Raw genomic sequence first — 72,089 nt, forward strand, 5'->3', positions numbered from 1 at the left:
GGAAATACCTCATCAGCACGAGAAATGAAGAAAGAGTTCCATCAACATGTTCCAAGTGTAAAGTATTTCTGAGACAGTACAGAGAAAGTGACAAAGGATATGAAGTCACAGTTCCCCTCGTTTAGAAAACGTGAGGGTTGGCAGTGGAGAGTGGTTTACCAGCTCTCTGGAAATAGCAAGCCCTGCTTTGCTGTGCGGTGTAGCTACTCCTGCTGTGGCCAAGTTCAGCCAGCCAAAGCAGAGGCGGGGAGCAGTGCGCAGATTTGGCTCTTGCCAGCCTGCCCAAGTCAGCTGCATCACCCTGCTGAGTATTGTGGGAGATGGGTGTAAGTGCGGCTAGAAATAGCCGCTACCTGGATCTGGAGGTGTGAGGTTGTGAGGCTTTGCGGGTGTGCAGTGTGGACAGAGGGCTGTGAGGGATGGACATCACTCCTCAGACCCCTTTCACTGCCGGGATCCACGGCTTCCAGAAGCATCTGTGATGGGGATGCAGGAACAAGTCAGCCAGAGGAAGAGCCAGGACAGACCTGGTTTTCTCTCTGTCACAGACTCTTAGCTGCTCTCTCTTTGCAAAGCAGACACCTTGGCCTCCTGAAAGGAGGAGCGTAGATAAACCAGGTAATACAATCGTGAAGATAGGACCAGTTGTCCTGTGGTTGTGGTTGTCACATTAAGAATGCAGGGCTTCCCTGGTGGCGCAGTGGTTGGGAGTCTGCCTGCCGATGCGGGGGGCACGGGTTCGTGCCCTGGTCCGGGAGGGTCCCTCGTGCCGCGGAGCAGCTGGGCCTGTGAGCCGTGGCTGCTGGGCCTGCGCGTCCGGGGCCTGTTCTCTGTGACGGGAGAGGCCGCAGTGGTGGGAGGACCGCATACCGCCAAAAAAAAAAAAAAGATGCAAACGGGTTGAACTTGGGAGCAAAACATAGAATTCTCAGATTGGTGACAAGGCAGATTTCATCTGTATCCTTTCTATAGGAGAGACAAAATTACACAGAAAAGTTAAAAATAATGGGATGGGAAACAGTATCTCGGGAAAATGAAACAAAAACTCAGAGCTTAATATTAATATCACACAAAATGGAATTTAATACTAAAAGCATTAAGTGGGATAAAAGGGTTATTTGGTATTAATAAAATTTTCAAAACAAGAAAATTAAGAGTTGTGAAGCCTTATGTACCAAAAAATATATAATACTGAGATATGAAGAGTGTAACTGAAAGATGAGGAGCCGTTGATAAAACCTGGGCTTCGTACTTTAACAAAATGTGACTTTCAGAATTTGATGGTTAGACAGAAAAGTATGATATAGGTGAGCAGAATAGTTTATTGCATTTTATTTAATAACTGTGTATGTAGATGTTTGTACTCCAAAAAGAATATTGATTTTTTTCAAATGTCCAGCGAAACATTGTCACATAAATTCAATAAATATTTATTACGTGTCTGCCAAACGCCAGACCTTACGCTGAGTAGAGGATGAAGCGGAAACAGGCCAGTCTCAGCTCAGGTGCTCGGTACTCTTCCTGAAGTAGGGGATGCAACAAGGGACAAAATAGGCAAGGGTCCCTGCTCTCATGGAGCTTATATTCCAGTGAGAGAACACAGATACCAGCAAAGACACATGGAATCTATCAGGGGAAGGGTGGGTAATAAGCAGGGTTGGAGACAGGATAGGATACTATTTTAGAAATGAGCTTCAGTAAGTCAGACAGAGAAAGACAAATACCATATGATATCACTTATATGTGGAATCTAAAAAATGATACAAATGAATTTATTTACAAAACAGAAACAGACTCACAGAGAAAACAAACTTATGGTTACCAAAGGGGAAAGGGGGTGGGGAGGGATAAATTAGGAGTTTGGGATAAAAATATACACACTACTATATATAAAATAGATAACCAACAAGGACCTACTGTATAGCACTGGGAGCTATATTCAATATCTTGTAATAACCTATAATGGAAAATAATCTGAAAAAGTTATCTATCTATCTGAATCACTTTGCTGTACACCAGAAACTAACACAACATTGTAAATCAACTATACTTCAACTAAAAAAAAAAAAATAAGAAGCTTCAGGGGAAACCTCTCTGATCAAGTGACATTTGAGCAGAAGTCCCCTGAAGGAAGTGAAGGCCTGAGGCATGAAGATAGGAGAGAAAAAGAGCTCTAGGCAGAGAATATAGACAGAATAGAGGCTCCCTATTTGTGTCCAGTTTTTCCTCAACTTTTCTTAAATTTCTTGAATTAATAGTTTATTGTCAGTATTTCTTGTTTTTTAATGAACTTAAGGCCATGTTTTTTGGTCTGTGTATTGTCTTTATCTTGTCCTTTATTTGATTTCTAAATAGTTCTTTTTTTAAGTAAATTTATTTATTTATTTTTTGGCTGCGTTGGATTTTTGTTGCTGTGTGCGGGCTTTCTCTAGTTGCGGTGAGCGGGGGCTACTCTTCCTTGCGGTGAGTGGGCTTCTCATTGCGGTGGCTTCTCTTGTTGCGGAGCACGGGCTTTAGGCATGTGGGCTTCAGTAGTTGTGGCGCACGGGTTTAGTTGCTCCGTGGCATGTGGGATCTTCCTGGACCAGGGATCAAACCTGTGTCCCCTGCATTGGCAGGCAGATTCTCAACCACTGTGCCACCAGGGAAGCCCTCTAAATAGTTTTTAATGCAGTTTTCACGTACCTTTTGGCCCAACACTAATTTTAAAAAAGCATTTTTAAATTTCCCTATGTGGTTATATATTTTCTGGACCACCCTTTTATTATGTTTTAATTTCTTTTTGCTTTAAGCCAGATAATGTAGCCCAAACAATTTCTCCTTCTTAAAATCCGTGTAAGTTTTTTTTTGTGGTCCAGTAGTGATGAAATCCAGTTCAGTGACTCTGCGTTGCCCAACTTCACTGGCTCCGGTTCATGTATTTTTACATGCTTCAGCCCTACTGAACATCATTAATTTGCTTGAAACTGCCCTTTTCTTCTAATTTTGGGACTCTGTCCTATTGTTATGGAAGACTCTTTTCTATTCATTCTATTCAGTAGCGTCCTTCAGAAGAATAGAACCAACAGAATGTGTGTGCATGTGTGTATATATACAGAGAGTTAATGATAAAGATTAGGCTCATGGGATTACAGAGCCTGAGATGTCCCAGGATCTGAAATCAGCAAGATGGGGACCCAGGAAAACCAACATGTCGTTCCAGTGCGAGTTGGAAGGCCTGAGAACCAGGACAGCTGATGGCATAAAGTCCAGTTAGATGGCCAGCAGGCTCGAGACCCAAGAAAACCCATGTTTCATTTCAAGTCCAAAGGCAGGAAAAGACCAGTGTCCCAGTTCAAGGCAGGCAGGAGGAGTTCCTGCTCACTCAGTCTTTCTGTTCTGTTCAGGTCTTTACCTGATTGGATGAGGCCCACCCTCACTGGGGAGGGCCATCTGCTTTACTCAGTCTCCTGACTCAATCAGAGGTTTATCTCACACAGAAACACCCACACAGACACATCCAGAACAGTGTTAGACCAAATGTCTTGGCACCCTGTGGCCCAAGCAAGGTGACAACAAAAATTCAGCATTGCAGTCCTGTAGCTTTTCTGCACGGTCTCAGATGGCATGTTGCTTCCTCCCAGGAGGCCTTGCGGACCGCATCCCGAGATTGTGTTAGGGGTTCCTGCCGTGTGCTCCCACAGCTCCTGGCCACTCCCTATCCTCGCGCTTCGGTCCACTACTTCCGTTTGCTTAGTTAGTTGTCTAGGCTGTGCCCTCGCTTCCTTAAAGGCTCTGCTTAAATGACACCTGATCAGAGAAGCTTTCCCTGAACACCATTTTAAAAAAAATTTTTATTGGAGTAGAGTTGATTTACTCTGTTGTGTTAGTTTCAGGTGTACAGCAAAGTGAATCAGTTACACATATACATGTATCCACTCTTCTTTAGATTCGTTTCCTGTATAGGCCATTACAGAGTATTGAGTAGATTTCCCTGTGCTGTTAGTTATCTGTTTCATATATAATAGTGTTATGTGTCAATCCATTTCTGAAAGAGCATCCTACACTCTCACTCTCCAACTCTGCTTTATTAACCTTCGCCTGACGTATTTGTGTCTTTATTATTATCTGTGTCCTTCCACTAGAATGTAAGCTCCATGAAAGCTGGGACTTTGTCTATTTTGTTGACTGAAGCCTCCACTACCCACTGGTTCAGGAAGAGTGCCTGATACATTATGGGTATCCAATTAATACGTAATTAATAAAATCCAGGGGTAAATAAAAATAATTTATTATGACTAAGCTTATTATAGGGATATAAGAATGGTTCAACATTAGAAAATATGTAGAACATTTTAGATGGAATTTATATATAAAAGATTTTTAAAATGTGATGATGTTGGTAGATGTCAAAAAGGAAAGGAATTGCAAAAAACTCCACAAAACTAAAAGAACAACAAAACCCCCAAACTTCGGCAATCTATAATTGAAGGATTTATTCCCTAAAATGACAAAGAAACCAAAAACCAAAATCATAGTAATGGCAGAACATTAAAAGCCTTGTCATTAACGTAGAACAGAGTTCAGTAAACCATGGTGTATGGGCCAAATCCAGCTATGCTCATTTTTTGTTTATTGTCCATGGCTGTTTTCACGCCACAGTGTTAGAGTTGAATAGTTCTGACAGAGATAGTGTGGCTCCCAAAGCTAAAAATATTTAATATCTGACTCTAGAGAAAAAGCTTGCTGACCTCTGACAAATAACAAGAGAAAAAAAAAATCCACATTCATAGATATTATCAACCTTATTCTGGAATTTCTGTCCAACACAATAAGATATAAAATGTAAATAAGAGATTTGATTAGTAGGAAGAAATAGAGGAAATTACCATTATTTGTCACTATTAATTTTCTACATGAGATGAACAAATGTTTGGACACCAAGGCGGGAAAGCAGGGGGCGGGGTGGGATGAATCGGGAGGTTGGGATTGACGTATATACACTAATATGTATAAAATGTATAAGTAATAAGAACCTGCTGTATAGCACAAGGAATGCTACTTCACTTCGCTGTGCAGTAGAAAGTAACACAACATTGTAAAACAACTATACCCCAATTAAAAAAAAATTTCTACATGGGAAAATTAAAAGGCTCAATTCAAAGCTACTTGAACTATTACGAAAATTCACCAGGGTGGCCAGTTATAATTAAACATCCTTACATTATAATAACAAATATAAATAATTAGGAAATAGCAGCACACACCTAACTCTTAGTTTATATTTTTTCATGAAATCCATAAACATTATTCAGAATAATAAAGACATGAGCAAGTGAAGAGTCTTATCACATTCTTGGGCACAAAGATTCAATATTGTAAAGATGTCAATTCCTCCAAAATGAATCTTCAGATTTAATACAATCCCAACCAAAGTCCCAATAAGAAAAGAATATCCAGGCCGTTTTTGAGAACATCAGTTATTTTGGTTGCTCAACATTTTTTGTGAGTTTCATCTGTGTTCTATGAAGAAGTAAATCACTTATTTTCATGGTTGCCTGGTTTTCTAAGGAATGAACAAGCTAATTTATTTATCTAGATTATTGTTGATGGAGTTTGATGGATTAAGGTTATTTCTACTATTAAAAATAATGCTGCTCTTCTTGGTGCATATATTTTTGTGCACACGTCTTTGGTATATGTTGGGCATGTAACTAGGAGTAGAATTTTAAGTCATGGATCGTACAGATATTCAACTTTTGTAGTTAATATCAAATAATACCCTAAAGTATTTGTACTAACTTAGCTTTTCCACCAGCTGTGTATGAAAGTTTCTATTATTTCACATTACTACCCAAACTTGGGAATACTAGTCTTTATGGTGGGTGTGACATTGTGTCTCATTTTAGTTTTAATTTTAATTTTCCTGATGAAGAATGTCATTGAGCCATTCTTTATTTATATTTATTAGCTATTTGAATGCCCTTTTGTCAAATTCCTCTTCAAGGTTCTGCCCTGTTTTCTTTTGGGTTTTCTGTCTTGTCTTATTGAGTTGTAAGAGTATATTATGTAGTCCAGGTACAGTCCCTCTTTGGATTTTCACAAATATTTCTTCCACTCTGTAGCTTGCATTTTTCAGTCCTTCCTGGTGTCTTTTTATTGTTTTTAATTTCAGTGCTGTCCAATTTATTGTTTATTTCTGTAATGCTTAGCTTTTTCTTTCCTTCACTATTCCCTGAGCATGAAAATATTCTTTTATATTATTTTCTAGAAACTATATTATCTTTCAGATTTAGAACTTCAGTATATCTGGAACTGATTTGTGTGTATGGTGTGAGGTGGGGAATCATATTTTATTTTTTTCCGTATGACTGTTATATTTCTAAATAGCAGGATGTATTGTATTCATGCAAGATGACTCAATATTGTAAAAATATTGACTATCTCCAAATTAATCTATATATTTAGTGCAATCCCAATCGAAACGCCAGCAGGTTTCTTTGTGGAAATGGGCAACCTGATCTCTAAATTTATTTGGAAATGCATAAGACCAAAAATCATCAAGTCATCCTTAAAGAAAAATAATCTAGGAAGATGTATTCTACTGGATACCAAGATTCATTATAAAGGTACGGAAATGAAGACCAGGCAGTATAGACACAAGGGCAGACAAATAGACCAGTAGAATGAAAGAAAGTTCAGAAATAGACACTTATACACAGTCATACAATTTATGAGTGTGAATTGCAGAGCAGTAGAGAAGGGACAGTCCTTAAAAATACCTTAATTTTGTTTTAAGTGTAGTAATTGAAATTAGAAAGGTAGTAAGTTGTACTTAGATATTTAGATATGTGTCATTTTAAAGTATGATATCCTTTGATGCTTTGTGGTTTTAATAGTGATAAAGTCAAGGGAAAGGTCTGAGATTTCAAGGTTCAAATAAATGTAGTTGATTAAAGCATGTTTTTCTAAATACCTGTTGTAAGGTTGAGGTTCTACTATCTCTAGAAGAGCTTATCTTGATTGCAGACAAAATGTATAAATCCAGCCAAGCAAATGCTTGAAAACTTACTTTGAGACTCATACTGTTCAAATATTGGGGGGGGGTACTGAAGATATAAAATATGGTTCACCTTTCTAGGGATTTTAGAATTTACACGTGGTGATCAAATCAGTGCACACAAAAAGAGAAGGAGAAACTTGGGTGCCAGAAAAAGACTGATTTCATATGTGGTCTAGAACACTGAAGAGCAGAGGTGTTGGGTTGGACGCCTGTGTTAGCCCAGCACCTCCCAGAGAAGGGAGATTTGTGCTGAACCTTGAAAGCTGGGTAGGATTTAGAGAAGTGAATGGGAGGAGGGTAGAGTTATTGCTAGCATAGACAGACATGAGAAAATGAAGAGATGGGGAGGTGAACGTTGTATTTGTCTACATGCTGGTGGGGGTGTATGTATCTGCATGTGGACAAACAGCAGAGCAGGATGGAACATTCACATCAATGAATAGTGGGAAAGAGTTTGGGTTGATACACTAGAGCCACAATGTAGGGGAGCTTAACAGAGTGAAGTAAGTCAGAAAGAGAAAAGTCAATACCGTATGCTAACACATATATATGGAATCTTAAAAAAAAAAAAAAAAACGGTTCTGAAGAACCTAGGGGCAGGACAGGAATAAAGACGCAGAAGTTAGAGAATGGACTTGAGGACACGGGGAGGGGCAAGGGTAAGCTGGGACGAAGTAAGGGAGTGGCATGGACTTATATACACTACCAAGTGTAAAATAGCTAGCTAGTGGGAAGCAGCCACATAACACAGGGAGATCAGCTCTGTGCTTTGTGACCACTTAGAGGGGTGGGATAGGGAGGGTGGGAGAGAGGGAGACACGAGGGAGGAGAGGTGGGGATATATGTATATGTACAGCTGATTCACTTTGTTATAAAGCAGAAATTAACACACCATTGTAAAGCAATTATACTCCAATAAAAACGTTAAAAAATTATATAGGGGAACTTAAAAAATAGGGAAAAAATCCAAATTTACATAAAGGCAGAAGAGAGATGAGACTTAGTGTCTTAACCCAGTGCATGGCTGAATGCGTGGCACAGAACTTCTACTCAGTAGATATTTGTTGATTAAATGAGTGGAAAAAAATAGGAGAATTCAAGAGGGAACAGCTAGTCCATGCCCTAGTTTAGGACATAAAACTCCCAGTAAAACTACCATCTTCTACCTGAAACACTTTCAGGACACTGGTAGTTGCTGACACTGTTAAGGATAATTAAAATCATAATGATCAAATAATTATGAACTTCATGGAGAGAAATGTTTCATTGAGCAAATCCTGGTCATTAATCTCTGTTTTAAAAAGCCCAAGAGGAAAAGCTGCCTCTCTGAATCCCATTCTCTAGCTCTAGTTGTATGTTTTAAGAGAATATGGGGATTATCAATGCAGGGAAATAATGTGGAATTTACCTTTTTTAAATTCAGAGAATCAATAATAAATGATGTTTTTGGTTACAGGGGTTAGGCTTCTGCCTCTCTGCACATTCAAGGTTAAGTTAATAGTGTTTGTGGAGGTGTAGGGCTCCATCTGTTCATTCTGCTACAGAGAAGGACGAAGTGAATCCCTTCCCCTGCAGGTGCCACCTGATCACACTTTACTAATCACCACTCCCCTCCAGCTGCCACCTGCCCTGGCTCCCACTCAAAGACACTAGTGGAAACCTTTAGGGAAGGTGAAATCCTTCATTAGTACCTCTGTGAGCCTTAGTCCCTGCTCCTTTACTGCTTTTCTGAGATTTCTTTATCAGCATGAATGAGAGGTATTATATCAAGTCCAGTAATTGGGCCAAATGATACTGCTCACTTGTCCTGTGCCCACAGCCATCAGTGAAGTTCCACAACTGCTCATGGAATCTCCAAGCTGAGACCTGAGAGATTGTAGTCCAACCATAATGGTCCAACCAGCATCTTCCAGATGAGGAGACTGAGTCCCACAGGATGAGTTGCCCAAGGACACACGCTAGATGGTGACAGAGGTGGGAAGAGAACAAGGACTCGGCTTCTAGTCAGCTGTTCCTGCACTTCATCATCCTTTGGCCATCACTTTGTAGCTGTGGTTTTTGCATTTGTTTCAAATCAAAGCCATGCATTTGGTATAAAGTAAGTTTACAAGGCTGATTACATCGTGTTATGCTTAGTACAATCTCTTGTAGTGGGGTTCCATGGAGTCAGACATTCCAGGGAGCCACCCAAAGTGAATCAAAGCTGGAAAGACTTGTCACTTGAGGGACTCAGTCAAAAACGACTTCACTCCAGGACATGTGGCCCCCAGACGAAGTTTATGCTGAGGGTTGATTCTGAAACACGAAGAATGTTTCTTTTATCCAAAATTCATTGTCGATTTTGATGAGTTTACAAAAAGAGCGGTCAAGCTGACAGACTATCAAAGAGGCGAGCTGCATTCAGAGCATCTGGGAAATAACAAACCACAAAATGCAAACGAACGACATTCATCGCCTTGATTAGTGTGAAAAAGTTTCTCTCACTCTGGCCAATATTTGATGGACCGTGGAATCTGGAAAGGACGCGATACCCAGCTCCTCTTTCTTTCCAGGTAAACCAGCGACAGCCCGGAGAGTGCAGGTGACTTCCAGTGACTGAGTGGGGGTGACATCTTTTTTAAGACTCCTGGTCTAGTGTTCTTTTCATTGTGTTTGTATTAAAAGAAAAAGCTTACATAAAAGTGGCATCAACTTGTTCAGATTTTATCACTGTTGCAAGAAAATAATACTCTTAAAAACCTTGGAAATTACTCCTTTAAACTCTCAGATTTTTCCTAAACAGAGGGTGACCCTTACATTGCTAAATTATCTGAAAGAAGGCATGTACTAGGGTGCTCTGTGCAGTTTTTGAGAATTTTTTTCTGCCTTTAAACATCAAAAAATATAAAAAAAGAAAGGAAAAGAAAAAGTAATAGTTAAATGGCATTCCTGGGAAACAAAGAACTATGTCACTTGACATCATTGTTTATTTCTCTACCTTAAGAAAAATGGGAGAAAATGGTATCGTACCATTTAAGAGGACTCTGTCACCAGAAGGAAGTAACCCCGCTTCCTAAAGAGTGGACAGCGTTGCTAGAAGGGAACCAATTCATTTCCTTTCTCCCAAAGAGCTTTACTTGTCACCATTCCAAGTAAACTAGTACTTTCTTTGTTCTTAGAACTCTTCGGGGGTGGGGGGTGGGGAATCTTTTATTCAACAACACAGAGAATCTGTAATCTGCCTCGAATCCCAGATCTGCCTCTCATTGTAAAACCAAAGCAAACGCCATAAGCTCCAGGGTCCCCTCTTTTGATTTTCTCTCCATCTCGATAAAAGGCATCACTATACCCAGTTGTTCAAGACAAAAACCCTAGGACTCATCCCCGATTCTGCCCCTTCCCCGTCACTCACCCTGTTGCTTCCGTCTGTAAAATTCATCTCGACTGTGTCGGCTCCTCTCCCATCCATTTCCACTCCAAGCCACCATCCCTCCATCTCTCACCTTCGCTCCCTAACTGGTCTCGCTGCCTTCACTCTTGTCCCACTGAAACCCATTCTCTGTACAGGAACCAGAGGGAATTTTTTTTTCAATTCAGTAGTTTAATTTTTTAGTGAAGATTTTATGTTTTTAGAGCAGTTTTAGGTTCAGAGGAAAACTGAGTGGAAGGTACAGCGATTTCCCAAAGACCATGCACAGCCTCCTTCCGGGTTATCAGTATATCTCCCACCAGCTGGTACATTTGTTACAACTGATGAACCTACATGGACACATCATTACCACCCAGAGTCCACAGTTTACATTTCTTGGTTCACTCTCTGTGTTGTACATCCTATGGGTTTGGACTGGGGGAATTTTTGAAAACACAACTCAGATTCTGTCTCACTTTGCTGAGAAACTTCCACAGGCTTCTCTCACTGCCCTGGGAATAGGGACATTCCCCCCCTCAAGGCCTTGCCCTTCTGTTTCTGATACTTGCTGGGTTAGAACACTCTCTCCTCAGCTCTTCACACGACTGGATCCTTCGGTTTGAATGTCGTGTCCTCACAGACATTCTTCTGATGAAGTCTGTATAAAGGCAGCCAACTCTCCATTCCTGTTCTAGTTCTTCTGTGAAAAAATTTTCAGAGCTGAGCTTAATCTTTAAATTTCCTGTTTCTTAAATGTATCTTTCTTCCCCCATTATAAGTCCCCTCCACCCCCCACCACGGCCTTGTTCCATGTGGGCACATGGTAAGCACTCAACACCCATCTGTTGAATGTTGAAATGATACTAGGTTGTACCAAGAGTTTCCTGTGTGTCATGCACAGGTACTTTACAAATCATATTATACTTCATCCTCACAACAACCCTAAAAGTTGGGTTCAGTTAATTTCCACAGAGGAGAAAACTAAGACAGAGTAGTTAAGCAGCTCGACCAAAGTCACACAATTCGTGGGGCTTATACTCAGGAATCTGGTGCAGAACCCACATCCTAAGCCACTTAGATGAGTGATGATATTTGGGTAGCTTCTTCTGCCTGGCCCCCTTTGTCTTTACAGATTAGAGAATAAGAATTAATTAGGGATTACAGAAGAGAGGGAATTGTTCCTTTGGGGACTTCCTAGTGAAACTCCCTATGTTGGGTCTAAGAGGAGAGGAAAGAAATTCAATTCTTGTTCTAACCATAGCCCTTGGGGACCCTATGGTTTACATATGATTTCATCACTTCGTTCCTCTCCTATGGTTTTCCCAGCTCAGGGCTTCAGCTCCTGTTAAGTTGTGTCCTCCATTGAATTTTATTTTTTTTAAATATCTGTTAAGGGCTCTCTCCTTGTGGGAGCAGTGGACCAGGAACAGATGAAGAGTTAGAAGGGGTGGGGTCTGCCAGTAACTACAGTGGAAGTTTTTCTTCATCTGTAAAATCCCAGAAACGATCTCCAAGGTCCATTTGTAGGTTTATAATATTATGGCTCAGGAAGTGTTTTATGTAGGCCTCAGTTGAGGGTTTTTTCCCAGGTCCTGTTCTGCGCTACTTCCTCTCTGTCCACCTTCTCATTTCATAGGTCTTACACATCAAGGTTAGAACAACACCATAAAACAAAGCAGACAAATTCTTCTGATGCCAAGGCATTTAGCAGTGCTGGCTTAGGCTCTGTGACTCCCTCCTGGAAATTTCTAAAGTGAATTCATTCATTCATCCATCTATCTCACAAATAATTACTGAGCACCTACTTTGTGTGAAGGCCTAGGCCAGGAGTTGAGGGTACACGTGGTCAGGACTCTCATGGAGCTGGTGGGGTCAAGTTACTAATAAAAGAAAAAGAACAGAAGTGAATCTAAGAAGGTAGCAGTGACAGGTACCACCAAGGGGAAGTACTGGTGGTGTGAGGACAGACATAGGTGTGGGGTTGACCTAATTAGCAAAGTTAGTGGGTGCTTCCCTGAAGAAGTCACAAGCTAGGATCTAAATGATGAACAGAAGTTCACTAGGAGAAGAGGCGTGTGAGAGTGTTCTAGGCAGAGAATGGCATGTGCAAAGGTCCTGTGGTAGGAGATAGGATTGCATATTCCAGAACTCAAAGAGCAATGTTGTACAGAGAGTATAGGGACCTACTCGAAGAAGGCAGGGATGACTTCTCTGCAAAGGAGGGAGGTGCCACTGTGATCAGTTGCATAAAAGAAGTCGGCGGGCCAAAGCACCTCAGCCGATTGCAGAAGACTGTTCCCACCCAGGAGGAGCTCCTCGGACGTGGTTCCTTCTTAAGCAACATGTGAAAGCTTTAGCTTGGAGATGGGGCAACTAAATCCATTAGGGTTTTTGTTAAAAAAAAAATTCTCTCTATATAGCTGTGCCAAGAGACCTCTTAGGAATTGAGAAGACTGTCTCCATCAGTTGTCAGTTGGCACCAAGGCCTGGACATGAGGAATCCAGCAAAGAATTCTTTCGTGTCCTCCCCTTGGCTGGTCGTGCCGCAGAGGATGGCTGTGTGTGTCCTGGCAGGCTTCCTGCTCCCAGTCAACCAAATGAAGATGTACAGAGTGGATACAAAACATTTGCCAAGTAAAGAAAACCAATGGATCAGAGACATGACCCAAACCCAGGAGACAGTGCCTGCCAGTTGTTCTGAGAGATAAATCAGAGGTTGTTTTCCCCATAGAAATAATACAGTCAAAGCCTGCAAGTCCCAGAGTAAAGTTTAGAAACAGTAAATGGAGGCGATTCAAAATAGTGGTAATGGCGCCTCCTTCCCCCATTTTGTATGACTCACACTGGATCAGTAATCCAAATGACTTTCTACTCCTTAGTCCCAACATGGAAAACTTTGCCAGACTCATAAGGAGGAGAGTTGATGTGTATGAACTGAATTCAGCTTCGTAGATGCTAGGGAGTCTCACAAGTTTAAAACAAAGTACCTGCTTTACAGAATCTCTATAATTCTCCAAGGCAGAGGAGATAATTGAGAGATTTACTGGGGATTTCTAAGTAAAAAAGCACCTCTGCCCTCCATTATCTGGAAATTATGAGCCACGCAGGTTCAGTCCTCTTGTGGAGTGTGAATGTTAGTGTGTTAAACATTTAAAAAAGGAACCTCCTTGACGGTTATTTTAAAGAATCTGGCATCTATATTTTTCCTTCATTCAGAGAGCTCAAAATTGACTTAAGTGGAGTTTAGTTGAAAAAATTCACCTTGAGAGTGTGATTAAGCCTGGAAAATTTTAGCCAATAGGGGAATTTTTCATAAATCATGACCGAGTGGAAACAGTGTTATAATGGAAGTCTGTGTGTAACGGGCACTGTTAAAATTACATACGCATATATTTGAGCATCAACAGGTAACTGACTTATGAGATTACGATTCTGTGAAGGGTTTCTGGTGATATTATAAGCTACAGGCACAAAGCTCAAGTCATCAAAATTTCTATATAGAATTACAGTTAGATTAAAAAATATTCCTGCTATAATTATATACTAGGCATGGTTTAGGATCTTATAATTAACTTCTTTATACACAGGTTTTGCCTATGTAGTAATGGGTAATCTGATTCTCATGTAATGGAATCATAGGATATTCGAATAGGAAGAAGCCTCTGATTTTCTAGTTTGTCTTCGGCACTAAATTCATAAGGAAAACAAATAAACATAAAAAACAGCAATCTTGCAAACACAGACTGCTGGCAGTTTAGGTGATTTGCAGATACAAAAGTTTAAGATGGAGAACAAAACTCCAGTGTCTTTGCCCAGTACTCTTCCTAGTTTGTAACTTTGATGCTCTTTTGGTTGGCTTCTAGCCTGCAGTCCATAAGGAATTCTAGAATTTTCATGTAAGAGGAGTGCAGGAAAGGAGTAAGCACCAGAGACGTGCTTCGCAAACTTGAATATGGATCTGACGCTCTTGTGGGTGCAGGAATATCAAGTCTATAATGGGGCTCTAGGAAGCTCCCAGGTGATGCCGATATGCATGTCCTCGAATCTCACTTTGAGGACTGAGTTACAGGACCTGTCTTAGAGTTGGGTTTGCATGCAGACACCAACTGTAACATAGACTGTGTGTTTATGAGGAACGTCTTGGGGGTGACTGAGGGAGATTAGAGGTGCCCCCTTCCAACAGCTCTCTGGTTGATTCCTGAGTGAGTTCAACTACAGATGCTTTTTCTTTTTTTTTTTTTTTTGCCCCAGTACGCGGGCCTCTCACTGTTGTGGCCTCTCCCGTTGCGGAGCACAGGCTCCGGACGCGCAGGCTCAGCGGCCATGGCTCACGGGCCCAGCCGTTCCACGGCATGTGGGATCTTCCCAGACCGGGGCACGAACCCGCGTCCCCTGCCTCGGCAGGCGGACTCTCAACCACTGCGCCACCAGGGAAGCCCTACAGATGCTTATTAAATGCAATTGTAAGATCCATCAGTAATCTCTAGGCTCTTATCCGTCTGGAAAGGTCACCTGCCCATCTTTAGGAAGGAGTTTGTTCAGCATCTTGAATTGTATGTTTATATCTCTTGTCAAGTTTGGGAAGCTTCGCATCATTATTTTTTCAAGTACATTGTCTGCTCTCCTCCTGGAATGTCAATGGATGGGGGATATTTTGTTATAGTCCCACAGGTCCCGGAGGCTCTGTTCTTTTTTTTTTTTTTCATTCTGTTCTCCCTCAGTTGCTCAGATTAATGTCTGTCATTCTATCTTCCAGTTCACTGAGTCATTCCTCTCTCCCTTCTATTCTGTTGAGCCCATCCACTGAGGTTTTTATTTCTTTATTTTTCTGTAGTTTCTCTCTTTACTTTTTATATTAATTGTATTTTCCAGTTTTAAAACGTCCATTTGGTTCTGTGTCTTTGCCAAGGATTTCTGTTTTCGCACCCGTTTTAGGCATGCTTGTAACTGTTCACGGAAGCGTTTTTGTCATGGCTGCTTTAAAATCTTCAATTATTCTAACATCTCTCATACCTCAGTGTTGTCTTTTTCACTCAGTGTGAGATCTTTCTGGTTCTTGGTCCAGTGAATGATTTTGTACTGAAACCAGGATATTTTGGTACTACGCTATGAGACTCTGGATCTTATTTAAACCTGTTTTAACCAGGTTATTCTGGCACTGCTCCTGCACGGGAAGGGGGTCATCACCTTGTTCCTCCCAGATGGAGCTGAAAGCCCAAGTTCCCCCCAGCCTCGATCAGGTCCAGGTGAAGGATGGGGTGGACTCCTCTTTACTGCTGGGTGGGGTAGAATTCAGGTCCCTGCGTGGTCTCCATGGACACCGTGAGGGATCAAGGGGCTGGTAGTTGGCCCATGGGGATGGTCCATGGCCCCTTCCTCCATCCTCAAAGCCATCAGTGGCTGGTCACATCCTTCTCATGCTGCATCACTCTGACACTGAAGCTTCTGCCTCTCACTTCCACACTTAAAGACACTGCTGATTATATTGGACACCCCAGGATAATCTCTCTGTGTTAGGGTCAGCTGATTAGAAACCTAAATTCCATCTCCAACCTTACTTCTCCTTTGCCATTTAACTTAAATGGCATTTAAGTTATAGGTTCCAGGGATTAGGACTTGAACATTTTGGAGGGGCCATCATTCTGCCTACCACAAAGCCCATGCTGTAAACCACTGCATTATTGAAATCCCCTTTTCCCTACATCTGAGGGAGAAAGATCTGAGTAAGGACTCAGTTTTGGAAATAACTCATCCCAATACATCTGTCCCCAGTCCAGGTGAGGACGGGTATTCCTCGCTTATTGGATTTTGGGGAGAAATTAGTTCCTTGGGGTTGTAGGACTGAGATCCTTGTTTTGTTGCTGGCTGTCAGCTGAGGGCCATTCCCAGCTTTAAGAATCTACTCACATTCCTTGACATGAGGCCACTTTCTTCCATCTTCAAAGCCAGCACTGTGGGTCAGATCCCTCTCATGCTTCAAATCTCTCCTCCTCATTCTTCTTTCTGATCTCTCACAGCCAGCTGGGAAAGGTTGTCTGCATTTAAGGACTCGTGATTAAATTGGGCCCACTGGGATAATTCAGAATCTTTTATTTCAGTGTCTGTACCCTTAATCACACCTGCAAAGTTGCTTTTACCATGTAAGGTAACATCTTCATAGGTTCTGAGGATTAGGGTGTGGATGTCTTTGGAGCCCGTGTTCTGCCCACCGCACCATCCTAGATCATGCAGTCTCCAGCCCACCTGCCAATTTACCACGGATGCTGAGTGAGGCCAGCAGGGGGTAGCTGAGCTGGACCAGACCGTAAGAACCACTCAGCTGACCCATGAAATCACGAGCTATATAAATGGTGGTTGTTTTAAGCCATACATTCTGGGCTGGTTGGTTATACAGTAATAGAGAGTCAGCACAAACGACAAGCTGCTTCACGATTGAGTCAGTGTGTACCATGTCATGGACACAGAACCACTGTCCTACATTCCTTATCCAGTCTTCTCCTGGGGGATGGGCAGTGTTTCTTTTAAGCCTTATAAACATAAAAAAATAGCCCCAATATTCAGGAATTTTAAGGTTAGATGAGAAAGTACCAGGAAAAACCCTTACGTAGAGGGTACGTAGAGTTTTCCTCTACGTAATCAGAGATGCCTTCATGGAAAACCAAAGTAGGATGCTTGAGATTTGTTGTTACCTAGCAGAGGACCTCTGTGTTCATTTTCTATCTCTGTGTAACATGTTACTACACACTAGGTGACTTAAACAACACACATATATTATCTCACAGTCGCTGTCAGGAGGAGTCCAGGCACAGCTTAGCTGGTTCCTCTGCCTAGTGTCTCACAAAGGTGTAATGAAGGTGTCAGTCAACCTGTAATCTCACCTGAAGGCTCGACTGTGGAAGAGTCCATTTCTGAGCTCTTTCTTATTGTTGGTGGCATTCATTTCCTTGTGGTTGGAGGACTGAGGGCTCTAGCTTCTTGCTTGGCTGGAGACTGCCCTCAGCTCCTAGTGCTACCTTTAGTTCCTAGAGGCCTCCTGTAGCTCTCAGGGATCACCCACCGTTCTACACTCTGTCTCACAGCATGGCCACTTCCTTCATCAAGCCAGCAAGGACAGCCTCCAGAGTAAACCTGCTAGTGAGATGGATGTTATATAATATTTCATAATCATGGGAGGGACATCCCATGACTTTTGCTATGTTCTATTGATTAGAACCTACTTCTAAGTCAAGGAGAAGGGATTATACAAAAATGTGAATACCAAGAGTCAGGGATCATTGGGGCGGTTGCCTTGAAGTCTGCCTACCATAGCATCCAAAGAGATAGAGGATAAACACACAGGATCTGCCTTCTTGTGTATAGCAATGATATTTAGCAAAACATTTCTCTTCCTTAAAGCTTTTTCTCTGGAAGGGCTCTAGGACAGCTGACTGTTTTCAGGTTATTTGGAGCCAAGTGGAGAGATAACTTGACTATTACTAAAAATGATGCTGAATTTAATGAGGATAACTTTAGTCAAAATTTCCCTCATTCCACTTCATTAGAAGGTGTAAATCTTTTCTTTGCTTTTGTCTCAACATCTCAGAATGAGGCTTTTCCAAGGCCCCTCACAGAAACTTGAAGATGTGTTGAATTAGTGCCAAGCAGGAGGGTAGCATTGGTACAAAGAAAGCGGGGAAGAACTTACATGGCTCTTGCTTGTCAGGTTTTTTTTTTTTTTTTTTTTTGCGGTACGCAGGCCTCTCACTGCTTTGGCCTCTCCCGTTGCGGAGCACAGGCTCCGGACGCACAGGCTCAGCGGCCATGGCTCACGGGCCTAGCTGCTCCGCGGCATATGGGATGTTCCCAGACCGGGGCACGAACCCGTGTCCCCTGCATCGGCAGGCGGACTCTCAACCACTGCGCCACCAGGGAAGCCCTGCTTGTCAGGTTTTGCCTAACTGAACCAACTAAAAATTTACTTGGAAAAGAAAAGTTAATCAGATGTCACGTAGAAGGCCAGCTGCATAAACAAACCCTGGAAAGAACCAAGTCATGAGCTTCCAATTTTGATTACAGTTTTTTAAAGCAGAGAATTAAATGTAAAACGTATTTTTTCTCTTGCACACCCCCCATCTCACCATGTTATTGTATTGAAGTGTCCGTATTTTTTTTTTCCTGGTCTCAGTGTCGTTCACCCTTCCTCGAATTGCCTTCGCAATGGAGCATCTGTGTGTCCAAACAAACAGACAAATGAGGAGATTAATGAACTAAACTTTAACCTTCTAAGTATTTATTCTGGGGCTCAGGGGAGAGACACATCTTTGCCAGTGAAAATTCCAAAACTGTCTCTGATAATTTGGTATTAAAGAGAGCTCTGTCAGCTGCTTCTTGAGGCACAGAGAGCATCACTCTTCCCCTGGCCCCAACCCCCCTAGCCCTTACATTCCTCTCCCCATTCAAATGGATTGCATCCTACCCCTTTACATTCCTTCCTCTAAAAGAGCTTCTTTTATCAATGATATTAGCTGTCATTTATTAAGCAGCTAATACATCACTGATTGTGTTTGGCTATTTTAATCTTCGTCATCATTTTCTAACATTTTTGAGCGTTGACTATTGGAAAGGTAATTTTATTCTGTCCTTTAATTTTTGTACTAGCTGTACGAAGCAGGTATTTTAAAAAATAAAGTCAACTATTTACTCACGCTTTAAGTAAATGTCAGAAGATGGAGTGGAAATGGGGTTTATTAAAAACTTGATTAGATGAAAATGGCTCTTGATGGTTTTCTACAATATATATGCCCTTGTCAGTGCAGCATGGGGAATAATTCGTGTTCAAACCCAAAAGCTGGTATAGAGAGAGTCATTCTTTCTGACCTTCTGATCACTCCTTAAATTCATGTAGGTGTACATAGTCAGCACATCACTATATGTAATTGCAGGAGGGCAAGCCCTCTCTTTTCCGTGTATTGCCTTCACCATATGACAATACTGTAGAGGAAGAAGGGCATAAGTATGGATTGGAGCATAGGAATACACCAGAATGGCGAGGTGTGGAGTCAAATAACAAGTCCATTATGGCTACTAGTGTTCAAAGATGGTCTCTTCCAGGATCCTCTGTCATCACATGGCCATCTTCTCCCTGTGTGTCTCTGTGTCTCTTCTCTTCTTCACATGATACCAGTCATATTGGATTATGGAATTTGAAAGCCAGGTAAGGCATGCGAATCACAGTGAAAGAGCAATGGATGACCTTTAAAGGCTTATGAAAATGAAATGACAAGATCCAATTTCCGTGTGTGTGTCACAAGTAGATTGAATGGGTGTGAGGATCCTCAAATCAAGAGGCAGAGCTTATTTTCCTTCCTTTTGAATCTAGGCTGCCCCTATAACTGTTATTGGCCAAGAGAATATAGTTACAGTAACAGTCTAGTGCTTTCAGACCAAGACCTTGAAGATTGATAGCTTCCTCAGCTTCCTTCTTGGAAAGAAGCTGCCATATTGTGAGGAAGACCAAGCAGCTGTATGGTAAGGACCCAGTAGAGGAGAAGCAAGAACCTCCACCAACAGCCCCTGCTGAGCACCCAAGTGACAGAGAACATCAATTGCCAGCTACATGGTGTGGCCATTTTGGACTTTTCAGTTATTGAAATACACCTGCCAACACCAAAGAAGTAGAACCACCCATCTAAGCCACAGAATGGAGAATAATACATGGTTTTTTGAAAGGCATTACATTTTGGGGGTGGTTCGTTAATGTTGTCACTGATAACCAGAACCCTTCTGTTTCCTCATACAAGGTTATTTTCTGCAAGGCCTTTTTTTGTTGAGAATGTCTTTCTTTTCCTTACTGATACTTCTCTCCTTTGAATTCTTTTCACAGAAGTATCAGGGCTAATCCAAGGCTCCTTCCTACAGGGGAAGCAGACCACCACCCTTTTCACCTCCACCTTGGAGGATCCGTCAGGACCCAGATGGAGTTTAGGGGAAAGGGGGTAGGGAGCCAATGGCCCAGGTTTTCTTTTCTAGAGAGAAGGGCTTTCTTTTACCTTGGTTTCAATTTTCTATGTTCTACTTGACAACAAAAGTGGTTTAGTTTGGGGATCATGATTAGGTGTGAACCCGTTGGAAGGCCTCCAAGGGGGCTGCTTGAGCAAATCCGTTTTATCTACAACACTCTGCAGAGTGACTGTTACTGGCTTCTAGGATGCAGTGTTAGCAAAGCTTCTGAGGCTGAATTGGGAGCCACCAAGACAGATTGATATGTTCACCATGCTGTAAGCATGCCGCACATTTGTACTCAATCTCTAAGACTCCAGAAGCTACGATGCACCATAAGGACAGCTACCTGTCATTTGATTTCATGCCATTTCAATCTGATCATGCCACCATCTTATTAATTTGTAGACTCTACATTACATTTTCTCTGGTTTACATGCTCCCCCCCCCATCTGTTTTTCTGGTTGATAAAATTTAAAAGGACATCTGTTGTGCTAAAGATGACTTTTTACTTAGGATGCAGAGTCATTGGAATGTGTGGCAGCAATTTTTCTTAGGTAATAACCTCCCCTATCTTATCAAACCAGGCTTTGGTCGCAGAAGGGCACTGTTAATTCAATTGTTGTTTAACTTTGCCATTTGTTGACTGGCTGAATGAATAACTCCCTCTCACACCTCATTCTGATTTCTCACACATTTGCCTTCAACGCTGAAGAAGGAGTCTGGAGTCTGGAGGCCTGCTTCGTACAAGGTTTTTAAGTAATCTCTTTCCTTTAGTGGGTAGAGGAAGGCAGACAGAAGCTATGTGTCAAGATATAAGTGCTGTCACTGTCAATAGCAAATATTTTATGCGTGGCCCCCTGTATGGAGAGCCTTGTGGTACATCTATGGCAGTGATTCTTAACTGGAGGTCATTTTGCTTCCACCCCGTCCCAGACAACATTTGACAATATCTGGAGACATTTTTTAATTGTCACAAATGGTGGGGGTGCTACTGGCACCTAATGGGTGGAGGCCAGGGACGCTGCTAAACATTTTACAGTACATAAGACAGTCTTCCATAGTGAAGAGTTTTCCAGCCCCAAATGTCAGTAGTTCTGAGGCTGAGAAACCCTGGTGTGTGGATATAAAGACATGTTGAACATGGACCATATCTTTATGGAGGGGAACAAGGACAAAGGGGAATAGGAATGAAATATGGATAGAATGAGGCTGAAGCAGAGAGGCATCAGCCAAGCCTTGGTGCATCACCACACACCGTGTTTCATAAAGTCATCCCTCATAGGGAAGGGCACTTACCCATGGCACATGAGGACCCCTAGCAAAGGCACAGACAGAAGAGGAAAAGACAGCCATGAGGTTTCTCTGGGTTTGGGGCTGGGTCCTTCCCTCCCTCCCCCCTTCCTTCCTTCCTTCCTTCCTTTCCTTCCTTTCCTTCTTTCCTTCTTTCCTTTCTCTTTCAACTTTTCCCCCTATTTTCCTCTCTCTGTAGAGAGAGCTTATCCAGCACCACAGACTTTAAATAATCTCTTGAAGTAGATGACTCCCAAACTGCTACCTCAAAATCAGTCTCCTCTGACATTCTGACGTACACACCCAAATGGCTGATTTTATATTTCCACGTAGATGTCTCATAAATATCTGCGATGCAGCATGTCCGAAATGGTACACTTGATTTTTCTCTCCCAAACTTGTTCCCTGTCCCCCAAATAGCCCCTCTTCCAGCAAATATTACACCATCCTGCCAACTGTTCAGGACAAAAATGTGTTTCCTTTCATTTTCCAAATACCTATATCCAGTCTGGTGTAAGGTGTGTGGATTCTAGCTTCTAAATATATCTCAGAACTTCCTTCCATACTCCATTTCCTCTGTCACTTTCCTAGTTCAGGCCACCATGACATGTAGGTTCCAAAGATGAATGGGACAACTTCCCAAATTCATCCTTCTCTCTTGCCTCCAGTTTACCTATGACACCCTTATGGAAGCTGGATCACATCATCTCATTGTAATAAGCCTTTGAGGGTCATCCATTGCTCTTACACTATGACCAGTGCATCTTATCTGGCTTTCAAATTCCCATGTGCTTCAGCTGGTTAATCTAAGATAACTGGTGTCCTTATAAGAAGAGAAGAGGCACAAAAACAGACAGGGAGAACATGGCCACGTGAAGACAGAGGCAGAGATTGGAATGATGCAACTGACAAGCAAGGAAAAGCCAAGGATTTGTGCAACACCAGAAGCTGGAAGAGGGAAGGAAACGTTCTACCCTACAGTTTTCAGGGCCACCGTGGAAGCTTGATGTCTTGACTGCTAGCCTCCAGAATTGTAGACAATAGATTTCTGTTGTTTTAAGTTCCCCCCCGCACCCCCGTCTGCACCACTTTGTTACTCCAGCTCTAGGAAACTAAGACAGACTCACCGTTCTAACCTCCTCTCTGACTTGCCTCAGCCATGCTGGTCATCTTTCTCTTCCTCAGCGTGCCAAGCTCACAGTTCCCTGGCTTTGGAGCAACGTGTTTTCCATTGATGTCACAGGCTGACTTCTTCTCGCCATGCCAACAGCAGCTTTTATCTCACCTCCTTGCCAGAACTCCTTGGACCACCAAATCTAACATTGTCAACACCTACTATCTTTTCCACGCCATCTTGCACCCTGTTTCAATTCTCTGCTTAGAACAAAACACTGCATGTAACTTTTCTTGTTTGTCTGTTGTCAGGGTTCACTACTGCACGTAAACGCCATAAACCAAAAACCTTTTCTCTCCTGTGAGCCCTGTTTCTCTTCCACCTAGAAGAGTGCCCAAACTTTGTAGATATTCCATGAATATGTTTTAGTTTTGTGCTTCTTAAAATTAATTTTTATCGGAGTATAGTTGATTTACAATGTTATGTTAGTTTCTGCTGTACAGCAAAGTGAATCAGTTATACATATATCTACTCTTTTTTAGCTTCTTTTCCCATATAGGCCATTACAGAGTATTGAGTAGAGTTCCCTGTGCTATACAGTAGGTCCTTATTAGTTATCTGTTTTATATATAGTAGTATATATACACACTACCATGAACAGTTTTTGAGTAAACGGGCCAGTTTAAAAAAAAAAAAAAAGGTCTCTACCAAAATGAAGCTGGTGCGAGTGACTGGATGTTAGGGAGTAGACTGTCAGCAATTCAATGGGATCTTTGAGAATAGAGCCCTGAAGCTCTGGATGAAAGCAGAAGTTCTCAAAAGAAGATCCCCTCCTATGGGTGAGAGGAATTTCAGCCCGTGTTTAATGCTTAACCTCTGATGAAAGGGGACACGGTTGATTGTGCTCCATCAAGCCCACCCTTTTCCTCTACAAATATTTACGCTCTGAGCTCCCCCACTTCCAGATCTAACGGGAGCACGCCGGAGAGGCTGACGCTACCATAGGGCCTAATGGAGACATTGCAGGGCTATTAGCACAGATGGTTGTCATATGTATGCAAATGAGGAACAAATTGAATTTGGTGTCCCCTCTCACCAGCTGTCCTATCCAGGAAGGCTCCCACAGCAGCAAAGAAACTGCTGCGACACCACTAATCTGTCACAGCAGATTAATTACAACGAGCACATTAATCACCATTTGTTTCTGGTACAAAGAAAAATATCTTGTTTTTCAAGTACGTTCTGTTAAAAGAAGGTGTCCAGCCTTGTAGAAACAAGGCCCAACAAGGGCACGAGGCTTCATTAGTTAGGAACAAGAGGCCAATGGAGGGTGAAAAGCCCCGGGCTGCACACTCTCTGCTGGTGAGGATTCACGGAGAGGAGAGAGGCTGGACAGCCGAGGACAGCCAGCCAGCTCTCACCTTACCAGACGCTAGGGCAGCCCAGAGCTACAAAGAGCTCAGTGGATCTCAGTGGATCTTAACTTTGCTCAGTGGATCTTCAAAGAATCAGGAGCCCACAGAAACAGATGTTTCAGATGATGATGATGATGACTACTGTTTGGTCAAAAGGCAATGGATAGGGCACTAGTTGGGATTTCAAGGGACCCAATTCCAGTTCTGGACATATATCTAGTTCTTGTTTAAAAACTGGATTAGAGGGACCTTCCTGGTGGTGCAGTGGTTAAGAATCCGCCTGCCAATGCAGGGGACACGGGTTCGAGCCCTGGTCCAGGAACCCAGATGCCGCAGAGCAACTAAGCCCATGTGCCACAGCTACTGAGCCTGCGCTCTAGAGCCCGTGAGTCACAACTACTGAGCCCATGTGCCACAACTACTGAAGCCCGCATGCCTAGAGCCTGTGCTCTGCAACAAGAGAGGCCACCGCAATGAGAAGCCTGTGCACCACAATGAAGAGTAGCCCCCACTCGCCTCAACTAGAGAAAGCCTGCACGCAGCAACAAAGACACAACACAGCCATAAATAACTAAATAAATACATTTATTTAAAAAAAACTGGATTAGACTAATGGTTTTTCATCTTTTTGGAGAGTCAAGACCCACTTGAATAATGAATTCAGTGGACCCTGTTGCCACAAAAAAAGTGTATGAACAAAATTTTATACAGTGACAGCACATTGTTTGATTCTCTGCAGCCTTTTGATGCACCCTTGTTAAGAAGGTGTTGACTAGATGATCTTTGGTCCCTGTTTTCCCTACACCACCGCTGCAAGTTCAGTTCTTCAACTACCCATCTCTAGCTCTCATAGGCTGTGACTCTCCGTTTTAGCCATTCATTCATTTGTTCATTCAACAAACATCTCTTGGATGCTGTACTTGATAATAGATACGTAATAGTGAAGGAAACAGATGCCCTCCTGGTTTTCATGAAAATTACACTCTGGTAAGGGACACAGAGATTGATCAAACAAGCACAGAAATATATATAAAATTTCAGTCGTCAGTAAGGACTACAAGGGAATCACATGGCACTATGGGGACTATAATGGGGAGATTCAGCCTCATCTGGGATAGCAGAGGCTTCCTTGTAGAAGTAACACTTATGCGGAGATCGGAAGGATGAGGCATAGCTAACCAGGCAAGACAGACGTCAACAGAATTCACTATAAAGGGAACCACCTTTGAGGAGAAGAGTACAAGGCTTACTCAAGAAACTGAAATAAGACCTATACAAATGGTTTTCAGAGAGCAAGGGATGATGTGGAGAGATCCAGGACCAGAGAGCAGGAGGGTCATTGTAGGTCCTCGTAGGGAGGACTGTCTTTATTCCAAGAGCAATGGGCAGTCTTTGCAGGGCTCTAGGCAGTACTGGGAGCTGATCAGATGGGCCTTTTGCAAAGCTCGCTCATCTGTGACATTAGGAACAGATACAAGCTCACGTGGCATCCTTGGCTGCTAAGAGTTTTAGACCAAGAGGCAATCAGCTTGTGCTTCTATCCCAGACAATGTAAAGGACTGAAAAGAAATAGTGGAGAGTCCTTCTGCAGAGTAGCTTTCAAGCATAATGAGGGTGAGGGGAGAATTCACAGATTCATTGTTACTTCAAGAACTGAAAAATGCTTGTGGGTGGGGGTCAGGAGCGTTTGAATCAAGTTTGGCACAAGTCTTATCTTCAGAGGACTTAGGGTCAGTTTTGGAGAGTCAAGAATTTCACATGTGAGACTAACACAAGGGAACAGGAATGAAGACAACAAGAAGTGTGTGTGTGTTGGGGCACATGCAAAGGAGAGAAGTTGTCCTTGCAAATTTAAACCGTAATGCCTTTCAACTTCCAGAACTAGTATTTTTCAAGGTGGGTCAATCAGCTCCTTGTTGACAGTTGTGTTAGCAGAAAAACGAGAAACTGTTTTTTCAAGTCAACAATTAGTAAGAAAGTTCACATGAAGTCCAAGCAATCTGTGAGACCACACTGTATTAAAAGAGGCCTGTAAAGTTCCATCAACCGCAGACATTTTTAACTAGCATAAAAAGTTTAAAGAAAGTGGTGATTATATCCTTTGTGTTGTATAAAGTACAATCCTTGTTGCCCAGAGGAGCAATGAAAATATTGGAGACAGGAAAGTTGATTAATAACAAAGGATTGGGCTTCCCTGGTGGCGCAGTGGTTGGGAGTCCGCCTGCCGATGCAGGGGACGCGGGTTTGTGCCCCGATCCGGGAGGATCCCACGTGCCGCAAAGCGGCTGGGCCCGTGAGCCATGGCCGCTGGGCCTGCGCGTCCGGAGCCTGTGCTCCGCGGCGGGAGAGACCGCGGCAGTGGGAGGCCCGCATACCGCAAAAAAAAAATAATAATAATAAAATAAAATAAAATAACAAAGGATGATTTTTATAGAAATCCCATCCTTAGAAATTTATCCTGAGGAAAATAATTTTTAAAAATGTGTAAAAATGTTTATTATCAGAGAGAGAGAAGGTTAAAAACAAACAAAAAGCAAAAAGAATATCAAAAGATGGAGAAAAAAATCAACTCACTCCTGCAAGAGTATTGATTGAATCAATTATGGTCAATTACACAAAGGAATACTCTGCAATAATTTTAAAAGGATAGTCTGAGATACCCATTTACTGACATGAAAATATGTCCATGGAACAGCCAATGGGGTGACCAAAACAGACTTCAAAATATTATCTCCTTACTGTATGATCTTTTTTTTTTTTTTTTTTTTTTGGTACGCAAGCCTCTCACTGTTGTGGCCTCTGGACTGGGGCACGAACCCGTGTCCCTTGCATCAGCAGGCGGACTCTCAACCACTGTGCCACCAGGGAAGCCCTGTATGATCTTATTGATATAAGTAAACATTTATAGAAGACATCAGATGAGGACTCCCTCACGTCCCCATCACCAGATTTACAGAGCTGCCTTGATTAGTTGGGCTACCTTGCATCTTCCGTGATGGTTCCAAGGCCCCCATCAAAGGACGGTCACTCCACATCTGGGCTATGTCTCCTCTTGCTTTCTCAGGGACATCACTGCTACAGCTATCACACTTTTATCCTTCATCGTGGAATTTTTCTTTTCTATCAAGCCATTCCCATCAGTGTAGTCAAAAGCTCTCCCTTCCCCCGACCCCCTTCAGCAGCTGCTGCATCATTTATGCTCATCTATTCAGAGCAGAACTCAAAACTGTCACTATGGTGCTGTTTCCACTTCAGCTCACTCCAGTCTGGCTTCTGTCCCTGTCACTCGTGTCAAGGTTGCAAGCTGCCTCCTATTGCAAACCCTTTGCTGCCGCTCTAACCTCACCCGATTCGCTCAGTGGCAGGCGGTCCCATCAACCTCGCCTCCTCTCAAAACCCTTTCATCCCTGCCTTTCCTTTTCTTCAGTGGCCTCTACTTCTCAAACCGATGTCTAGTGTGGACTGCCTCCGAGTTTGGTTGAGATTCCTCTTTTCTTCCCTGGACTGGTTGTTCTCAACTCTGCCTGCCCATCAGCACCATCTGGGAAGGTTTCTACATGCCGTGATGCTGGGGCCCCAGACAAGGGGAATTAGACTCTGCAGGTGACCTTTCTGTGCGCTCACCTCCATGGTTTTACATGTTATCAAGAGACCAAATAACTACTAAGTTTACATCTTCAGCCCCTGGGCAGAACTCCCTGCAAGAGTTCCCGGGGTTAGGTGGGGGAGGAGGGGTAGACCCCCAGGCTTCAGGAGTTCTCCTCACGATGATGGGTTTTCAGGGTGAGCGAGCTCTTCTAGCACGTGCTTCTCTCCAGCCAGCCAGGGCTGGCAGCGAAAGGCTGCTGCTCGTGCACAGGTCTTGCTCCTCTTCCCTGGCCATCCGCCGGCCACTGCCTGCACTGTCCGTGCCATGCGTCATCCCGCCCCATCTAACTGTTTCTACCTACTACCTGACCAAGTTGAAAGAAGCTTCCCCTACCAGCCTGCTCACTTGTCCCCTTTCTTCCAAACAAAACACTCTTGGTTTTGTCCCCACCACCCTGCTTCTATTGGAGAGTTGTGCTCTCCCAGCTTTATGTTAGATGTGTTGCTTTGGATCCCCTCTCTGACCCTTCTCCCAAGTCTGATGGACCTTCATCTCACTTCCTTACATCCAGTTGATCCTCCCTATTCACAGATTCTATAGTTGTGAATTTGCCTTCTCACTAAAATTTATTTATAACCCCCAAATCAATACTTGTGGCACTTTTGTGGTCAGCCATGGACATGCTCAGGCTGGTAAAAATTTTAAATCACCTGACACACACGCTCCCAGCTGAGGTTGAAGAACATTCAACCTTCCTGTAAAGTGTCTGTTTAAATGGTCTCTTGAGTACTGTGTTTTTTGCATTTTTGAGCTTCTTTTTGGTGACTTTGCTGTTTAAAATGCCCTGAAAAAAAATTTTTTTAAAGGGGGAACTTCCCTGGCGGTCCAGTGGTTAGGACGCTACGGTTTCATCCCTGAGGGCCCGGGTTCAATCCCTGGTTGGGGAACTAGGATCCTGCGAGCCACGCAGTGTGGCCAAACATAATAAAATAAAATAAAATAAAATGGCCCCGAAGCACAGAGCTGAAGTGTTGTTGAGTGTCTCTAAGGGCAAGAAGGCTGTGATGGGCCCTCATGGAGGAACTGTGTGTGTGAGATGAGCTTTAACCAGGCAGGAGTCACATAGCTGTTGGCTATGAGTTTAATGTTGGTGAATCAACGATATATATGAAATAAGGAGATTTTCAACAGAGACATGCATAAAACAAGGTTATGTATTGACCAGTGGATGAAAATGTGACCAGAAGCTTGCAGGACCCTCACCCTGTGCTTCTCTTAGGAGCAGTGGTTCAGTATTTGCTAATCCAGTGTTCTCGGTAACCTTATAGAACATTACATCTGTAAATAACAAGAACCGACTGTATTATAATTTTAAGTTACTGATGTCTCACGCAGACATCAAAGACGGAGCTTCAGACAGGCTTGCTTGATTTTCAGTTGTTTGCTTGTTGCTTTGGGTGATTTCTGAGAAAAACTGGGGCAGTTGCTGTGGCTTGCATTTAACACTGTGAAAACTCTCTTTTCATGAGGGCTTGTCTGAAAGTTTTATTTCGTTAGGCAAAGTTACCCTGACTCCGTGTTTTTAGGAGGTGGAAGGTGATAGGTAGGAAGCTGAGCTTCAGAGAAGAGAGGGATGCAGGGGATGAGGAGAGGGAAGGGCAGCTGAGAAAGGGGTCGTCACGCATCCTGGCCGAGCGCAAGGCCTGCTGGGTTCATCCCAGCGCCGGGGCATCTGCAGCCAGGGAAGTCTGACCCTGACTCTGCCACACACGACCTCCACGAGGCTGGATAGCTTTGTGCTCTGGGAGTCTGTTTTCTCTTCCCCAGATGTTGGTCATACAATCTAGTTGTGAGCATATGTACTGAAAGATTATATGTATCTTTTTATTAGTCACTCCTCATTCACTCAGGAAGGAAGCATATTTGGGAAAGCTCATGTGCCTGTGTTTCTGATTTCTCTCAGAATCGGTTTATGATACGTGCCCAGAAAAATCAGTTTCAAAGTCATGCTTGTTTATTACCCAAAGTGCGATCACCCTGCTTGATCACCCTCCTTTAACCTAGTTGCCAAAATAAAATCCACTCTGAGCAAATGAGGATTTGCCACCAATAACAATATTTAGGGGACATGCTGTGGCTTTGGGGGCGTGAAGGGATTCTATCCAGGACAACACCTTGAGGGCAGCACACATCAGGATGTCAAGGTTCTGGAATGTTTATTCTTTAAAAACCAGCTTAGGGCTTCCCTGGTGGCGCAGTGGTTGAGAGTCCGCCTGCCGATGCAGGGGACACGGGTTCGTGCCCCGGTCCGGGAAGATCCCACATGCCGCGGAGCGGCTGGGCCCGTGAGCCATGGCCGCTGAGTCTGCGCGTCTGGGGCCTGTGCTCCGCAACGGGAGAGGCCACAACAGTGAGAGGCCCGCGTACCGCAAAAAAAAAAAAAAAAAAAAAAAAAAAAAAAAAAAAAAAAACCAGCCTGATTACTTTTGCGTTATACCTGGTAGGTCTCAGCTGGTGTGACACAGCCGATTAGGCTCAGGAAACTTCCCACGAGGGTGAGAAAACAGGGAAGGCAGCAGGGGATACTCCTGACTGGGGACCCTCTGCTGTCTGCTCCCCATGCTGAAGGGCACAGAGCTGGTGAATCAGCCACATTCCAGGGGTGTCTGTATCAGGGACCTGACAAGGAAACCAAAGCATCCAGGGCTTCTCTGGAGGTGATCTGTTTGTGCCCAGGCAGAGAAGGCTCTGGTTACCCTGTGCTCTGACCAAGAATTGGAGTCACTGAGTGCAATGAAATAAACAAAGGCCAGGGTTCGGAAATATAGTAATAATTATAAGTAAGAGCTGGGGTCCTGCAGTTGCTTCTCCAAGCAGTAGAGTTTGATGTGGTTGGGGGAAGGGAGGGGGCATTGAAAAAGCCCAGATGAACCCTCTGGCCTCATTGATGACCCAACACACAACTGTAAACGTTCTGGGTTTTTTTGTTTGTTATTTTTTTTTTTCTTTTGGCCATGCCGTGTGGCCTGTGGGATCTTAGTTCCCCGACCAGGGGTCTAACCCGTGCCCCCTGCAGTGGAAGCATGGAGTCTTTTTTTTTTTTTTTTTTTTTTGCGGTACGTGGGCCTCTCACTGTTATGGCCTCTCCCATTGAGGAGCACAGGCTCCGGACGCGCCGTCTCAGCGGCCATGGCTCACGGGCCCAGCCGCTCCGCGGCATGTGGGATCTTCCCGGACTGGGGCACGAACCCATGTCCCCTGCATCGGCAGGCGGACTCTCAACCACTGCGCCACCAGGGAAACCCGGAAGCGTGGAGTCTTTACCACTGGACCGCCAGAGAAGTCCCCCGTTCTGTTTTCTATGTAACTTCTTATACTCTTGCTGCCCTCTTCCTCCATCCTCCCTAATGATGATGATTAGGATGCTTCTGTACCTTCCACAAGTGCTCCAGAAATAACGGGGTGCTTTCCATAGCTTATCAATCAGCAGGATTATAAATCTATGAAGTGCCACTGTTATTTAATTCACTTAACAGTTGAGGTAACTGAACCTCAGAAATGTTGAGTAACTTCCCCAAGGTCACACAGCTAGTAATGGCAAAGCTGGAGGTCAAGTCTAAGTCTGTCTCAGGGCCAATGCCCAGGCCCATCCCATGTGCCAGTCTGCCATGAGGCCCCGCACACATGGGCCTTGGATGGGAATCACCTTAGGAGCCTCACTTCCTGATGGGCCAGCGCAACGGTCCTTACCCTGGATTCATAGGGAGTCACACGGGCATCATATAGCTTGGTTATGATGTCTTCCTGAAGGGAGACCTCCTCAGCTTCATTCTGAAGCTTTCATCTTGTTCTGAAGATTAGGCTCCTTCTGGTCCGCACAGGGTGTGGATGTAGATACGATCTGGAAGTTTGAAGTGAAACATGAGGAATTGCTTTTCAAGTACAGGAGACTGCATTGCCCACCAAAACCTCTTTCACGATGTTTCAGGTTGCAAAAACACCAAGCTAACTTAGGCCAGAAATTTATTGGAATGCTCCTGGGGTATTTCATGAAGTCAAAAGACAGAAGCATCTGAGCCTCAGGAACAGATTGAATCTCTCTGAATAAACCAGAATATTTTCTTTCTTCTTTCCCTTCCTCCCTCCCTCCCTCCCTCCCTCCCTTCCTTCCTTCCATCTTTCTTTCCATCTATTATCTATATCTATCTATCTATCTATCTATCTATCTATCTATCTATCTATCTTTGATTTGTTCAACGTATTGGTTTTATTCTTCTCTCTTGCTATGGATCAGTGGTTTCCAAAGTGTCCACATTATCAGGAAACTTGTTACAAATGCATATTCTCAGACTCTGTCCCAGAATCAGAAACAAGGGTAGGGGCCAGCAACATGTGTTTTAACAAGCCCTCCTGGTGATTCTGGTGTTGGATAAGGGTTGAGAACCCTGTCGTGGACCACATTTCTCTGTTTCCTGCATAATAGAAAATAGCCAGTGACATTGCCCGTCGCTTACATGCCATGGATTCAGCCACAAAGAGAAGTCTGAATTGACTGTTTTGAAATTAAAATTTACTCAGAAGGGACCCACTGATGGAGCTTGGATGAACACACAACTCCTGGGACATAAACTATAGTGGAGGGTGCAGGTGGTTATAGAAGGCAAGCACCATTGTATAAACACAGTTACTCCAATCGCAATCAGATAAATGGTCAAGAAAGGGGCCATGCCCAGGGAAGAGATGCTGGGAAAGCAGTCTAATGATGAGAATAGGAGTTGTAAAAAAAAAAAAAAAAAAAAAAAGAAGTAGCAGTAGTAATAACAAATATAGCAACGGTGGTAACATCGACCAATCATTAAATATTTGCTATTTGTCAGACCTAGAGCTCAGCATATTTTCCATGGATTATTTCATCTAATTTTCACCACACATCTATAAAGTAGATACTGTCAAAATTCATATTTTACAGATGAGGAACTTCTTGAGCTGACAAAGCCTGTAAGCAGGATAGGAATGTTGGCAACCTGAGGCTTAGCCCCTTCTGTGTTATAACTTGAAAACTTGTCTGCCGTTGAGGGCAACACACCTTAGTGAGTCAGGTTGTTTGAGACTGGACAAGGTAAAACTTGAAATCTCATCCATCTCCCAGATCACAGATCGTCTGCGGCCATTTGGTGTTTAAAAATATGGCCAATGCATCCTGCACTGCAGAGCAATACAAGGAAGGTGCTGGAGATGTGGGATTCTCAAGTGCAGGTTTGTTTCTGAGACTCTAGAAGTATTTGAAATTTACTTTGTCTAAGATTGAGGTCAGCTGGACACCGAGCACTAAAAGCATTTTAACTACCCCTACCATGGGAAACCATAAATGGAGAGCAACTGTGGACTGGAGAGAGTGTTCCAGTGGGTCTCTGCATGGAGACTTGATTTGCAGTCTCAGTGTTTTCTCCTTTAGTTCCCCTATTTATGTCCTTCCATAGCTTTAAGTCTGTTAACAATAGTCTGAGACCTGCTGTCCTGAATGCATCAGCTATTAAATATTACAGTAGGAAGGGGAAGCCATTCCAGGAGAAACCACAGGCTTAAGAGTTTTGCATTATTCTGCTTACCTGGCAAATGTGAACAACCTTATTCTTTTTTTAAAAATTGAAGTATAGTTGATTTACAATATTATGTTAATTTCTGCTGTACAGCAAAGTGGTTCAGTTATATATATATATATATATATATATATATATATATATATACACACACACACACACACACACACACACATACACATTCTTTTTTTTTTTTTTTTTTTTTTGCTGTACGCGGGCCTCTCACTGCTGTGGCCTCTCCCGTTGCGGAGCACAGGCTCCGGACACACAGGCTCCGCGGCCATGGCTCGCGGGCCCAGCCGCTCCGCGGCATGTGGGATCTTCCGGGATCGGGGCACGAACCCGTGTCCCCTGCATCGGCAGGCGGACTCTCAACTACTGCGCCACCAGGGAAGCCCCACATTCTTTTTACAATATTCTTTTCCATTATGGTTTATCACAGGGTATTGAATATAGTTCCCTGTGTTGTACAGTAGGACCTTGTTGTTTATCCATGCTATATATACCAGTTTGCACCCGCTAACCCCAAACTCCCAATCCATCCCTCCCCCACCCCCTTCCCCTTCCTTGGCAACCACCAGTCAGTTCTCTATGTCTGTGAGTCTGTTTCTGTTTCATAGATAACTTCATTTGTGTCATATTTCAGATTCCACATATAAGTGATGTCATATGGTATTTGTCTTTCTCTTTCTGACTTACTTCACTTAGTATGATAATCTCTAGTTCCATCCATGTTGCTGCAAATGGCATTATTTCATTCTTTTTTATGGCTGAGTAACATTCCATTGTATATATATATATGTACCACATCTTTATCCATTCATCTGTCGATGGCCATTTACGTTGTTTCCATGTCTTGGCAACTGTGAATAGTGCTGCTATGAACATAGGGGTGTGAACAACTTTATACTTTTTTTTTCATTGAGTTGTTTGGCTTATCCCCCCAAGTCCTTCCATTCCTAGATGCAGCCTCTTTCATGATGCTCTAAACATTTCCGATTTATCTTCCTAGAACTGCACGCACAGCTCCTTGTTCCCCAACCCCGATCATCCGTGATCCTCTCAACCCTCCACCTTCTGTCAGGTAGCCTCTCCCAGCTCCCGCCCTCCTAAATCCTTGCCTTCAGGTTCTCGTTTCCTGCTTTCCCAGTGGTTCCCTCTCTTCAAAATGAACTGGATTCCAAGCCTGCCTGCCTTTCTCTCCTTCTCCCCTTATCTCTTCCTTTCCTTCTCTCTCATCTGAGAGGCAGCCATACTAAGAACCCCGTTTTCCTCCTTTCATAACTATAAAATAAAAATTTTATAAAATACTCGAGAGCATTTTATTTACTAAGGACCAGGCAGGCTGCTATCTTGTCTGGAACAGCCAGGAACGATGGATACAACAGGAGCTTTTCATCATGGTCCCCACAGGGTACCTTGTGATGTTTTAATGGTCAAGACCAAACTTAATTCAAATCCAGCAGGCGTTACTAGAAGTCATGTTGGCTAGCATGCCTTTATTGCTCTCATTTTTAATTATGAAATGTAATAAGGTCACATTTCTGGAAATAGAACTCAGTAAGATACATTGGTTTAATTTGTAACAGTAATCTCCCTTCATATATGATATGTTTCATTCCACTTCAGCTAAAACCCACATCAATAGCAGAAAAATGTAACAGGCTTCAATTAGCCTCAATAATCCTCCTGCACAATGATGAATGGGGGGAAAAAAGAGAAATTGGTATTTCACATCTTCATCATTTAAGGACTTTGATGATACAAAATAGATTGGCTCTATTTCTCTGTTGCAGTCCACGTCTTCTTGAAAGGTTGTATTATGATAAAATGATTTTAATAAAATGGAGGTGAAAAGGATTCCTTGGAAATGAGTCAAGAAGCTTTCAATTAGGCAGCAGAGAGGATCCAGGAGATCTTTTGCAAACTGGAGGCGCTGGGGTCAATCTGTGCTTGGATGGGCTTGGCTGGAAGGCGTGAGCAAATCTCCAGGTGGCATCTGGAAGAATCCTTAGCCTAAAGGAGCTGATGATGGGATATTTCTGTGTTGAAAATCTTACTTTTAAGCTTCTCAGGGTCAAACAGTTTTCAGTTAGGTGTAAAAATAGTGTAATTTTTTTTAAAAAGCCCTACCTAGGGCTTCCCTGGTGGCGCAGTGGTTGAGAGTCCACCTGCCGATGCAGGGGACGCGGGTTCGTGCCCCGGTCTGGGGAGATCCCACATGTCGCAGAGCGGGTGGGCCCGTGAGCCATGGCTGCTGAACCTGTGCGTCTGGAGCCTGTGCTCTGCAATGGGAGAGGCCACAACAGTGAGAGGCCCACGTACTGCAAAAAAAAAAAAAAAAAAAAAAAAGCCCTACCTAATAAAGTAGAGTGCAATTTGTAGCTCGGTGGGTCTAGGTGATTCAGGAAGGAAAAGGGTATAAGCAGAAGATCCAGGTTTTAGATCCAAGTATGTGACCTGCATTATGCCCCTCCTCAGTCTCATTTTACTTATCTGTGAAATAGGAAAATGTGGCTTGGTCACAATGGGAGTATTTTCTCATTTCCATGTTAGTTCATCAGTATTTATAATGAATGAATCCTGGCTATAAATTATATAAAAATCCATAAAGAGCAATAGCTTTTTAAAAGATTATCATGTTTTATTTCTTTTTTAACATCTTTATTGGAGTATAATTGCTTTACAATGTTGCATTAGTTTCTGCTGTATAACAAAATGAATCAGCTGTACGTACATACACATATATCCCCATATCCCCTCCCTCTTGCGTCTCCCTCCCACCCTCCCTATCCCACCCCTCTAGATGGTCACAAAGCACCAAGCTGATCTCCCTGTGCTATGCAGCTGCTTCCCACTAGCTATCTGTTTTACATTTGGTAGTGTATATATGTCAATGCCACCCTCTCACGTCGTCCCAGCTTACCCTTCCCCCACCCCATGACCTCAAGTCCATTCTCTACATCTTTATTCCTCTCATGCCCCTAGGTTCTACAGAACCATTTTTTTAAATTCCATATATATGTGTTAGCATATGGTATTTATTTTTCTCGTTCTGATTTACTTCACTCTATATGACAGACTCTGGGTCCGTCCACCTCACTACAAATAACTCAATTTCATTTCTTTTTATGGCTGAGTAATATTCCATTGTATATATGTGCCACATCTTCTTTACCCATTCATTTGTCGATGGACACTTGGGTTGCTTCCATGTCCTGACTATTGTAAATAATGCTGCAGTGAACTTTGTGGTGCATGACTCTTTTTGAATTATGGTTTTCTCAGGGTATATACCCAGTAGGGAGATTGCTGGGTCGTATGGTAGTTCTATTTTTAGTTTTTTAAGGAACCTCCATATTGTTCTCCATAGTGGCGGTATCACTTTACATTCCCACCAACAGTGCAAGAGGGTTCCCTTTTCTCCACACCCTCTCCAGCATTTGTTGTTTGTACATTTTCTGAGGATGCCCATTCTAACTGGTGTGAGGTGATACCTCATTGTAGTTTTGATTTGCATTTCCATAATGATTAGTGATGTTGAGTATCCTTTCCTCTGTTTGTTGGCAATCTGTATATCTTCTTTGGAGAAATGTCTTTTTAGGTCTTCTGCCCATTTTTGGATAGGGTTGTTTCTCTTTTGGATATTGAGCTGCATGAGCTGCTTGTAAGTTTTGGAGATTAATCCTTTGTCAGTTGCTTCGTTTGCAAATATTTTCTCCCATTCTGAGGGTTGTTTATGGTTTCTTTTGCTGTGCAAAAGCTTTTAAGTTTCATTAGGTCCCATTTGTTTATTTTTGTTTTTATTTCCATTTCCCTATGAGGTGGGTCAAAAAGGATCATGCTGTGATGTATGTCATAGAGTGTTCTGCCTATGTTTTCCTCTGAGAGTTTGATAGTGTCTGGACTTACAGTTAGGTCTTTAATCCATTTTGAGTTTATTTTTGTGTATGGTGTTAGGGAGTGTTCTAATTTCATTCTTCTACATGTAGCTATCCAGTTTTCCCAGCACCACTTATTGAAGAGGCTGTCTTTTCTCCATTGTATATTCTTGCTTCCTTTGTCAAAGAGAAAGTGACCATATGTGCGTGGGTTTACCTCTGGGCTTTCTATCCTGTTCTGTTGAGCTATATTTCTGTTTTTGTGCCAGTACCATACTGTTTTGATTACTGTAGCTTTGTAGTATAGTCTGAGGTCTGGGAGCCTGATTCCTCAAGCTCCAATTTTTTCCCTCAAGATTGCTTTGGCTATTCGGGGTCTTTTGTGTTTCCATACAAATTGTGAAATTTTTTGTTCTAGTTCTGTGAAAAATGCCATTGGTAGTTTGATAGGGATTGCATTGAATCTGTAGATTGCTTTGGGTAGTAGAGTCATTTTCACAATGCTGATTCTTCCAATCCAAGAACATGGTATATCTCTCCACCTGTTTGTATCATCTTTAATTTCTTTCATCAGTGTCTTATAGTTTTCTGCATACAGGTCATTTGTCTCCTTAGGTAGGCTTGTTCCTAGGTATTTTATTCTTTTTGTTACAGTGGTAAATGGGAGTGTTTCCTTAATTTCTCTTTGAGATTTTTCATCATTAGTGTACAGAAATGCAGGAGATTTCTGTGCGTTAATTTTGTATCATGCTACTTTACCAAATTCATTGATTAGCTCTAATAGTTTTCTGGTAGCATCTTTAGGATTCTCTATTTATAGTATCATGTCATCTGCAAACAGTGACAGTTTAACTTCTTCTTTTCTGATTTGGATTCCTTTTATTTCTTTTTCATCTGTGATTGCTGTGGCTAAAACTTCCAAAACTATGTTGAATATTAGTGGTGAGAGTGGGCAACCTTGTCTTGTTCCTGATATTAGTGGAAGTGGTTTCAGTTTTTCACCATTGAGAACGGTGTTGGTTGTGGGCTTGTCATATGTGGCCTTCATTATGTTGAGGTAGGTTCCCTCTATGCCTACTTTCTGGAGGGTTTTTATCATAAATGGATGTTGAATTTTGTCAAAAGCTTTTTCTGCATCTATTGAGATAATCATATGGTTTTTCTTCTTCAGTTTTTTAATATGGTGTATCACATTGATTGATATATGCATACTGAAGAATCCTTGCATTCCTGGGATAAACCCCACTTGATTATGGTGTATGATCCTTTTAATGTGCTGTTGGATTCTGTTTGCTAGTATTTTGTTGAGGATTTTTGCATCTATGTTCATCAGTGATACTGGCCTGTAGTTTTCTTTTTTTGTGACATCTTTGTCTGGTTTTGGTATCAGCATAATGGTGGCCTCATACAATGAGTTTGGGAGTGTTCCTCCCTCTGCTGTATTTTGGGAGAGTTTGAGAAAGATAGGTATTAGCTCTTCTCTAAATGTTTGATCGAATTCACCTGTGAAGCCATCTGGTCCTGGGCTTTTGTTTGTTGGAAGATTTTTAATCACAGTTTCAATTTCAGTGCTTGTGATTGGTCTATTCATATTTTCTATTCCTGGTTCAGTCTCAGAAGGTTGTGCTTTTCTAAGAATTTGTTCATTTCTTCCAGGTTGTCCATTTTATTGGCATATAGTTACCTGTAGTAATCTCTCATGATCCTTTGTATTTCTGCAGAGTCAGTTGTTACTTCTCCTTTTTCATTTCTAATTCTATTGATTTGAGTCTTCTCCCTTTTTTTCTTGATGAGTCTGGCTGATGGTTTATCAGTTTTGTTTATCTTCTCAAAGAACCAGCTTTTAGTTTTATTGATCTTTGCTGTTGTTTCCATCATTTATTTCTGATCTGATCTTTATGATTTCTTTCCTTCTGCTAACTTTGGGTTTTTTTGTTGTTCTTTCTCTAATTACTTTAGGTGTAAGGTTAGGCTGTGTATTTGAGATGTTTCTTGTTTCTTGAGGTAGGATTATATTGCTATAAACTTCCCTCTTAGAACTGCTTTTGCTGCATCCCATAGGTTTTGGGTCGTCGTGTTTTCATTGTCTTTTGTTTCTAGGTTTTTTTGATTCCCTCTTTGATTTCTTAAGTGATCTCTTGGTTATTTAGTAGTGTATTGTTTAGCCTCCATGTGTTTGTATTTTTTTCCAGTTTTTCCTGTAATTGATACCTAGTCTCATAGTGTTAGGGTCGGAAAAGATACTTGATACAATTTCAATTTTCTTAAATTTACCAAGGCTTGATTTGTGATGCAAGATATGATTCATCCTGGAGAATGTTCCATGAGCACCTGCGAAGAAAGTGTATTCTGTTGCTTTTGGATGGAATGTCCTATAAATATCAATTAAGTCCATATTGTTTAATATGTCATTTAAAGCTTGTGTTTCCTTATTTATTTTCATTTTGGATGATTCATTTTGATGAATTGAGAGATTGGGATTGACATATATACACCAATATGTATAAAATGGATAACTAATAAGATCCTGCTGCATAAAAACATAAATAAAATAAAATTCACAAATTCAAAAAAAAGAGTTCACCATCCCAGAAGCTCCAAGATTATCATTTTATTTTTTTAATTTAATTTTTATATTATATGAGTATAGTTGATTTACAATATTTTGTTAGTTTCAGGTGTACAGCAAAGTGACACAGTTTTATCTGTCTCTCTATCTATCTATATCTTCATTCTTTTTCAGATTCTTTTCCCATATAGGTTATTACAGAATATGGAATAGAGTTTCCTCTGCTATACAATAGGTTCTTGTTGTTTATCTATTTTTTATATAGTAGTGTATATATGTTGATCCCAAACTCCTAATTTATCCCCCCCCGACCTTTCCCCATTTGTTCTCTATTTCTGTGAGTCTGTTTCTGTTTTGTAAATAAGTTCATTTGTATCATTTTTTTTTAGATTCCACATATAAGGAATACCATATTATATTTGTCTTTCTCTGTCTGTCTTATTTCACTTAGTATGATGATCTCTAGGTCCATCCATGTTGCTGTAAATGGCATTATTTCATTCTTTTTTATGGCTGAGTAATATTCCATTGTATATATGTACCACACCTTCTTTATCCGTTCCTCTGCCGATGGACATTTAGGTTGCTTCCATGTCTTGGCTATTTTGAATAGTGCTGCTATGAACATTGGTGTGCATGTATCTTTTCAAATTATGTTTTTCTCTAGATATATGCCTAGGAGTGGGATTGGTGGATCATATGGTAGTTCTATTTTTAGTTTTTTAAGGAACCTCCATACTGTTCTCCCTAGTGGTTGTACCAATGTAGCAACTTTTTTATAGTTGACAAAATGCTACTGTATTGCAATATTATTTGATCCTCACAAGGACAGTTTGAGGGAGATATTACAGGAAGCATCCCATTTTACCGTAAAAGAACACTGACTCAGACCAAGAGCATCTTATCTAAGTTGACATGGATAGTTGTGGCGGAGCTAAGACGTGACTACAGATTTCCTGACATACAGTCATTGCCTTCAACTGAATTCTGATTCAGCTCAACACACATAGACCCCATGACATGCCAAGCTTTAGAGATATAATATAAATAAGTTTCAGACCTTTAAATGCAGGCTGTTGGAAAAAACAGATACTTCACAATAGATTGAACCATATGACGTTTTTGTAGGTCAATGTTGAATATTGGTGATTTCATTTGATTCAATCTAATAATATATTAATACTGTGATAGAGGTATATTATTAAGTACTCTTTTCTTTTTCCTTATACTTCTGGCACTTCTCCTTCTTTCATCCATTTTTTTTCCTCTGTTTCCTGAAGCAGTTGGCTTTGTCAGAGTTGATTAAATATCACAGTCACTTTAATTGACAAGAGCACACTTGTGCATGGATGACATCTCTAGCAATTGGCGTAGACTTCTCTCTCGCCTGAATCAACACTCAAGTTCATGTCTAATCTAGCTTTCCTCTGCTGAACCTGTAAATACACAGAACCAATGGCTAACAAATAACTAACTTCATACAGGCTCAAGATGATGTATAACAAGCTGGACCACCCCTAACCTAGACTACTTAGTGTTGTAAAGCATTGAGGGCTGCAGAAATTGTGATGGATAAAGACAGGAAGGACCACTGATACATCAGCCTAGAAATCATCAGTGACCTCAAGAGCTGTTACAGTGGAACAAGACTGATTCTTCTTTTTTTTAAATTTTTATTGGAGTATAGTTGCTTTACAATGTGGCGTTAGTTTCTGCTGTACAGCAAAGTGAATCAGCTATACATATACATATATCCCCTCTTTTTTGTATTTCCTTCCCCTTTAGGTCACCACAGAGCACTGAGTAGAGTTCCTTGTGCTATACAGTATGTTCTCATTAGTTATCTGTTTTATACATAGTATCAATAGTGTATGTGTGTTAGTCCCAATCGCCCCTTTTAGTGCAAAAGAGAACAAGAGGCTGTATAGCAAGCATTGGCTCAGAAATCTTACTGTTTGTCAAGAGAAGTCATAGCCACAAGATGTCCTTCAGTGAATGGATAAATAAACTGTGGTACCTTAACCCTAACCCTAACCCTGATAATGGAATATTGTTCAGCTCCAAAAAGACATGAGCTATCAAACCATGAAAAGATATGGAGGAACTTAAATGCAAATCCCTAAGGGAAAGAAGCCAGTCTGAGAAGACTACATATGGTATGATTCTGAATATAGGACATTCTGGAAAAGGTAGAACTATGGAGACAGTGAAAAGATCAGCAGTTTCCAAGAATCAGAGGGAAGGGAGGGATGAACAGGTGGAGCACACAGGATTTTAGGGCGGTGAAATTATTCAGTATGATACTCTAATGGTACATACGTGTCAGTATCCATTTGTGCAAACCCATAGAATGTACAAGACCAAGAGTGAACCTGAATGTAAACCATGGACTCTGGGTGATTATGATGTGTCAGCGTAGGTTCATCAGTTGTAACAAATGCATCACTCTTGGGGGGGGCCTTGATAATGGGGGAGGCTGCACACATGTTGGCACAGGAGACATATAGGCAATCTGTGCCTTCTGCTCAATTTTGCTATGAACCTAAAACTACTCTAAAATGTAGTCTATTTTTAAAAGAGAGAGAGAAGTCATAAGCTTGAGAAGTTAGTAGGGTTCAAAGAAACAGTATTTCTCTGTTTTTACTTTAAAGGATAAGAAAGATTATAGCATCTGAAGGCAGAAGGAAAGAATCGAGTAGAAGCAGAGAGGATGAAGATACTGTTGAGAGACAGAGAGAGAGGGGAGAGGAAGAGAGAGAGACACCCTTGTCCAAGGGTAAGGGGCCTCCTTTGAAAGAGGAAGAATTAATACGGATTCAAAGGCATTTTAAGGAAACGAGGACACTGGTGACAGATGAAGAGAGGAGTTTATTAGGGAAGATGGACCTGGATTTGTAGAAAATAGAGGGAGAGAGAAAGTTGGCTTTGATGGTTTGAGAGAACGTGGAGTAAGTTCCAAACAACTACTCTTAAGAAATGCAGCAGGTAGTCAGGGAGATGGGACAACTGTGCAGATAAATGCGGTGTTAGTGTATATTCCTTGGAGATTATTTAAAATAGAAGAGAAAAAAAGAAAAAACAAATAAATAATAAAATAAAAGAGAAAGCTTTATAAACAATGCTTTGAGCAATGTAGAAATTATTGCCTTTCATTGAGGCAAGAGATGGGGGAGGGAGGTTGTTAAAAGAAGCAACGCTAGCTCCTGTAACAAACAATGCCCAAATCTCAATGGCTTGTCAAAATAAAGGTTTGCTTCTTGCTCACCCGAAGGCATTCCTACTTGGGGAGGTGTCTTGAGCAGCTAGCTGGGCGATTCCACTTCCATCCTGTCATTCCACTGCTCCCTGGGACCTCAGACTCCTGTATCCCAGGAACGTGAGTCATGTGGGCTGAGAGAAAACACCTAGAGCAGGGTGGCAACCTAAGGCTCACAGTCCAAATCCAGCCCACCACCAGTTTCTGTATGGCCTGCAAACTAAGGATGGTTTTCACATTTTTTTCAGTGGTTGAAAAAAAATATTAAAAGAAGCATGATAGTTCATGACCTGAAAATTATATGAAATTCAAATTTCAGTGTCCATAAGTTTTGTTGGCACACAGCTGTGCCCATATGTTTCTACAGCTGCTTTTTTGCTAAGATGGCAGAGTTGAGTAGTTGTAGTAGAGACTGTGTAGACTGAAAAAACTACTGCCCTTTACCAGAAAAATTGCCAACTTCTGATGTAGAGGTCTGAGCACCCAAGATTTAACCATCTCATCCCAGAAGGTCACATCCCAGTTCACCCACATTCTCTTGGCAAGAACTAGCCATATGGAGTCCCTGTCTGGGTAGCTACTTTTCTGCATTAACTCAGTCCTTTCACACTGGGGAGCACAAATCTTTGTAGTTTAGGTCACTATGTCTGCAGCAGAGGGATTACCTTGTAGACATCTCAGGAAATAGATACAAATGCTCTTCAGATATTTGTACTCTTCAAAATCCATTTTCAATTGTGTCATTAGAGGAGGGTGTGTGTGTGTGTGTGTTTAGAGGGTTGTGGGAATTCTTTCTCTGCTTTTCGATGTATTGCCCATGCTGGCTGGTTCAGCTTGGCTTTCCTCAAGCTGTCACTCCTATCCCTTCATGCCCCTTATCTCTATTGTAGTGAGTGACTCAGCCTTGTCTGAGTTCCCAACCCTAGATCACATACTTACACTTGGCAACTCTAAAGGCCAGCCCCTGCAGACAGATTCCATTGGCATTAGAAGGACATGGTCATCAGACCTCATCAAAATACATCTTCCTATCATATGAAGCAACTCTTCACACGAGAAGGATATGTTGGGTGGAAAACATTTCCTTCATTCCCTTAACGTTTAAAGAAATTCAGGTAAAATGTCAACATATTCAATTCAACCACGTATGTACAAGACATTCTGGGGACACTTTGGGTGCCAAGGATCTCTGGCTTATCAGAGATTTACTATTCCTCCATCACCCACCACCTAAAGCTACCTAGGGAACTGTAAAATCTAAAAGAAAATGAGTCTGCAATGCAAACCCAGCCCACAGAGTCTTTCCTTATGCTGTCTTAGATTGCTGTCCCCGAAACCACCATTATACAGAAATTCCACTGTGATAGAAACTTAGTTAAAATAGTCCCTGCTCTCAAAGGAATCACAGTCCAGTGGAAAGACAGGCTTTTATACACTATGGGTAATAGAAGGTAGTCTAAAATCAGCACTCAAATTGAGATCCAAACAAAGTACTCAGAGCAAACATAGGGGTGGAGTGATTAATTGTGGCAGATGTTTACCAAGAGTAATGATTTTAAGTGTCAGGAATAGAAAGCCTTTCTCCATCACGCTTGCAATGCTAATCCCAGTTCATTCATCATCCAGCCTCACCTTGCCTGGCCATTTATCTTGAATGCAAACCCAGCTTTATTCAGGGAAATCAGTCATCTCCATTTATCCTGTGACTGCAGACGCTCAGAGAGGATAACTGCCACCAGCCATATTTCATGCTCATCCACTCACGTGGGAGACCAACCTTTTGCCAGGTGATCTCTTCAATCTAAAACTGACGCTTGGAGATAAAGCAGCCCTGTGGCCCTGTTATATATTCTGGGACACATATGCTTCCGTGTCTCTGGTCTCGTGTTCTAGTGAGATGAGTATTGGTCACCCTCTCTTAGGAGTGCATCAAGTGAGGAAATACGAAGATGGAAAGATGATTGACGTGGATTCCTCTTTCTCTAGAAAGAAAGGCCAATATCACACTAAGCTGTGATGATGAAAGGGAGGTGATGTGGGAGGAAGGGGTGCAGATCAGTGGATCATGAAAGCACGGAAAACAGAAACAGACTGTAATCAGGAGCCCGAGGCCAACTCAATTCTCATTCCTTTATTAAAATAAGAAGTGCTGCTCCTTCTCATCCAGGCAGACCTTTTCAGCCCTTCATGATACCAAGTCCTCCTGTTTTCCCAAATGACTTAATCACTCCTCTTGACTAACCTCTTTTCACAAAGGTGTGCACAGCTTTCCCATTGTGGAGAAAACCTCTGCCAGCCTTAGCAGCCCCTTCTGACTACTTTTCCTTTCCTTTCTCCTCCCAGCATCTCAAGGTGAGCCCTCAGGATACCCCTTGCCAGGGCTGCCATTCCACTATCAACATTGCTTCATAAAAATCTAGGCATCGTCTCACCATCTTGGTTTAGCCTGCATTCCTTTTCCTCAGGTAGTCCTCTAATTGCTGTTGTTTATGGGTAATGCCACTCAGCGTTAATCTGTATTTCCTCTTCTTGTGCCAATTTTGTTGGCTCTTTGTGACTTGGATGTGGTTTCAACTAGAAACCTTAATTCAGGGGTTGGCAAACTACAGCCGTTAGGCAAAACTGGCTGCCCTCTGCCTGTTTTTATAAATAAAGTTGTATTGGAAAACAGCCATCCCCATTCATTTATATATTGTTTACCACTGCCTTTGTGCAACCACAGGCAGAGGTGATTAGTTGCAACAGAGACCACATAGTCCCCAAAGCCTAAAATATTTAGTACCTGGTCCTTTACAGAAAAAACCTTGCCAGGGTAGGAGTTAATCTTTCTCATGATATTGTAGGCTCAGTTTGACCTTCAGATCTCTTTATTTTTGATAAATTGATGTCAGACTATGGGAAGACCATGTTCTCTTCTGAGAAGAATCCCTGGTTCAAAAAGTTGAGAGAATCCTGTTACAGGGAGCGATACTCATATTTCCGTTATCCTGTGCTGCAAACCAGGGCAGCCACTGTGCCCAGATCCAATTATGGAAAAAGATGACTGAACTCAAAACACCCCTTGCTTCCTCAAGACTTATTCTTCCCTCTCTTTGGAAGAACCCTAAGTTCTTGTTACGAGCCACAGATTGTGCTTAGGTATTTGAGTGAGTCTAAGGATTGCTACCTCTTTTATGGACTGTGCATTGTTCTGGTGAAGGCACGGTGATGCACCAGGAAACATGGTGTTTGCCTCAGAGAACTGTAAGGAGGTGGAAGGCTGCTGTCTTTTATTATGAGGTCTTCTGTTCTCTTTGAATTTCTTTCCTTCTACATGGGTACATGTTACGCTGAGAAAGTCCTTGGGCAAATCACTTCAATTCTCAGTTTCTCTAAGTAACAGAAAAGAATTCCTTCTCACCTACCTTCCCAGAAACTTAAAGAAATGCATGTGTAAATGCGAAAGATACACTTAATAGGACAAGTAGATTATAGCCCAGGACTGTCCAATAGAAATGTAATTTAAAACTTTCTTTTTAAAAAAATTTTATTTTATATTGGAGTGTCATTGATTAACAGTGTTGTGTTTCAGGTGTACAGCAAAGTGATTCAGTTATACATATACATGTATCTATTCTTTTTCAAATTCTTTTCCCATTTAGGTTAGTACAGAATATTGAGCAGAGTTCCCTGTGCTATACAGTAGGTCCTTGTTGGTTATCTCTTTTAAATATAGCAGTGTGTACATGTCAATCCCAAACTCCCAATCTATTCCTTTCCCCATCCTTCCCCCCTGGTAACCATGAGTTTGTTCTCTAAGTCTATGAGACTGTTTCTGTTTTGTAAATAAGTTCATTTGTATCATTTTTTTGTAGCCACCTAAAGAAAGTAAAATGGGGCTTCCCTGGTGGCGCAGTGGTTGAGAGTCCGCCTGCTGATGCAGGGGACGCTGGTTCGTGCCCCGGTCTGGGAGGATCCTTCATGCCTCGGAGCGGCTGGGCCTGTGAGCCATGGCCGCTGAGCCTGCGCGTCCGGAGCCTGTGCTCCGCAGTGGGAGAGGCCACAACAGTGAGAGGCCTGCGTACCGCAAAAAAAAAAAAAAAAAAAAAAAAGAAAAGAAAAAAAAGAAAGTAAAATGAAACAGATGAAAGTAATTTTAATAAATTATTTTATTTAACCCAATATATCTAACAAGTAGTCAATATAAAATTATTAATGAGATATTTTACTTTTTTCCCATGTTATATCTTCAAATCCAGAGTATTATTTTGTGATTATGGTGCATCTTACTTTGAGCAAACCAGGCTATCACAGTGGACGGTGCGGCTCTAGCCTGTGTCCTAGCTGACAGCATCTCCAGCAGCCCCCCACCCTCACCAATAACCACTTACTTCTCCGTGATCCCTGGAATGTGCTCTGCCAAAGAGCAAAAACAACCACAGGTAGACATCAAATTCCTAAAGGGCTGTGGTCTCTGTTTCCCATGTCCCTAAAGTGGCCATAACATTATTATTAATAATGCCTAATCTATGTTGAATACTTAGTATATTCTGGACACTGTGCTAAGAGCTTTGCAAGATTCTTTCATTGATTTCTCACAACCAACCTGTGAGAAAACTGTTGTATCACCATTTTAAAGGTCAGTAAACTGAGGATGAGAGGAATTGCACAGTTTGCCTGATGTCACAGAGCTTTTGAGTGGTGGAGCCAACATCCATTCTCAGGCAAATGTTTCCAGAGTCTGATTAATTAAAAATAAGCAATATTGCTTGTTTCTTGGACTGCCTTTCTTTCTTTTTTTCTTTTACTGCTGTCATTGCCCCCTCCTGAACACTAACTCTGCCTCCTGCCCTGCAGCTGCTCTTACTGAAGTGGGGGGTAGGGGGTGGAGGGTGGAGGGAGCATCCTCCCAGCTCTTTTTACCAGCCATGGGTGGGATGGTGTTTAAACTGACGAGTCTTCCAGCACAGCAGGCTCTCCCCTCAACACAGCACAGAGACTTATACTTTCCATTGCCTTCTGAGAAAGTGCATTGAATCACTTCTCTAGAGGAGGGCTGCAACAAATCTAATACCATTCTCAAAAGCAACTCTTACTAAACAGTTCTTATTAATCTTGTTTCCCAGGGTGAAACATATACTATCCAGCTTTTTTTATGACACGGCAAATTCTTTGCCTTTTCAGGGTACCTCACATTATTCTGTGTGAGGGTAAAATAGGGCAGAATTTGTTTCTCCCTCATCTTATTAAGTATGAATGGACGTGGTCAGAGGAATGGACATTTCCAAACTCTTTTCTCCCCGAGATACTCATTCCTTTATACAAACAGATATAACTATTTCATTGTGCTTAAATGCATTCTTTGGCCTAAAGACTTTTCCCTTTCCTCTACTCTTATTTTTAAAGTAATATTTCATTTTCTACTTTAAAAATTTTTTCCTTTTAAAAACACATTTATTTATTTATTTGTTTGTTTGTTTGCGGTTTGCGGTACACGGGCCTCTCACTGCTATGGCCTCTCCTGTTGCGGAGCACAGGCTCCGGATGCACAGGCTCAGTGGCCATGGCTCACGGGCCCAGCCGCTCCGCGGCATGTGGGATCTTTCCGGACCGGGGCACGAACCTGTGTCCCCTGCATCAGCAGGCAGACTCTCAACCACTGCGCCACCAGGGAAGCCCCTATTTTTGCAGAATGAGTTAATACATTTCTTATCTTTTATTATGCTATCGAATAAGTTTAATGACACAAAGATTATCTGCTTCTTGAAGGCTTGGTAGAATTTGCCTATAAAACCCTTGGCCCAAGAGTTTTAACAGTAATCTCTGACTACTTTTTCAGTTTCTTGTATGGTTATTAATACATTTAGATTTTGTACTCATTCTTGAGTAATTTCTATTCTTCTAAGAAATCATCCATTTCATCTAGATTTTCAAATTTGTTGACATTGTTACAAAATATTCTCATAATTTAAAAGCCTCCTCTACAGCTATCATCCTGCCACGTTTCTTGCTTTCAATATTGCTTACCTTTGTCTTCATTTTTCCCCCTTAATTAGACTTGCCAAAGATTTATCTAGTTCATTAGTCTTTACAAAGAATGGACTTTGGTTTTACAAATCAGCTATAGCTTATTTTTTGGTGACTGTTTTCTATATTATTAATTCCTGCTGCTACCCTTTCTTCCTTTACTTTCTTTGAGTTTATTTTATTATTTTGTTCATCATTTTTTAATATGGGGAGTGAGACATACATAGCAAGAAAATATTATAGACACAGGGGTAGGAGTCTGTACTTAGCACACTGAGGACACAAAATAAAGGGACTGATTCTGTAAATGAGGGTAAAGATGGAGCTTCGTGACTGAAGATAAGTGAGTGGTGGGAAAAGGCGCCCAGCTTTTCATACTCAGTTATTCACAGTGGAATGTTGATGGAAAATTTTATATACACACACCCACAAAATTTGTTATAGTGATTGCCTCTGAGAAAGGCAAGTAAAGGCATTTGGCGTGTACCCTTTTATGTTGTTTAATTTCATTTTAGTGTATGCGTTTATTATGCACCTAATAAGTTTAAAACAAAGCAAAATTAAGGTCATTCCATTGAACACAAAATCTCCTAGAGCTGGAAGGCGTCGCAGAGATGAACTGGTTTAAACTTCCTCCTTAATTTAAAGGTATTTTAAATGTTGAGAGGCACCCAAGTGCAGGTCTGATATCTCTATTAGAAGGCAGACTGCAAGGCTGCATAAGATCTGCTGTCTGGTCTGTTAATGTGGCAGTGGCTGAAGGCGGTGGGTTTGCAGATCTGGGGGGGAAGGTAGCCACTGGTTCCAGTCACAGTAGTGACAGAGGAGGGGATGAGAGGTTTCCTGTCCGAGGCAGGTTTTGCTTTTGTTTCAAAAGCCCTTATCTCTGACAGGGTGGGTCTCCCCCCTCTGCCACCTCACAGCTTGCCTGGCTCTGGCTTTTTGCTTCTGAATCGGCTCCAACCCCAGACAGTGCCCCTGTCTGCCCTGCCTTTGACCTGCAACATCTCTTTATTTCTCAAGCACTGCACCTCTGTCCTCAAGTTCAGCCACTTTACTGCTTCTCCCACCAGGGAACAAGAGGTCCTTGTAAATGCAGGTCATAAATAATCACAAGGTCAGAAATGGGCACTGAGAGCTGGGGAGCACGGACTTGGAAGCCTAGTAGCCTTCGCTGGAATGATGGAGGCAAGAGGTGGACGTTTATCTGGGTGGAGCGGAAGATCACATTTGTGTGGGAGGCGGGAAGAGAGAGAGAGCAGGGGCAGAAGAGTGTCTGAGAAGAGGAGGCACCGAACTCAAGATCTCAGACGGCGGAGCTAAGAAGGAAAAGGAGGGAGGAAATAAACATCCGTTTATTGAGTTCCTTCTGTGGTCCAGGAGCTCTTTAGGTAGGATTTCATTTAATTCTCTCAACTCTCCCACTTTAGCTAAGGGCTCTGAAGCTTAAGGGAACTAAATATCTTGACAAAGACCCACAGCTGGCAGGTGGAGAGGCAGGGATTAAAAATCAATGGTAGAGAGATGGATGGCAGTTGAAGGTGAAACGGGAGAGAGACAAGGCTGATGTCTTCCTTCAGTTCTCTCTGATTGGGGGGAAGTAGGAAGTACTCAGTCGGAGAAGCAAAAGCCTCATCTTCTCAGTTGCTCATGCCAGAAGCCTGTTGCATATCCCATCCATTGGCAAGTCTTGTCAACTCTACTCCCAAAATAGATCTTGAATGTCCACTCTCTCCAACTCTACCACTATCACCTTAGCCCAAGCTAGCATCCTAGAATAAACCACCAGTATCCTCACTTAGACCAGCATGCTAACCTCCTACTGGCCTTTTCTCCTTTTGGTCCATTTTCCATCGGATGGAGCAATATTCAGAATCTACTTGTCTGGTCATGTCTTGTCATCCCTCGAAACTTTCCAACAGCTTCCCCCCACCCTGTGGATGACAGTCCTTATCTCAGCACGAGCTGCAGGACACTGAATGGTCCATCCCCTGTCAGGTCCTGCAGACTCATCCTAAGCCACTTTCTCACTTTGCGTCTATGTTCTAACTGTATTGGCCTTTTTTCTGTTTCTCAGACTCAGTAAGCTGCTTTTATTCCTTTCTCCACTTAGCAGTTGTTTTTTCACTTACTTCTTTTTCTGGCTGTCCTCCTTACCAGTGCTGTGTAAACCAAGTCTAGATTTGATTCCCCTAATAGCTAACTAGTGGAGTAATTCATTTAAACACATGTCTATCACTAGGCAGAAAGCTCTGTGATTGTTTTCTTGTTTTCCCAGCTTGTAGCTGATGCTTATTTTGAATGAATGAATGAATGAATAAGTGAATGAAATATTAAATGAATGGAAAAATGTATCATTAAAGTAAGTCACAAGCTTAGTCTTATATTATTTAACAAAGCACACCTGTGAAGGCTGAAAAGCCCCCTTTGCACAGACTCCTTCCTGTCACTCATCATAGCTGAGGTAATGGCTAATCTGGGTAGTTCATTCCACATGCCACCCTGACGAGGTTTGGCTGTGACCTTCCCCTTTTGATCAGGGTCAAATCTGACTTGCTGTCTTTGCTTTCTGCCTCGTGTTTTCCTTTCCTGTTTGTGCCTCTGCCCTTTCACTTTCTTTGCTCCGGCTTGGAACTTAAGGTGCAGCTGACAGTCTGTCTTCTACTTCCTGTATACTAAATATCATGCTAGAGGTCTTTGCTTGGAAAAATTTAAAAAAAGAAACTTAAGAAACACGTGCAAGGTGAACAATCCCCTGCTCTTTGGGATTCCCATAAAGCCGCTTTGGGACGGTGTCCTGGTTCCTCCCTACATGGCTCCAGTGGTCCGCGAGCTGCCGCCCCCAACCATGTCACAGACCCGGCTGTGATGTTGCCAGGCTCAGTATGGGGCACCCGCCTCTGCCAGAGGGATCTGAGTTCCTTCCATGTAGTGAGTCAACCTGGGCAGACAAATCCTGCTGAAAGGGGTTATAAATTGGGGATTGTGAACCGTTCCTGCTGAGAGGCACTAACAGTTTATAAGGGAGAGAAATGGATAAACCCCTGGGTATCTTTTGTTTTCACTTCACTCTGTGGCCAGCTGTGAAAAGGAAATGACTGTAAACAGCCTATTAGTAAAACTGCTTTAGTAAAAAGACCTCGAGGGAAAGTCATGAGCAATTGTTACCTCAGCCAGGGCTTCCCACCTCGTTTTAAAAGGCAAGCACAGTGGAATGAAGCCCTGAGGTGCACCTATCCTGCCAAACACGAAACAAAATAACATCCTCAGCTGCTCTGTGAGTGGTGATGGATGCTAATGGAACCGCAGTGGGCCCGCTCTGGCCCTCCCTCGTGTTCTCGGCACGAGACCCGCTCTCATCCTCCGCATCTCACATCCTCCTGTTGGACATTTGTTATGGGCAAAGTGTGCAGGGAAAGGAAGATGGTACCCAGAGCTGCATAAGATTAGAAAACACATTGCAGTGGTCCACCCAAGTTCCCCAGGAATGCAGAAGAGAGGAAGTTCACTCTCTCCCGAGTTGTTAAGAGAAGAAAACGTGAACGCTACAGCTTCAGAACTTAATCTTGAAATACGGGAGGGGGAGGGGAGGGGAAGAGAGGAGAAGGAAGGTGGTTCTGCATAGAAGGTGCAGCAGAAACAGAGGCCTCAGGGAGGAAACTCTCTGATGGGGCTGGGAGTCATTCTAAGGGCAGCTTGCTACTAGTACATGGATACGTGAATGTAATTATAAATCAAGTGTAAAGGCTTCAAAAATTCAGGTGTAAATGTCAGCTGGACTGTGTCTGAAGTCTTACTATTTTTCAGTTGGATTCCACAGAGGAGAGATCTGTGGTCTCAGCAAAGCGGCTTGGGTGCCTCGGTGCTGGGGGGGTGGCGCTGGCTTCCCCAGGGGCAGTGTCCCTTGACCATCTCTCCTTCTAAGGTAGACAAAATAAAGCTTGTCTTCCTGCCATCGTCCCTGGTCTGCCTTCTCAGAAGGCATTCCAAACCCGAGGCCCCAGGGGGGACCCTAGACCACTGGAGACTTCTGTGAGGCCAATGTGAGCCTTGGTCTCTCTGGCTGGATTTCAGACCCAACACCTCGGGTCCCAGGGAGCTTGGCCTGACCTTGTGGAGGGTTGTTTATTAGCTGTTCTGCTGAAGTTCCATTCATTGATTTAAATAAACAGCTCAGATCTAACTCAAGGCTCTCCCCCAGCAGCCTTAAATCAAAGGAAGCTTCTGTTATGCTTTATTACTTTAACTTTGCAAATTTGAATTAAAAGAAGGGGCAGCTTTATGGCTCAGCTGCAGCCCCGTAGCAAGTTCAGCTAAAAGCCAGCGTTTGTACCCCATACCCCTGCCAGCGTTTTTATTCTGCAAACCCCTTTATCGTTAGAGCTGCAGAAGGGCAGAAAAGGAGGCCCGGCATCGACTAAGAATAACCGTTTTGAATGGATGTTTTGAAGCTGGAGGTGGAGAGAACTGTGCGGAGACACACAGGCTCAGGACCTGGGAGCCCCAGGGTCAGGTCACCGCTTCCCCATGACGTAGCTCTGTGATACTGGGCAGTCACTTTACAGCTCTGACCTTCAGTTTCTTCTTTTGGTAAAATTTAAGGACAGGGCAAGATAACTTTCGTGTTCCTTTCAGTTCTAAAATTCTGTGGCTCTGTGATTTGACCAACTACTGTGACACAACTGGAGTGAGAGACCAGATATAAAATGTCCTTCAGTAGCAACTTCAGCATGTAAGTCAGAAGGCATCTTCTAAGGAGTGATAGGAAGAGAAAGCATTACATAAGAGTTATTTCCAACCCCAAATCAGTTCATTATATAATGAGGGATGGAGAGAAGGATATCAGATTTAAGAGAAGGTGAACAGACTAAATGTGTGCTTGAGGAGATTTGGAGGTACAAGGGCAAGAGTGCGGTTTAGGGCAATTCCAAGCTTTTTGGCTTGTTGGTGCCAAGATAAGGATTTAAAATGTTCTTTAAGATTTTATCCAGCTCTTAAAATCAAGATAAAGGTTTTCTACATGTTCCAAAATGAATGATCTTAATCACCTAAACCTGTCCCTTCTTTAATATTTCTTATTAGTTTAATACTTAAAGCAACGTATATTCCTATTATGAAAATAATAAGCACAGAACAATTAAAACATACAGAAAAGCATAAAGGAAAGCCAACTGCCCATAATTTCACCATACACACAGAGCTAATCACTGCAGTTTAGTGGGGAGTCACATGACCTCTTCCCAGATTCCACCACCCATCATGCGGGGGTTGGACATGGCTGCTTTGTGGACACCCCCTCCACTCTGAACTGGAAGCCCTGCCATTTCACCCACTGAGAGTAGCCAAGGAGAATCCTCTAAAGGAAGCATCCCCTTTGAGCCTCTCAGCCTTCCTCCACTTCCAGACTCCCCCAGCCCCGAAACAACAGAAATGATGAGCGGGCAACAAGGCTTTCCCCTACATGTTTCTCAGGAGAACCAAACTGCCTGCTGAGGAAGATGTGCTACGATGCCACACAGGCTGTCTTTACCTCTACCTTCACGTCGTATCTAGTTTAGATTCTCACAAGAAACAGCACCCTCCGTGATGGTGTTGCTTAGAAAGACTTCGTCCCTGTTTTTAGGCTTCCTTAAAACAGTCAGGACTGCAGTGGTGAGAAGGGGAAGGAAGCCAGTCCTCAAGACGGTACATCCTCATCTGGATGCTTCCACTCTAAACCTGTTACTCTAGGGAAGGCAGGGAGGGAACCACACGGCGAGCCCTCTTCTGTGTAAAACAAGGAGCCTGGGTTATTCTAAAAGGAATCCGCAACTAACTTGGGTTTGTCCTCAACTGCTTTCCAAGAGCTCAGTGTAGACAGTGGCAATAACTAGACCTAAGAACTAGTGGATGGAGAAGGAATTAAAAATGAACAGTGTGTGATTGTATGTAGACAGAACTGCAGATTCCATTCCAAACTCTGGGGACACCAAGCCGTCCCCATCACACCGCCACCCTTTTGTAACGCAGACGACGCTAAATCACGCATTGTCATCATGGCAGAATATTTTCTCCCTTTATGAGTCAGCCTGGGATGCTGAATTAGAGAAACTTTGCAATGAAAAATCCCCCACATCTCATTTAATTCTTTCCTTACTCCAGCCTTTTTTTTTTTCACAGTTTTGATTGGTGCCTTTGCCCATTTGGAGAATATTTTATGGTTAGGTTTTAAGGGAATCCATGCATGGCTGTTTGCCTGAAACGAAAACAAGATAAAGAAATAAAGAACAATGTCCAGAGAAGGCCAATAAAGTAGCCTTTAAAACTTGTGTCTGTTTTAGGGCTGCCCTTGAGGCTTGAGGTTTTGCTTTCTCCCCTCCTCTGGAGGGACAGGGAGCTTGCAGGGTGGCTGGACCTGCCAGCTGCTGATGCAGAGAGGATCCAGGCTGGCAGCTGTCTACAGTTCCTTGATGGGCCTCTTCTCAAAGGAAGATTGATGTGAGTCAGCAAAGCCCTCATTAAGTGAGTCACACCATTAATAAAAGGTGCAGATTGCAAAGTGGTGTTTATTTCAGTGTTGACAGAAACCAGGGCACAGAGGCCTTGAATCAAAAATAACCTTGGGCCAGACACATTGAACTTGGATCAGATCTGAAATCCCAGGCATACATTCCTCCCTAAAGGCAAACAAGCATCCGGATACTGCAGCTGCTTTCTTTGTCCTCCGGGTGGGTTGCCCCCCATCTCCAGTTTTTGCCCTGGCTTGACAGTTTACAAAGCCCGTCCACTTATAACTCCCTTGTCCCAACTTGAATAAGCCTTGGAACACTGATTAGGTGATGTTCTCAATGACTAAGTGACGGTCCTGGGTCAGAATCCCGGCTCTGCTATTTTCACTCTGTGTGAATGTGGGCAAATCACATAACCTCTCTACGTTTTAGACTGAATACATAACACCCAGTACTCCTGCTACCCTAAGTGATCCCCTTCAATTTCCTCATCTGGGCTTGCAGTCCTTAGATTCTCCAATTTATTGATGAAGATAATATTAATAGTATCTCCACAATAGGGCATGAAGATTAAACTAGGTAATATCATTAATGAAATGATCTCAATGTATGGCACATAGAATAAGAGCTTAATATCATTAATGAAATGATCTCAATGTATGGCACATAGAATAAGAGCTTAATATCATTAATGAAATCATCTCAATGTATGGCACATAGAATAAGAGCTTAATATCATTAATGAAATCATCTCAATGTGTGGCACATAGAATAAGAGCTCAAGAAATGTTACCCTGAGATTTGGGGAATATAGTATAGGCCTTATGCCGCATATAGACGGGAAACCAGATTTGAGAAAGTTTATTCGTCCAAGGTCACAGAGGTAGAACCCGACAGGGCCACGAGCTGAAACAAGTTCCTCTGACGTCAAAGCCAGAGTTCTTTCAAATGCACCTACAGCACAGGTCTCTGAAGGATGGGCACCATTTCTCTTGCCCTGTTCACTTTCCAGGAAATGAAATGTCACACACTTTCCTCCTGGTTCCTACTGGTTTACTGTTTCGTCTGTATTCACGTTGATTTATATGTCAGTGGCTGGGGATACCCTAGTGAAGGAGACAAGGGGCTTACTACCTATAGTTGTTACAGTCCAGGAACGAGGCTGTTGTGATTTTGTGCGATGGGTGATATGGCCACATGTAGGAGTGACGCCTCACCAGCCTTGGCTGGGAAGTGGGGAGAACAGTGTGGACAAAGAAGGGAGGTCCAGTAAATATTCATGACCTGACTGCCTGCTTCCCCTGGAGGAGACGACACTGAAGCTGAGGTCTGGCGGATGAGTAGAAGTCAACCAAGTGAGCGTGGGGTAGAGATCCAGCTCCCGCGGGCGGCGTGACACCACGGGCGACAGGGAGGATGTGTCATTTTCAGGGAGCTGCAGCTCAGTGGGGCAGGGCCAGTGAGTCTCTAGGGACTTTAGACCTTCTTTTAAAGGCAGTAACTCTGCTTCCAAGAGCATTTTGACTTAGGTGGTTTGATGTCGTTCTGTTGACATCTCCATGTTTTAACACAGGGAGAGTCTGACGCAGGAGTAAAATATACACCTTAATAGGGAAAAGCACTCTTTCATAACCAAGCAGTTTACCCAACATTATTCATGGTACACGTGGTGATTCTCAGGTCAGGCCCAGCCAGTGAATAGATCTGTTTTGTATATGATTTGGTACGTTTTAAAGTTAAAACTTAATCACTATAAAAAATATTAGAGGAAAATGTGGATAACTCTTTCTATAATCTTAGGATAAGTAGGTAGAAAAATACAGGGTAACATTGAAAGATGTGCCTACATAAAATCAAAACTTGCCTGAGCTGCCAGAAAAGAACCATAAAAGCTACAATATAAACAGAAATAAAAAGGTTTTGTAATTATGGCAATAATTAAATAATAATTTAACTAAATAATTAAAAATCTGAATGCACAGATAGTTTCAGTAGATTAATGAGTAGCTCACAAAAGAAGAAATACTTGGAACATGTGAGGGCAGTGCATTGTGTCTGTTTGGTTCAGTGATGTGTATGTGCTGAGCGCATAGAACAGCTCTGGTGGATTGTAGGCGCTCTTTGTTGAATGAATGAACACAGGATGGTCTTTTGCTTCACCAGTGTTTTTTTTTTTTTTTTTTCCTGTACGCGGGCCTCTCACTGTTGTGGCCTCTCCCGTTGTGGAGCACAGGCTCCAGACGCGCAGGCTCAGCGGCCATAGCTCACGGGCCCAGCTGCTCCGTGGCATGTGGGATCTTCCCAGACCGGGGCACGAACCCGTGTCCCCTGCATCGGCAGGCGGACTCTCAACCACTGCGCCACCAGGGAAGCCCCACCAGTGTTTTTAAAAGAAAAAATTTTTAAAACCCACAAGATTTACTTTTCAATCATTAATTTAGTCCATATTAAAAATGTTGATAATATCCAATCGGCATTACAGAAGATGTGGGAAATTTCAAGTAGAATGTTCATTGAAGCACACTTTATAGATTATAGAATAGAAACAAACAATCCCCATTAAAGAGGGGCTGATTAAATAAGTTAGACGATGTTCATCATACAGTGAAATACTATGCAACCGTTCAAAATGTTCATATAGATATATATCAGTTTAGTACGAACACATATATTTGAAATTGAAAATTAAGGTTGACAAAAACTACTGGAGGAATAATTGAAGTTTGTCACCATTCAGTAGGTGGGTTGCTAAAGGTTTCTAGGAATAACTTTTAGTGAGTTAACAGCTTTGTCCTCTATTCCTAGTTTACCAAAGCTTTTTCCTTTTTTAGTTTAATTTTTAAATCCAATGTTGCTGATGACAGCATTCGTATTAATCCATTTTTTGTTCCTTGTAGATCTCTCTCTCTCTCTCTCCCCCCCCCCCCACCTAAAATTCTTATTCTAATGAAATTTTGCCATGTGTATCTAGATGATGACCCTTTTTCATTCAGTCCTGCTCGACATTTGACGGGTTCTTTGTTATGGGATTTGTTTTTCTATCACTACTTTCCATATGCCCTTTCTTCCATTCCTGGATCTATCCATCATGTTTTGATTTTTATTTCATAATTTTTTTTTGTTTGTGTTGAATATCAGATCAAGTTTTTGGCACAGTTTGTTAACTAATGAATTTGTTCTTTATCTGTTTCCCTGCTGCTGTTTAGTCCATATAAGAGAGCTTTTAATTTTAGCAGTAACATTTATAATTCACAAGCTCTCTAGCTGATTCTCTCTCCCTTTTTAAATGCTCTGTAATATCCACTCCACATCCTTGAGGATTGTAATAATGTTCTTTAAACTATTGTCCTCATTGCTACATTAAATCTGTCCCCTTGAGTACTGCATCTGTCGGCTGCAGTTGTGATAATGCTGTGTAACATGTAACTCTGAAAAGCAGTAGTTACAATAATGAGCATTTATTTTTCTTGTTCAGAGGTCTGCAGACTAGGGTGGCTCTACTTTAAATGACTTTGAGCTGGGCTGGGCTCCTGAATTCAGTTTGGATTCAGGTCTGACCCACTTCACAGTCCTCTTGGACCAACTGCTACCTGGGTGCATGTTCTCCTCATGGTAGGTTGTGGGGAGACAAGAGACCAAGCCAATCAGGACAAGCATGTCTGAAGCCTTGACTCCCTGCCCCATCTACTAACAGAGATTTTTGTTTGTATGCTCAGCCTTGAATTTGATTTCTCTAACTCGTGTGTCCAGGAGTAGTCTGTTTGTTCAGCGCTGGTTGTTTGGGAGGAGGGTAGGACTTGGTGCCAGAATGGCTCCACCTGAGCTTGTCTCTGATGATTGTGTAACAGGTGCTGGCAGTACCCTGCCCATGTCTCCTTGGCACACACTGTCTGGCACATGTTGGCTTCATGTTGTAAGTGTCTGCCTAAGGGCTTTCTCTGGCCACGGTCACTTGCCCAGCCTGTGCTTGGAGCAGGACTCAGCGGATGGGAGTGAGGGGCCGGGGAGCTAACACCTCTAGAAGCAGCCCTCGTCTAGTCATGGACTGGAAATGTCTCTCAGGTGGGACAACTGAAAGGGTTGTTACCTGGTCTGACAGGTGCCTCCAGCAGGACTGAGCCCCAGCTGCTCACGGTGGTGACCTGCTCTTTATCACAGCCTGTATGGACTCCCTTCCCTCCCCCCTTACTTCTCCTATCTCCTACAGCTGCTTCCTTAGGTTACTTCCAAAATAAAGGACTTACATTCTAATGCTACCTCAGCATCTGCCTTTAGAGGAATTCGGCTTAAGACAAAACGTATATTTTAGTAATAAAAGGTGATGTATGGATTACGTTTCCTTCTTTATACTCTTTAGAATTGTCTAAATGTACAGTGAGCATGAGATCAGGAAAAGCAAAATAAAACAACCACCACCAACATGAAATATCCCTCTCATATCAAGTTGCCATAAACTTCCCATGTTTTTCCTAGGAGTTAGAAAAAATGCACAAGTCAGATAAATTAATATACTTCTTTCCCACTAAACACAAGTAAATTATCTTTGTGTCTGTGGTGCAAATTATAATTTGGAAGATGCATTGAACCTAATAGGAAAAATAAACAAGAGTTTCAAAATGAGAAATTGCATTTTCCAATTTCATCATAAAAGGAGACCATGAAGAGAGAAGCTCTCTCTCATTCCTTTGAAATGCACTGATTTTATGGGGGATATGAAGCAGGAGTCATCCTAGATACCGCATCTATTGCCCTCCCTCCCCTCCATCCGTGGCCTCCAAGAAAAAGATGGAGAAACTATTCATCCATAAATTCAACAAAGGCATCATTATTATTTGCTGATCACTGGGTCAGGCTGGAGAAAGAGGACAGTGAAAGACACACAGGTCAGTCTGTGCTATCAAGGCGCTGGTGGAGAAAGATAGAAAACAAGTACATGAAAAAGGGTATTGTACGTTAGGATACATTCTTTGAGGGAAATAAGTAGAGAAATACGATAGACAGTCATGCCAGAGTGAATTTGGTTTCTCCTTTAACACAGTGGAGAGGGAAATTCTGCCAGGAGAAGCTTCATTTGAGCTAAGTCTCAGTGAGAATGACAGTTGGGAAGACCTGAGGAAGTGTTCCAGGCCAAGAAAGTCTGAGCACCGCCTGAGAACTTGCTGTTTGGAAGGAACAGAAAAGAGACAAGTGGGTCTGGAGAACAGCGAGTGATCCCCTTTTGTAAAACAAACAAACAAAAACAACCCCAAATCCATAGTCAGTACCCCGAAGTTTAGCGTCAGACACAATAAACAGTTATACCAACTCTTGGCAAAGATAAGAAAAAGAAAAGACCCTCTCATAGACCGTTTGTGTGAGTATAAATTGGTACAGAATTTTTGGAAGGCAATTGGGTAATGCCTGTTTAAACTAGAAATATTCTTTTCCTTTTTACTTCATTTACTTCCATAGTGCTTGAAATTTCATACTCGTGGATTACTTCTACATTTTAAAAAGCTAATGAAAAATTTAGACCCTCTCTTTTCACACATATCGCATCAGGACACATACACCACCTACATGCCTACAGAGCAATGGAAGGCAAAGCAAAAAAACAGCACAGACTCTAAAACCAAAGGATGAATAGGTATTTTAAGGTAGAACTAAGCCAGTAGCCCAAGTCCGTAAAGCAGCCATGAAAATACCGGATCAAATGTAAGACCAGAATCTAGAGGAAACCAGCTTGTGACCGACTTCTTAGTTTAATTAAAAGTGTATTGCTTGCACTGTTTCCAGCCCAGTTCTTTCTGACATTTTTAAGTCTTACCTTTGGTTCCAAAACTTTCTGTCATTTATCATGCTTTTCAGCCACCCTTCTAGGAAGAAACACAAGGTTGGTCTGTGCAAGTTAAACACGCAAGTGTATGCCAGTGCCCTTGTGGCATCATTTCCCTTTGGTGATCCAGGAAGGAACTTTGAGCCCCAAAGTGGCATGTTGCAGAGCCCAGTTTATTGCGATCAGTTTCTCAGTAACTCCCAACTGGGCCGGAGTCAATCCAATAACAAAAGATGAAAGTGTCTAAATCTATTAAACTACCAGGTGCCTGAATTTACTTAAATCACATATTAATTTCCTTCCCTGATCTCACTGCTACGCTGTCAAAGCTCTATCCACGTGTCACCGAATCAACTCTTTTGGGGTCAATTATATTGAATCGCTTTGCTATTAATTGGATCACAGCCCAGCAGACGTAATTCGGTCTTCAGTCTGAAATGGTCCATGAGCCCATCACCCCATGTCCTTTCTCTGAAAGCTACACAAAGGATGCGTTGTTGGATTGTCCTCCTGGAGGCTAACCTTAAAACCCAGGCGTGTGCTCTAATGACCCAGTTAGAGGAATGCTGAGTATAACCACTTGTGAGTCGATAACTTGTGCAGGTCCCCAGAGCAACTATTTTGCTTGAGTCATAATGACATAGTCTTGCTTTTTTTTTTTTCCCTCTTCTTAACCCAGCACCGTCAATGTAATGGTTTGTTACTTCTTGAGCCCTACTCCCAACACCCATTCTTTATAACTCTCCATCTTCCAGAATGGAATTTTCTACCACCTACCCCAGACTTCTTTCTTTACAAAGTTAAGTCCTGTTCATCTTTAGCACCTTTTCAAATGCCCACATTCTCTTGCTCCAGTTTCCTGCTTTTAATGTTCTCAAAAGCCCGCTTTTCATCCTAGCTGACTGGACCAATTCCAAGAGTCCTTTCAGAAGTGCAGTGCATGGTACCCATTTTCACTAAGGAAGAAGCATGGCATCTTGAAGGAATAGTGAAAGGTTCTTCTTAGTGGCAATATTTTTGCAGTTTTTAAAAACACCTGGATGTATTCTATGATATTCTTGATGCTAAGAATTTCTCCTTCCAAATATGGATCTAACCCACAGCTGGAAATAACATGCTCTCCAAATCCCCTTGCCATAGAGTTAAATATCTTCCCAGCATTTTAAATCATTTAAAGGCACTTAACCTCTCAAAATGGTATGAGCTCTCCTTCCACTCACATGGAAAGCATTGCACAATTGACAAAGAGCATTAGAAGGGCTTCAAAACCAAAGCTAGAAAAAAAAAATATTGGGAAAAGCAAATACTCCAGAGATTTATGAATGAAAATCTTTAACTAAACCAGAGTGAAAGGCTTATCAGGAATGAGTGGACAGTCCTTCCTTGGTCTCACACTTGAATTCATTTCTTTGGGCTGGATATGCAAAGACAAACACAGGCTTCTACTAAACGAATAAAACATAAACACCACAGGAACAAATCAGGTTTTTTTAAAAAATGGGAAGTACATCAAATCATAGAACTATGTCAGTGGAGCATGCACAAGGGGACTGGTGCACTTTTTTCCATAGCTGCTCCTGCAGTTCAAGCCACCGTCATCTCTTACCTCGACAACTACAGCAGCTGCTGAATGAGACTTCCAGTTCCCACTTTTGCCACCACAATCCTTTCTCCAAAGAGCCTCCAAATCATATCACCTCCCTGTGAAAATCTTCTAATGACTTTCCATTGTTCTTAGAATAAAACCTAACCCCTTTCGGATGTGGTTCCATGACTGTTTCTGCAATCTCACCTTGAACCATTGGTTTATTCACTATGGTACAGACACATTGACCTGTTCTTGGAACACGCTGGGCCTGGTCCAGCTCAGGCCTTTTGTACTTACTATTTCCTCTGTCCAGAGCACACTCTTCTTGGCTATTTTTTGAGGTTCTTATCTTTCAAATCTCAGTTTGAATCTCACCTCAACCTCACCGCTAACCTATCTAGAACAGATGCTGTTCACCCTCAGCCACTTTCTGTTACATTCATGCATTTTATTTCTTCACAGCCCTTATCACTAAAGATTTTCTGTTTACTATTTTTTCATGATCTGTTTCCACCTTAGAACAAAAATGTCATGCGAGTAGGGACTTGGTTTTGTTCTGCAATTATATCCTCCGTGTTTGTAACATTATCTGGTAAATACAGCCTTTCGTAAATATTCATCGAATGAATAAATGATGGATTTAAAGATCCTACTCTAAAATATAGAAGCTGATAGTCAAAACTATCCATTAGTGAACCAAACACAATAAATTCATAACTGTGCCTCACAAGTGGCTGTCTAATGAGGACAAATAAACTAATGCTTTGGCTGAGAAGATCCCAGAAGCACGTTGTTTTGAGAGAGATTACTTCCTTCTTGTGCTGTATGTACCCAAGCTGCTCTAAAGCATTTGCCAAAGGTTTCTGAGGATCAGAATCTCCTGGGCCACCTGTAAACATACAGCCTACAAGACTTGGTCATTGGAGATAATGAAATACTGAATCCAGGATGAAGTTTGAGAATTTTAATTTTTAACAAGTACCTGCAGATGCTTTTTTATCAAGGATGCTTGAGAAACACTGCCCTAGAGCAGAGAATGAAGACACAGCTACAGGTTAGAATCCCAAAGCCCAGGCTGCACCCTCATAACAATTAAATTAAATACTGGGGGATGGGAATCAGGCACCAGTCTTTTCTAAAACTCTCCATGATTCCAACAATTGTCCAAGTTTCAGAATCACTCCTCTAAAACACTACTTCTCAAACTTCAACTTGCCTATGAATCACCTGCAGAGGTTCTTAAAATGCAGATGCTGATTCCGTTGATCTTGGTTGGAGCCCAAGATTCTGTTTCTTTAATAAGCTCTCAGAGATGTTGATGCAGGGTCTCCTCAGACCTCTCTTAGAGCAACAAAGTTCTAGTGGATCCACAGATGATACCATGCCCGGTTTCTCGGTCCATTCGGCTGCAGTAACACAATGCAACTGGGTAGCTTATGAACATCAGAAACTTATTTCTCACAGTTCTGGAACCTGGAAGTCCAAGATCAGGCTGACAGCATGGTCAGGTGGGAGCCCTTTTCCAGGTCACAGACTTATTGTATCTTTGCCTGGCAGAAGGAGCTAGGGAGCTCTGTGGGGTCTCTTTTATAAGAGCACAAATCCCATTCATGGGGGCTCTGCCCACATGACCTCATCACCTCCCAAAGGCTCCATCTCCTAATGCCATCACCTTGGGGGTTGGGTTTCAACATATGAATTATGGAGGGACGGAAACATTCAGTCCATAGCACAGTGTGTCATTGGCCGAGTATACAGTGTAGAAACCTTTAGGATTCGATAATGAGGTATATGGTGGTGCTGGTGGGTTGTCAAGAGTTTGTGTCCTTGTCTCCACTGTCTTGTTCCAACTAATTATATTTTGTTACAGACACAATTTCTGCCTGGGGTTTGAGGCTGAGTAATACAATCCAGTTGAATTTTCTTGACATATTCATTCACAAATACAGAAGGGTCTACTTCGTGTGAGGTGATGTTTGCTCTTCTCTGGATGGGAAAATCACTCTAAAGCAAGAATAGAAATATTGTGTGAAAAAAAGTGTATTTTGGTGTAGATTGTCATCTCCTCTATCTCCTAAAACAAACTAAAGTACTCAAAGCTGTTCAAACCTTTAAAATGGATAGGTTTCTGAGCTGGAGGACAATCTTCTAGGAATATTCTTGGTACATCATTGTTTGTGAAGGAGTTCAGGACACACTGCACCTTGGTACATTGAAAACCTTAAGCTGAAGGAGTTTGAGAAAAGCAGGAAGCTCACTGTGACCTTCTCCCTAACCCTTCTGCCCTGAAACAGGTCATAAAACTCCCATGTGGAAGGTCCCTTCCCTGTACTGGGAGGAAAGAAGACATTCTTATAGCCAGAGATGAGGAATGTGGGGCTGAGAAGGCTGTGTAAACAAACCTTGTTAAACTCAGCCGTAGCCTTCTAGTTACTTCTTCACCATTTACTACACCATTTACTACCCCTAGTTCACCCCCTTTGTCTTGTCCATTCTTCACAGATGTATTGTTTCTTTGTCTAAAGGGTATAAAAGTGCTCTGGACACTTCTTTGGGTCTTCATTCTCTTGTGGAGGCTACCATGGACATGTGAAAATTCAGTAAAATGTTTATGCTTTTCTTCTGTTTATCTGTCTTTGTCAGTTTAACTTTCAGACTCAACCGGGGACCCTAGAGTGTCGAGAAAAACTTTTTCCTCCCCATCCATTTGCAATCTTGTGTAAATAGTTCCATCTAAGTTTTAAATCTGAGTCTTGATTCTAGAGACATGTACACTTTGGTAAAGTCGATGGTCAGTGTCTGGGTTATAAGCAGAAGCTGAGATTGTGAAAAAGAAGTTTCCCTTGACTGGCTCCGGTCAAAGGCCATGACTTTATATAGTCAGTTAGTTAGACCTTTGGCAGTTTCATCACCAAGCAATAGATCTGATTATCTTCTTAATGACCGACATAATCAGACCCTTTACTGATAAAGTCACTGCTTTGTGCTCGACCATACTAAGAGTAGAAGAAAAAAAAAAGATTGATCCTTTTGGTGAAGACTAATCTGTGACCGTAAAATATGGAGTCTTTGGGGAAGCGGGGAGGCGACATGATTCCATTTCAATAGTCCACTCACACCAAAGCCTTGAACAGTCCTGTTACTGGAGTTTGAATAACAGGTACAAAGTTATTGAGTGTGAGAAGTGCCTTCATGATTTGAGTACTTCAGCAATGAGAAACTGTTTGTTTGTTTGTTTGTTTTTTCAATCAGTACAAATAGACAGATAAATTCAAGTAATGTTATAAGCTCCACCACTGGGAAGATAATCTCTTTTAGTCTAGAGAGGTGGCATATTTAAGAACAAGGTATTATCACAGAGTGGAAATAAAACCAATCTTTCCAGTAATTTAGGGTTCAATTCCCCCATGTCTAAAATTGAGTCCTTTCCGTTTCCAAAATTCTTTGAAGCTGAGAGTGTGTTTTAGCAAATGTGCTCCTGTAATGGCGTAACTTACAAACTAGAGGTTTGTGGCTTTCAGTTAGCGACCTTCATTATTGGATGGTCCCTGATGGCTGGCCAACTAATTGTGGATATTACGAAGTCTACTCTGACCTCTCAGACTGAGAGTTGCTGCTTTGCTCTGGAATAAAGTAGGGATGTCTGCACTTTGAACTGGGCTCTGCAAGTACAAATTCACTTAACAAAATAAGAGGACACAGTCCTATAGATGTTTATTCTGACCCTTGCAACCAACCCCTCTTTTCAGCACCCCTTTCAACACTGTTGTGAAAACAGCAAGGTGATTGCCAAGTTCAGTTGACTTCCATGATGTCATAAATGGAAAGACCTGTGAATTGCTCCATTGCTAGACATTAAGGCAGGGAATGATGTCATTCCTTAAAAATAAATAAGCATAACCTAATGTCTTTTTATTAATAGTCGACTAATTGCTGCATCAGAAGAAGGAAATCTTTGTAGACGAGAGTGAGACTGCCCCTGACATCATACCCACAGCACAAGAGGAAACTTATTCTCTGGGTGCGCGCACACACACACACACGTGCACACAGGAGAAATGGCTTCTTAAATAATGAATCCCCAGATAACGCTGCAATACACATGGATGGGGTGTCAGTGATCTGATTGGCTCACAGCTGGAAAAAATTAGACTGAAAAATGACAGAGTGGTACGACGTGACACATACTGAAAGTGCTGGCTTGGGAGGCACCTCTGTTCTGAGAATGAACCCTCTTGCTGTCACGGGGAGCCTGTCATTTCAGACCCCACAGCTGAGTACATTTTTACCTGCGGTCTCTCGTGTGTTCAAGTGTGATGACACAAGTGCAAAGTCTTGGTAAAGTGCAATTTTGTTGAAGGACAAGAGAATCAATGAAAAAAAATTCATCAGTAGGGAATATTTAGAAGTCAAGGTGCTATAGAAAAATCAGATTATCCAGGTATTATGATGCTTAAGTATTTATGGCTTAGCAGCTGACATTTTTCTTATCAATACAGCATGTTTTTTCCCCAGGAGATTGAATTTGTGCCTTTCTCATCTACTGTGAATGTGTTTTTGCAATGATTTCTGTAGCACTGGGGAAAAAAATAAGAAAAGGTCTTTTCACGACTTCTGGAATGTGTCCATCATATTTCCTATGGACACACATCATAAAATACTTGCTAGGATTAAAATACATGATTCACTGTTAATGGAAACACAATCCCACGTGCATTACCATATATAATGTTGAAGGCAAGGTGCCTCTGGTTTTCAACCTGGATTTTCTTATGCTACATAAAATCAACAGGCATATCAGGTAGGGTGACATCTCCAGCTGGGTCATTGCCCTATAGGAGAAAGAGGTCAGGATGCTGTCACCAAGGGAAAACAGTCTTGTTAATGTCCTAACAACTGTGGGTAAGCCATGCTTCTAGGTAACATTTCGCCTTGGCTAGCTTTTAATCTTGAGCCACAACTGAGGATTTATGAGTTAAACAGAATACATAACTTATCAAAAGAGCGTGAAACCATTCTTATGGCCCCTCTTGCTCAGGGATTGTAAACACAAACAATAGCTAACCTCTCCCACCACATCGCAGAGCTGAAATGGCCCCACTGAGATTACTACCACCCATCGTGCATAATATAGGGTGACCACGCTGATGTGGTGAGTCCCGACCAGAGCACCATTTATAACTAGACACATGATAGACACCTCCATGGTGATACAGAGAAAAGGATAATAGTGAAAAACAGAATGAAGAGGGAGGGAGAAAACCTGATTAGAGAATGCCCTAAAACCACCTTGCATGGCAGCCCAGCAGTGTGTTGGGAAGAACACTGAACTTGAGAATCTATTAATCATAATTAGTAATGATCCAGCAATCCCACTCCTGGGCATATATCTGGAGAAAACCATAATTAGAAAAGATCCATGCACCCCAATTTTCATTGCAGCACTATTTACAATAGCCAAGACATGGAAGCAACCTAAATGTCCATCGACAGAGGAATGGATAAAGAAGATGTGGTACATATATATGATGGAATACTACTCAGCCATAAAAAAGAATGAAATAATGCCATTTGCAGCAACATGGGTGGGCTTGGAGGGCATTATGCTAAGTGAAATAACTCAGACAGAGAAAGACAAATACTGTATATTATCACATATGTGAAATCTAAAATATGATACAAAGGAACGTATTTACAAAACAAAAACAGACTTACAGACGTGAAAACTTACAGTTACCAAAGGGGAAAGGTGGGGGAGAGGGATAAATTAGGAGTTTGGGATTAACAGATATATATTACAATATATAAAATAGATCACCAACAAAGACCTACTGTACAGCACATGGAATGATACTCAGTATTTTGTAATAACCTATATGGAAAAGAATCTGAAAGAAAAAATACGTATATATATTCAGTCATATATGTATGACTGAATCCCTTTCTGTACACCTGAAACTAACACAACATTGTAAATCAACTACACTTCATTAAACAATAAATAAATGAAAACAAAAACCCACCCAAATTATTATCATTAGCATCAGGAATAGTTGGGAGTCAGGGAAATGTGCTCAACGTGCTTACCTGAGACTCTGGTTCTCAGAGTGCAGCCCCACTGTTAGAAATGCAGATCCTCAGGCTCCAGCAGTATCAGAATCAGAAACTTTGGGGAGAGGGCCCAGGGATCCAAGTATTAACAAGCCCTCCTGGTAATTCTGACTCATGCTCAAGTTTGAGAACCACTGGTCTAGGAAATCTCTGGAAGCTCAGCCAGTCAGTACTCACACTTTGTGAACGCAATTCTTCGATGGTCCCATTATCCCCGGCTCGTTCCTCCTGCTCTGGTCACACCCTTCTTGATCACGGTTGAAGCCATGAAAGGCACCTGCAAGTAGGAAAGAGATGCTTTGCACTGCTTAATAGCTGTGGGACTTTGGGCAAACACAGCCACTTTCTGTGCCTCCATTTCTATATCTGCAAAATGAGTTGTTGACCTAGGAGATCTCCAGCATCCCTTTAGAGCTAATACTATAGGGCTATGAACTGTCAGTGCTGTTACTCTAAACCCTAAATATGGACCACTGCTCTCATGAGGCATGTTATTTTAAGGCATTCAAAGGACAAGGGGGTCTGATAATACTCCTGAAGATAGCAGCACAATGAACCATGGAAGCCTTGTAGATAACAAGACCCTTAGCCCCAAATGCCTGTGACATCACTATCTGAGGACAGGGAAAGTGATACATCACAAAAAATACACATCCAGGCTTATCCATCTGCATTCTTGAGACACACACTCCAGATAGTGTATTAACGCGGCTAAAGGTGACAAGTTCCCTGCATGGGTTATCCTCAACTCACTATTGAACGATTAAATGGTTACGTCCAGGTGAATAAGTATTATAATGAGGGTTCATAATAGATTTGTTCAGTAATAACACGTAATAATAAACATGAGACTCAAACCACTGGAAAAGATTTTAGAAACCAGATGGTATATGCATTTGATAGGACAGATAGCTTCAGGCTCATTTTATTAATTTGTTTTAGTTAAAAATTTTTTAGGTCTTTTTATGGAAAATTTAAAACAGATGAAAAGTAAATACAATAGAATACTGAACCAATGTTTAGGACAAAGACTGTCGTCAGGAAACGTGCAAATCCGTGAGGGCTGGAGAATCAGGAGGTGAGAGAGTAAACTGAGAACTGGGAGGACAGCGAGTGTCAGGACCTAAATGCCCTCCTTGTCGAGGACAGAGAGAAACTTTGTGAGGTTGTGCTCTGCCCTTGGCCTCAGCCTGACTCACGTTCAGGTGGGGGTCAAGCCCTGATAATAGCACGGACATGGGATGAGCACTGACCACACTTCTGAACCCCTCACTCACTTCTACCCCCAACGCAACTGTACACAAGGCACTGGTTGTATCCTATCGTGTAGGCGGGTAACTGAGACCCGGAGGGCTAGTACGGGGTAGGGTGGGGATTTGAATCCTGGCAGGCAGCTTCTGGAGCCTGTGTGCTTTTCCACAGAAATGCCTCTTCACCTTGGAGAGATTCCAGGCCAGTCCCCTCATTTTACAGATCAAGGAGAAGGAGGAGGAAGCAGCTTCCTGCTGACAGATAAGTCTCTCAACTTGTACTGGGCAATCCATAAAATAAAATAAAAATACTCATGCCCCACCCGAGACAAATTAAATGCAGATCTCAAAGGAATAGGTCCTGGGCATGCTTTGAAGCTCTCCAGATGATTCTAATGTGCAGACAAGATTGAGAAACTCCTGATAGCGGAAGGGGCCTGGGGTGTCATCTGTCATGTGCTTTGAAATCTCAGCTCTGCCATTGGCATCTCCTCACCTGTTCTCCAGGGAATATCTTTTCATTTAGGTGATTATAGTACAGATAATCTTTCGAAGGCTTCTGCCACATTGCAGGTATTCTACAAATTATAGTTATTCTTCCTACTATTAGCTGTTGACATATCCCAAGTTAGAATAATAGATTTTATTTTACTTTGTTTTCCAATAACCTTAGTATATGATATCCAGCATTCTGAGCTTCAGTAGCACTCTGGAGTAACGCTAACATATTAAAGGAACAGATTGTGGTGATCTATAACATTCAACCACATTAGCAAGGATAGTGAACATCATTGCCCTCCAGATGTCTTACATTTGTGCTTAAACCCAAATACCTCCACTCTGACCACACAGAGAAGCTTACGTGCTTTTCTTGTTTGTTTTTTTTTTTCCCCCCTAAAGTATATCTGTGTGAATAGGCCTTTCTTGAAGAGGCTAGTTAAGCACGGCAAGGCTTAAGATAACGTGTTCTCTGCCTTCTGTGATATGAAGGGCTTTTGACAGTTGTGAAGCTGACACATTTTTTCATTCTCTGGATCCACAGAGGGCTCACCAAAGAGACATGGCCTGGCATGGAAAGGAAAATTTTCAGTCTTCAGTATGCTGGATGCACTCCAGGGTTGGAGTGGCCTTTACCTGCCTGACTTACTTCGCTTGGTCTCTTTCCACTCTGATCTAATATTTCTTTTGATTCCCCAATTCCAAAGGACCCTGTGTCCAGAGTGATTTTGTCCCACCTGACCTGGGCTGAACTTTGGCTGAAATTCCAAGTCCCTCTGGGTCTTTAAAGCTTCCTGCTTGTGGGAGAGAGGACATTTTCTCGCCAAATCACTGCTCTCAAAACAAACTCTGGACTGGAAGCCCTTTGCCTGATGACTGTCCGTCCACCCCCAGCTGTGATGCTCTCCTGGCGGCTGACCTCTTCCTGCTTCTGCCCTGTAGAGGTTGTGTGTGTTTCATTTCACTCCCAAGAGGGGTTCTACTTCATTGGTGTTAAAGTGATCACTCTAGGGAGTTTATATAATCTTCCACTTTTCAAAAATCCATCTTTGATTCCTAAGCACCTACATTCACCAAGCTGCAGAGCAGGAAGAGGCTGAGGCCGGGTGTATACCGTTCTCTCTGTCTCGAGAGAATGGATAGAAGTGTCAGCCAGGCTACGTGACTTACCAAAGACCCAGGGGCTATTCCATGGTGAGAACAGTACC

The sequence above is a fragment of the Mesoplodon densirostris genome, chromosome 18, assembly GCF_025265405.1.
Source record: "Mesoplodon densirostris isolate mMesDen1 chromosome 18, mMesDen1 primary haplotype, whole genome shotgun sequence".
Lineage (NCBI taxonomy): Eukaryota > Metazoa > Chordata > Mammalia > Artiodactyla > Ziphiidae > Mesoplodon > Mesoplodon densirostris.